This window comes from Triticum urartu, chromosome 5A (assembly GCF_056163025.1).
Source record: "Triticum urartu cultivar PI428250 chromosome 5A, HENAU_Tu73, whole genome shotgun sequence".
Lineage (NCBI taxonomy): Eukaryota > Viridiplantae > Streptophyta > Magnoliopsida > Poales > Poaceae > Triticum > Triticum urartu.
Genome location: NC_141877.1, coordinates 483,252,625 through 483,324,713, shown reverse-complemented (window position 1 = coordinate 483,324,713; position 72,089 = coordinate 483,252,625). Strand labels below are relative to the sequence as shown.

General features: G+C 45.5%; 3 protein-coding genes and 3 pseudogenes across 3 annotated transcripts; 4 read left to right on the top strand and 2 right to left on the bottom strand.

Annotated features, from left to right (window-relative positions):
• Positions 1–8,335: 8,335 nt before the first annotated feature.
• On the bottom strand, positions 8,336–10,185 carry LOC125507181 (uncharacterized; annotated as a pseudogene).
• A 31,653-nt stretch (positions 10,186–41,838) lies between these two features.
• LOC125507178 (uncharacterized) lies at positions 41,839–43,739 on the top strand. The gene is made up of 4 exons (XM_048671844.1): positions 41,839–42,067; positions 42,177–42,256; positions 42,829–42,906; positions 43,668–43,739. The coding sequence occupies exons 1-4, from the start codon at positions 41,839–41,841 to the stop codon at positions 43,737–43,739; spliced, it is 459 nt and encodes a 152-aa protein (XP_048527801.1).
• A 208-nt stretch (positions 43,740–43,947) lies between these two features.
• On the top strand, positions 43,948–44,022 carry LOC125511779 (small nucleolar RNA R12; annotated as a pseudogene).
• Positions 44,023–44,385: 363 nt separating this feature from the next.
• Positions 44,386–44,461, top strand: LOC125511788 (small nucleolar RNA R12; annotated as a pseudogene).
• A 17,267-nt stretch (positions 44,462–61,728) lies between these two features.
• LOC125509940 (nuclear transport factor 2-like) lies at positions 61,729–63,627 on the top strand. The gene is made up of 2 exons (XM_048675009.2): positions 61,729–62,115; positions 63,308–63,627. Exons 1-2 carry the CDS (start codon positions 61,822–61,824, stop codon positions 63,380–63,382), a joined length of 369 nt encoding a protein of 122 aa, XP_048530966.1. The 5' UTR covers positions 61,729–61,821; the 3' UTR covers positions 63,383–63,627.
• Positions 63,628–64,410: 783 nt separating this feature from the next.
• Positions 64,411–66,514, bottom strand: LOC125509941 (uncharacterized). Its single transcript, XM_048675010.2, has 2 exons — positions 65,983–66,514; positions 64,411–64,687 (listed from the first exon to the last, which is right to left on the bottom strand). The coding sequence occupies exons 1-2, from the start codon at positions 66,326–66,328 to the stop codon at positions 64,656–64,658; spliced, it is 378 nt and encodes a 125-aa protein (XP_048530967.1). The 5' UTR covers positions 66,329–66,514; the 3' UTR covers positions 64,411–64,655.
• Positions 66,515–72,089: the final 5,575 nt, after the last annotated feature.

The following is a 72,089-nucleotide window of genomic DNA, read 5'->3' as shown; positions in this document are numbered from 1 at the left end:
TCAACATATAAATAGAGGAAAAGGGCTAGCCCCTAGAGGAGACCACGATTCACCAAGCCGTGTGTCGGCGCCCCCTCTCCCTCTAGTTCATCCTCTACTCTAAAACCGTTGTGCTTGGCGAAGCCCTACAGAATAGTTTCGCCACCACCATCACCACGCCGTCGTGCTGCCAGAACTCATCTACTACTTCGCCCCTCTTGCTGGATCGAGAAGGCGAGGACATCATCGAGCTGAACGTGTGCTGAACACGGAGGTGCCGTACGTTCGATGCTTGATCAGAATGGATCATGAAGGTGTACGACTACATCAACCGCGTTGATAAACGCTTCCGCTTAGCGATCTACAATGGTATGTAGCTATGCATCTCCATGGATAGATCTTGTGTGTGCGTAGAAAAAATTTTGTTTTCCATGCAACGTTCCCCAACATTAGCTGCCGTCAGGCACGCGAGTTGCAGTTTCCTTTTTTGCGGGGGAGTTGCAGTTTCAGGAGACGCCGCCGGATGGTCATGGTGTCTTTTAGTCCACCGCATCCACAAATTAGTGCAAGCGACTGCCGAGGTGGGGCATATAGGAGTCATGGCTCGTTGATAAAGCCGGGAGAGGGAGGCCAAAGGACGCGAGTAGGGAAGGGAGGGAGAGAGGGGATGGGGAGCCGGTGGTGGAGCACCAACCTCACCTAAATTGGAAGGGAAATGTGGAAGGACGCATACCCAGGAGCCACGAGTACACGCGAGTTGGCCGAGGCCGAGACCAACAACCAAGACACTTACAGGGAGGGCCCACCCTGTAGACTACACCCCCAATCAACCAGGAGGCTCCCTGTCTAGGAGCTTAGAGTTTTAGAGGATGCTCCACGTAGGGCAAAAAACTAGTATTAAAAAGACAACCATCCCATCTACTATCAAAGTTAAATTTAGCAGTTCCATGAGCCACCTTATTGTTGGGAACGTCGCATGGGAAACAAAAAAATTCCTACGCTCACCAAGATCAATCTAGGAGATGCACATCTACGAGAGGAGAGATCGGATCTACATACCCTTGTACATCGCTAAGAGGAAGCGTTAAGAAACGCGGTTGATGTAGTCGAACGTCTTCGCGATCCAATCACGATCCTTCCACGAACTCCCGATCAAGTGCCGAACGGACGGCACCTCCGAGTTTAGCACACGTGCAGCTCGGTGGCGTCCTCTCGTTCTTGATCCAGCAAGCGAGAGACAGGGGTAAGATGAGATCGGTACCAACACGACAGTATGGTGGTGGTGGTGGCAGCGGAATCCAGACAGGGCTTCGCTAAGCGCGTGTATCGATGAAACATGGGAGGAGTTGGGAGAGGTAACGGGCAAGGGTCCAAGGGTGGCTGCCCCCAATGCCTCCCCACCTTTATATAGCCGTGGAGGGGGCTGGTGGCTTGCCCTCCAAGGCCCTAGGGTCGTTGGCCAAAGGGGAGGAAGGAAATCCCACCTTTCCTTCCCCACCGATCGCTATCCCCTTTTTAGGGATCCTGATTTTATCCCCTTGGGATATGATACTATTCCTTTTAAGGGAGGATCTTGGTGCACCTAGACCAGGGGTGTGGGGAATTTACCCACTACCCATGTTCATGTGGGTCCCCCATGCAGGTGGGCCCCACTCTGGAACCTTCTAGAACCTTCCTGGTACAATACTAAAAAAAACTCAAACTTTTTCCGGAACCCTGATAACAACTTTCCATATATGGAACTTTACCTCTGGACTATTCTGGAGCTCCTCGTGATGTCCCGGATCCCATCCGGGACTCCAAACAACCTTTGGACTTTCCACTATTAATATCTCAATACTACCCTAGCGCTACCGAACGTTAAGCGTGCAACCCTACGGGTTCGAGAATCATGTAGACATGGCCAAGACTCCTCTCCGGTCAATAACCAATAGCGGGACCTGGATGCCCATATTGATTCCTACATATTCCACAAAGATCTTTATCGGTTGAACCATGATGAAAGGATTTGGTTAATCCCGTATACAATTCCCTTTGTCCGGCAATATGTTACTTGCCCGAGATTCGATCGTCGGTATCTCCATACCTAGTTCAATCTCGTTACCGGCAAGTATATTTACTCGTTCCATAATAGAAGACCCCGCGACCAAACTCATTAGTCACATGCTTGCAAGCTTCTTGTGATGTTGTATTACCGAGAGGGCCTCGAGATACCTCTCCGTCATACAGAGTGACAAATCTCAGTCTTGATCCATGCCAACTCACAGACACCCTCGGAGATACCTATAGAGCATCTTTATAGTCACCCAGTTACATTGCGACGTTTGATACACACAAGGTACTCCTCCGGTGTTAGTGAGTTGCATGATCTCATGGTCATAGGAACAGATACTTGACATGCAGAAAACGATAGCAATAAACTTGATACAATCATATGCTACGTTCATAGTTTGGGTCTCGTCCATCACATCATTCTCCTAATGATGTGATCCCTTTATCAAATGAAAACTCATGTCTATGACTAGAAACCATAGCCATCTTTGATCAATGAGCTAGCCCGGTAGAGGCTCACTAGGGAGGGACATGTTGTTGTCTATGCATCCACACATGTATTTGAGTTTCCAATCAATACAATTATAGCATGGATAATAAATGATTATCATGAACAAGGAAATACAATAATAACCACTTTTTATTGCCTCTAGGGCATATATCCAACACTTATCAACTTGACGCTTAATCTTCGAAAGCTTAAAGCTATGGATAAATTTAGTAATGCTCAGCGCTTCCTTCTTAAGATAAATAAGAGGGGACATGTCAAGATTTTTATTTGCAAGGAAGAAAACCACAAATGCATACTTAGTCTCTAAAATAATAGACGAGTGAAGAGTGATACCAATATAAAGAACGGCAAGGCACGCCCTAAACTCCGCTTCATACAAACTGGAACATAGTCCAATAAAATCCCACGGTGAGATGATGATGTCACCTGAAAAATTCCTAGCAATGACTCCAACGCTTGCAGAGCCCAAACTCTCCACAAGACTGGCGTTGACATTAACCTTAAAACAATCAGATGGGGGAGGTTCCCCCCCCCCCACACAATATTCTTTGAGGATGACGCAGTAGGTATCCCCCTAACCGCCAAACCCTTACCTTAATGATTTGACTTGGACTCCGCAACAGTGAAGAGAAGAAAAGGACAACCAATTACTATCCACAAAAGCAGTAGAAGTAGAAATAGATTATATTTTTTGTGAAATGACTATATCTATATGAAAGTTCACCGAAAGTATAAAGAATCCCAAACATAATAAAATTTACATCAAGATTCCAAGACCCCTGAACGATCACTACTCTCGTCATAACGAGCCGCCGACGCACCGCTGATACATCTCAAATGTATCAATAATTTACGAAATATTCATGCTACATTTATATTATTTATTTATGTTTTTGGCACAATATTTATTTGGACTAACATATTAATCCAGTGCCATAGGCGAGTTCTTGTTTTCTGTTGTTTTTGGAAATATAGGTCGAACGGACAGGGTCGGTCCTGAGTTTTTGGGGGCCCGGGGCGAAATTAAATCCGGGGCCCTTAATATAAACAACTATGTAATAATAATAATAAGTGCATACATATGAAATGTCCAGTATATTCTTGGGATTTCTGTCACTACAATCTCGTGAGTAACCTAAGCTATATATAATGGTATATTTAGGAAGTAGAGAAAGGTATGTGTCAATCACAAGATATTAGGAAATACAAGGTCCTGTAGTACAACTATAGAAAAGCATTACTGGGAACAAAAGGTGGAGAGACATTCGACTCCGTAATCTATACCTACTATTAAAGCAAGGTGATATTCTTGGTTTCGTCCCGCTTAGTATAAAAATATATTGCATCCAATCTATTGACATAAATTTGTTGTGGCCATATTCTGTGAGGCCGGGAAGGTAGATAAACAACGGCACAGATTGGATGTCTTGTTAAAATAGAGGATGTCGACACGTGTAGGGTTTGTGGGAGGGTCATCTCGAGCCATGCTTATAAGGGCCAGGGGCGTGTGATTTTTTTATTCCATTGCAATGCAGGGGCATATGCGGACTCAACTCCTTGTTGTACATTTACAAACAGAAAGAGGATGTGAGTGAGGATATGCAACAACACGGGTGGGATGCCATGTTGAAATAGAGGATATGAACCAGGGTTTTGATCTCCCGTTGCAATGCACGGGCCTATGTCCTAGTAAATAATCAAAAATATTGAGCAGTCCTTGGACCGACCAATAGTAAGATTGTTATTATAAACAACAATATTCGAGAAATAAGATAGGTGAACCGTGAACATATCCATATAAATGATATGAAAAATATTTTTTATATCTTAAAATATCAAGTCAACAATATTGCGATAGTGCAAAGTTAATTTTACCTAGTTGTGCAAATGAGTAAATCAAGAGTTAGTTACCCGATTTCTACCATCATTGCAAATTTCACCTGAAAACTACTAGGGGGATGAGGGGGGGCGAGACCCCCCCCCCCAACCCAAAGATCGTGTCGTCCCTAGATGGCCTTCAGTTACTCGCTTTTTTTTGAAAGATCCAGGGTCACTGGCTTCATTGATTTAGAAGAAAGCAGCGAGAAATACATGAGTGATCAAGTGATCATGGTTTTGGGAAAGCTAGGAGTGGCCAGAACTAGGCCAGTTACATGAACAGGGTGTTTTATCTCACTACATCCTCCCCGAACGGGGCCTCAATGCATCGCGCTCCTGCAAGCCGCCAGAGCTCCATCATGTTCTTGATGGCTCGCAAAACGTCCTCCGTCCGAGGCATTTTTCCTCTGAACACAGACGCATTCCTCTCTTTCCAGAGCTCCCACGTGATCAGCAGCATCATCGTCCTTAGCCCCTTTCTGCAACTTTGAGGCGTTGAAGCAATCAGCCTTTCCCAATGCCTGAGAGAGTTGTGGCCTGCTTCCCGCGCTTCATTGAGCACTGCGCAACCGTATCTACACGACGCTGCCTGCCAGACCGTTTGGGCGAAAGGGTAGTCCCAGAAAAGGTGGATTGAGCTTTCCAGATTTCTGTTGCAGCAAGCGCAGAAATACCCATTGGGCCACCCTCGCCGTTGTAGGCGATCGTTGCACCAAAGCTTGTCTTGGTGGAGCAGCCAAGCGAAGATCTTCATCGTACCTAGCACCCAGGCTCTCCAAATCACAGTTGTTTCACCTGAGGGAGGGATGTCACTGATTTATAGATCGTAAGCGGCCTTTGCCGAGTAGTTTCCTCCTCCTGTGGTTGCCGCCCAGCTGATCATGTCCTCGTCGGAGGAAAGAAAGATGCCTGCGCCCTGAATTTTCCTCCACATTTGCAAAAACTGGTGGGCAATCTCTGCTGTGTTGCCATGCCGGAGGTCACGCACCCATGTGTCATTTGCCAGCGCGTCATGAACCATCCTGTTTTTCCTTCTGGAATGCTGAAACAAGGCAGGGAACTCGTGTTGCAGCGCCACCGGCCCGATCCATTTGCAAGTCCAGAAAAGCGTTGTTATTCTGTTGCCCAAGTGCACGTTGGTGGCCGATGCAAACAGCTCCAGGTCCTCCTTGACACATGGGGCCGGGAAGTTCATCCAAGGCCGGCGTGGCTGTTTCCAGGAGAGCCACAACCAGCGCAGCCGGAGAGCTGTGATGAAGCGATGTAGGTCCAGCAAACCAAGCCCCCCCTTGTCCACCGGAAGACAGACTTTGCCCCAGGCCACCTTGCATTTGGCGCCGGTGACATTCTCATCATGAGCCCATAAAAACTTCCTCCTTGCTTTGTCCACGTCTTTTAGGATCTTTTTCGGCACTTTGAGGACAGTCATTGCAAACACCGGCAGCGCCGTCAGAACGGCACGCACCAGTACCCTTCTTCCTGCCATGTTCATCAGCTTGCCCTTCCACCCAGCCAACCTTGAGCGTATCCGGTCAATGATAAATTGGAAGTGCACCAGCCTTAGCTTCCTTGGAGAGATTGGCAGTCCCAAGTATGTGGTTGGGAACGTGGAGTGCAGCCCCCCAAAGTTTTGCAGAACCACATCTAACTGAACATCAGCACAGTTGATTGGGATGACTGCAGATTTAGCCTGGTTCAACCTCAGTCCCGTGGCTTCCCCGAATCTTCTGAGCAAGTGCAGCAGTGCATCCACTTCCTCCTTCACCGGGTTAGTGAAAATGATGGCGTCATCAGCGTATAAGCTAACTCGCATGCTAATCCCCCGGCCTAGCAGCCGAGTGATCATCTCTTCCTCCACAGCAGCTTGAAGGAGGTGGTTGTCGGTGTCAAAACCGGCGGATCTCGGGTAGGGGGTCCCGAACTGTGCCTCTAGGCGGATGGTAATAGGAGACAAGGGACACGATGTTTTACCCAGGTTCGGGCCCTCTCGATGGAGGTAAAACCCTACTCCTGCTTGATTAATATTGATGATATGGGTAGTACAAGAGTAGATCTACCACGAGATCAAGGAGGCTAAAACCTAGAAGCTAGCCTATGGTATGATTGTTGTTGTTGTTCTGTCCTACGGACTAAAACCCTCCGGTTTATATAGACACCGGAGAGGGCTAGGGTTACATAGAGTCGGTTACAATGGTAGGAGATCTGCATATCCGTATCGCCAAGCTTTCCTTCCATGCCAAGGAAAGTCCCATCCGGACACGGGACGAAGTCTTCAATCTTGTATCTTCATAGTCCAGGAGTCCAGCCGAAGGTATAGTCCGGCTATCCGGACACCCCCTAATCCAGGACTCCCTCAGTAGCCCCTGAACCAGGATTCAATCACGACGAGTCCGACGCGCAGATCGTCTTCGGCATTGCAAGGCGGGTTCCTCCTTCGAATACTTCATAGAAGAATTTGAACACAAGGATAGTGTCCAGCTCTGCAAAATAAGTTCCACATACCACCGTAGAGAGAATGATGTTTGCACAAATCTAATCTGCTGACGTATTCCGAAGTGTGACATCACACCATGACCAAGCCTTTATTCGAATCGTTTTACTGTCCCACCTCAGCGTGTTTAGCGAGGCGGTTTCCTTGGCACGTCTTGTCGAGGCAGAGATCGTGTCCCCTTATTCCGGGATTCCCATTAATACGGGCGTGGGTAACCCAACTGCGCCATTGATTACAGCGCTTGGGAGATAAGCAAGTTTTATTAGGCTGGTGGGGACGCATAGTTGCGTCCGCCCATATAAGGGGATAAGGATCCATCCTTTCACCCACGCCTTCTTCCTCCTTTGCCTATCCACCTTTGCGCACTCGAGCTCCAGCGCCCAAGTCCGCATTCCCCACCTCAACCTTTCTCCAGCCATGCCCGGAGCGGGAGGCAGATGGATGGTTTCCTCCGTTACGGAGGGACACATCAAGAAGCTGAGGAAAGCCGGATACCTGTCCAATGACATCGCGCATCGGCTCCCCAAAGAGGGGCAGCTCATCCCCACCACCGGACCCCATGCAAGGGTGGTGTTCCTCCCCCATTTCCTCTGCGGACTGGGCTTGGTAGGGCTTTCTCTCTCATTACTCCAAGTGAAACGTCGGTTTTTGCACTTGACTTCCTTGAGCCCTGCTAAATCAATGGCTAGACGAAACTTCCCGATCATCCTTCTGTTTATGTTGGAGTTGCTCTTGTCTCGCGCTTGATATATCATGTTGAAGTCACCATTGATCATCCACGACTCGTCAGCAGGAGGGGCGGCAGCAGCTATCTCTGATAGGAAGCTTTCTTTTTGCGCATCATCAGTTGGGCCGTAGACCGTGGTCATCCAAAAAACCTTCCCTGAACTCCTTTCGTGCACCCTAGCCATAATGGAGAAACTACCCAGGTAGTGCGAAGCTACGTTGACTACATCCTTGTCCCAAAAAATCGCTGCGCCCCCTCTAGTCCCCGTTGCCGGCAGCAGCACACACCCCTGCAATCTTCTACCTCCTATCTCGCTAGCTACCGCAGTCGTCCAAGTGTCGATCTTAGTTTCCTGTAAACAGAGCACTGCTACTCTATGGGAGGAGGCTACGTCGCTGACGACCGTGCGTTTTGTCAGGCAGTTCAAACCTCTAATGTTCCAGGTCATGAAGGTTAAATTGCCGTCATCCATCGAAGAAACTGAAATTGCACCGCCAAATGAACCATCTACTTGAAACAAACAGAGACACCATACAACGAAACCAGGGGCGACGACGGCCACCAGTAGCCCCAAAACCCCGTCGTCGTTGAGCCGTCCACAATGCCAGAGAACTAAACATAGAAACTAATCCTAACTCGAACTGGTTTAAGACCAGCCACTGGCGGAGACTAGCTAACACTAAAACTACCAACATAATCAGCCTTGCATGATCTCCTTCGCGTCAGCGATTCCTGCCATGCCTGCAGCAATCTTCAGAGCACCCTGGTCGAGCCCCGTGAGCTTGGCAATCGCAGCAATGTCACCGTCGGAGAGTGGTTCCTGGAAGCGCTTCATGATCCGCGCTGTAGCTCTTTCAGTCATCTTGTCCTTCGGGCCGAGCTCTCCCAGCTCCTGAACAAGGCGCAACACCGCCCTTTGCGCCACGGGGGTGGAGGTACCCACGGCCGCCTGCCGAGCGCTGCGGCGAGATGGGGCGGAGGTGGCCCTGGACTTGGGCGGGGCGGAGAGGCGAGGACGAGGAGGCTGGCTAGAGAGGATCGGGGCGGCACCGGGGTGAACAGCTCCTCAACCTGCGCCTTCCCATTGTCGATGCACATGGTGCCCACCTGGTGGGTGACCGCCTCCATCTGGAAACCCACCGTCACCGTAGTAGGGGAGGCGATGCAAGGCAGCAGGCACGGAAGCATCTCCGGGCTCTCCAGCTCGGGGGGGTTTGCAGCTTGAGGGGGAGGGGGAGGGGAGCGGCTACCGTCTTCAAAGGCTAGCGGGGTGACCAAGGCTTCCTGCATGGCGCTCTCAAGCTCCAATTGCATGCAGTCCGTGCGCGGGGGTGGAGGTAGGGTGCGCCCATTATCGGAGAAGGAGAAGAACTAGGCCACCGGGTCCGCCTCTGCCGCGGGGGGAGGAGGAGGCGCAGAGCGCAGGGGGAGCGGTGGTGTTGCGCGCAGGACTTGAGCACCCGCGGCCTTGCCGCCCGCCTGACGGCCACGCCGGTCTGTCCCATGGCGACGCCCGGCAGGGGATCTGCTGCGGCGCCGATGCGCCTCCCTGACGACGTCCTCGTTGCAGCTCCTGGCGTGGCAGCCGCCGCCAAGAAGGCGATCCCTCCAGGAGCGGCTTGCCCCAGCGCCTCCACTTCCGCCGTCCTCCTCGCGGTCACGGGCACCACCTCCGAGCACAGGGCCGCAGGCCACAGCCCCGACGCGCGGCGCCCGGCTGCAGGCCTTGCCCTGCCCATCCTCGACGTGCGCCACCCATGTGCCAGGCTCGTAGCGTGGGAAGGGGCGGTCGTCATCTTCATCCGAGGATGGCAGCCCGCTCTGGCCGAAGTGCGAAGAGCGCGGCGAGAGGGGGGTCCAGTCCTCCAACAGTTCGACGTGGATCAGGAGATCGTAGCGCCGAACGCCTGGCGGCGGGGGGATGCGGCGATCAGCGGGGGCGAGGCCGACGATCTCGTCCGCCCGGCCCGCGCCCCGCTTGAGCACCCAGAGCGCGCGCTTGGTGGGGATGTGAGCAACATCCCACACCCAGAGCCAGAACGCGAATGTCTTGGTGTGCCCTCTCTCCGGGGTGCGCGAGTCGAGCCGGTCGATGCGGCCGACGTCGCCGAGGGCCTCCTCTGCACCCAGCAGCGACCAGAACTGCATGGGCAGGTCTTCAACGATGACGCGAACGTGGTGGTGGAACTTGAGTAGCGCGGCGTGGTCGTCCTCATTCCAAGCCCTGATGAAGTACTTGCATCCCTCCACCTTGATGATGCCCCGGCGCACGGCGTTGTCCCGGTGCGCAGGGAGGTCGAAGTGGACTAGGAAAGCTTCTGGCTGGTGGGCAGTGACGCGAAGCAGGTGCAGAGGGGTGGAGAGCTGCTCGAGGATGACCCTGCCCACCGAGGCGGGGGTGGTGGAGTGCGAGCGGTCCGCAGCGGTGAGGGTGACCGCGTGCTGGCGCAGCACGTGCTCCTCGATCTCCAACGCCAGGGAGGCCACGATGATCTTGCTGCTCTCACGCGGCCTCCTAGCCGGGTCGCAGAGAGCGAGGCCTGCCATGGGGGCAGGGGGCGGGTGGGGGTGGCGCTGGCGGGAAGATGACGCGGTCGCGGACCGGAGCTCTTGGCGCAGCCAGGAAGACCAAGCGAGCACGGGCAGCCCCTCCCGGGCAACCGTTTCTTGGGTTTTGAGGGCACTCCTTGCCGAAATGACCCGCCCGCTTGCAGATGATCCAGCAGAGGGGATCCCGGCAATCTACACAGCGGTGGCTCTTACTGAGGCAACGGAAGCATTTACCTTTGAACTTGCTAAAAAAGGCCTCCCTCCCTGCATCCGCATTGAATGATCTACGGCGGTCCGAGTGCTGGGTCGGAGCGCACCCGCCTCGATTCGCCGAGCGGGAGCCGGCCCTCCCCTTCTTTCGGGACTTGACCTCCGTCCATCCCCCCCCCCGACCGAGCTGGCCTGGCCCAAAGAGGAAAGAGAGGCCGGTGAGGAGGGGCAAACCACAAGGATTTAAGGCGCGTCTGGCCCCCGAAGGGAGAGGCCCCCAGATCCGGCGGTCCGAGCCGCGCCCCGGCCCCGGATGGCTTGCCGCGCCGCAGGATTCGCGGCGTCGAGGCCGGATCTGACGCAGCTGCCGTCGAGCCCGCAGACCGAGGGGAGGAGACTGGGATGGTCCACCGGATCGAAGCGCGGCCCCAGCGGGCGGGGAGGGGCTCCGACGGGCCTACGCGGGGAAGCAGGAGGCGCAGCTGGCAGCCATAACGGCCGGGATTTGGTGGCCGCCGCGGCCGGAGCGGCCAGCGGCACGGGCAGAGGAGAGAAGGAGAGAGACGCAAGAGATCTCACTCGCTATTTTTTTGATTCGGTGGGTGTACGTAACGTGCTTCCCCCCCCTATCGCTTTAGACTTCCCAATTAACGTGAAGCATCAGCGTCTCAGCCCATATGTACAGCCCAATCTCTTTGCTTTTTTTAGGGAAACCCAATCTCTTTGCTAGAAGCACAAAATGAGGATAAGGAAAATAACAGCCCATCGTGGAGGACGAGAGAGGCTTTTTGCAAGGCCGTACTACGCACCCACGAGGCCACGACCTGGATTTGGACCACGCACGCACATATTGCTAGAGGCTAACCTCTTCGTTTCCAAGCCGCTTCTGTGATGGCTGCTGATCGGATCTCTCCATCGCGCCTCCATCGAGAAGAAGGGTCAAAGGGAAGGGGATGCGGGACACGCAGGCGCTGATCGATCCACGGAGACGGTGCCGCCTTCCGGCAGACCGGACGTAGTGATGAGCTGCAAGCCTATGGCAGTTTCGGGAGGAGAAAACTGGTACTGGATCGGCAACGTTGGAACCAAAATCGATCGACCCCGGGGATGTGACGCTGCGCTCCGCGACGATGGAACAACGCCAGGATATTGTGCGGTTAGTCTACTTTGCTGATATATATTATACAATGTTTGTTTGTACGCTTAGATGGAATCCGCTTACCTGCGTAGATTTGTTTTATCATCATTTAACCTGATTATATACCTTTAACTGAATGAATTGTAAATTGTGTATGTATAGTCGTGAATAGGAAAATAATTTATCCATTCTACCGCGGAACTGGTTTTACAACCTGAATTTGGCTGTATGTTTGAAAGTTTCTATCATAATCAACGAGAAGCTAGTGAAAAAACAGTACCGATTCCAGTCCAACAAATGACCACACTTGATCTAGTGACAGTAAACAGTTGGAGATGCAAAGCTAACGCTTAGGATAGCCATATCGTTTGCTCATTTTTTACTTGTTGTCTTTTGCCCCCCTATGTCTAAATCCTGGCTACGTCCCTGGATCAGCATCTAGAACATCATTCCTCATTCTTGAACTCTCTGAGATCAACAATACATCACAAGAATATCATTATCAAAATGCAAAAAAAACATAATAGTTAATGAAACATGAAGGTGGAAGACATCGACCCGGCTGGCAACTCTTACATCCACAAGTGATACTTAGCACTTCTGCCCCGTCAAGCTCCATTCTAATCATGCCCTCCTCCTTCAGCTAGCTTCCTTCACCCGCTGCGATCTAGGTTTGAGCTGAAACGGCGGGCACGGTGTGTACTAGGTGCGTGATGTCTTGGTCGCTTGGTCGACGCCTGTGTTGTACTCGTGTAGCTGCTACTAGTTGGGCCATGCCCCTTTTCTTTAGTGTAGCTAGCAGGACTTATACATAGAAATTTTTGGGCTATTCAATACCGGAGGAAGATCGGAAGAACCAAACAAGACGAGTAGTCTCCGTTAGGGAGCGTTACATGTGTGTTTGCCTCTCTCTGTGTGGCTCTTGTTGCTGACTCCATGCCTCTAGTTAGTCGTTACTCTATTACCAGCTGCGTACTTGGGAGGGGGGCCCTGGACCTTGGGAGCCCCCCCCTCTCTCAGGACCAGTCCTGCGAACGGAGCCGAAACGAGCTAACATTTTTTGTGAATTGTTTACGAAATATATCAGAATTTTGGGCCAAGGATTCAACATAGGGAGGTGTTATACCGCTGCATAAAGGGGGAGAGAGTTGGTGATGATGGGGCAAAGTTGTTGGTGTAGATCACCGTCACGATGGTTCCCCCGGCGGCGCTCCGGCACCACCAAAAGAGAGGGGAGAGAGCCCCCTCCTTCTTCTTCTTCCTTGGTCTCCCCACTGAATGGGAGGAGGGTTTCCCCTCTGGTCCATGGCCGTCATGACTCTCGGAGGGCAGGAGCCCCTTCGAGATTAGATCTCTCTCTATGTTTCGCATTCCTGTTGTTTGGCCGAAAACCGCTCCTTATATTCCCGGGATCCGTAACTCCGATTGAGCTGAAATTTTGAGGGGATTTTTATCCAGATACTAGATTCCTTGCGGCAGAAGGACACCCGCAACCGACCATTGAGGTGGCCACAAGTACAGGGGCGCACCCTAGGGTAGGAGGCACGCCCTTTGAGCTCGTGGGGCCTGTGGGCCACCCCTTACATTGATTCTTTTTCCCAAAAATCACATATATTCCAAAAAAATCTTCGTAAAATTTTATCGCGTTTGGACTTCTTTTGATATGGATTTTCTGTGAAACAAAAAACATGCAACAAACAGGAACTGGCACTGTATCAATATCTTAGTCCAAGAAAATCATATAAAGTCTTACCAAAAGTATGTGAAAGTTGTAGAATATTGGCATGGAACAATCAAAATTATAGATACGACGGAGACATATCTGGGGTAGGGTGCGCCACCTGCATTTGTTGGCTCACCGAGGGTCTTCTCTCATACTTCTTTGTTCCATATTTTTCATATATTTCAAAAATAATTATCCAAAAAATTTCAGATCATTTGGAGCTTCGGAGAATAGCTATCTCTGTTATAGCTTTTTCATGCTCAGAATTCCAGCTGTCGGCAATCTCCCTCTAAGTGTATCTTGCATTTTAAGAAGGAAAAGACATTAGAATTGCATCATAAGGTGAAATCTAGATCTAGAACATTATAAATAACAGTAAGAAATCATAATGCAAAATGGATGTATCAACTCCCCTGATAACCCACAAGTATAGGGGATCGCAACAGTTTTCGAGGGTAGAGTATTCAACCCAAATTTATTGATTCGACACAAGGGGAGCCAAAGAATATTCTCAAGTATTAGCAGTTGAGTTGTCAATTCAACCACACCTGGATAACTTAATATCTATAGCAAAGTATTTAGTAGCAAAGTAGTATGGAAGTAACGGTAACGGTAGCAAAAGTAACAGTAGTAGTTTTGTAGTAATTGTGACAGTGGCAACGGAAAAGTAACTAAGCGGAGAACAATATGTGAAAAGCTCATAGGCATTGGATCGGTGATGGAGAATTATGCCAGATGTGATTATTCATGCAACAGTTATAACATAGGGTGACACAAAACTAGCTCCAATTCATCAATTTAATGTAGGCATGTATTCCGAATATAGTTATACGTGCTTATGGAAAAGAACTTGCACGACATCTTTTGTCCTACCCTCCCGTGGCAGCGGGGTCCTAGCAAAAACTAAGGGATATTAAGGCCTCCTTTTAATAAAGTACCGGACCAAAGCATTAACACATAGTGAATACATGAACTCCTCAAACTATGGTCATCACCGGGAGTGGTCCCGATTATTGTCACTTCGGGGTTGCCGGATCATAACACATAGTAGGTGACTATAACTTGCAAGATAGGATCAAGAACTCACATATATTCATGAAAACATAATAGGTTTAGATCTGAAATCATGGCACTCAGGCCCTAGTGACAAGCATTAAGCATAGCAAAGTCATAGCAACATCAATCTCAGAACATAGTGGATACTAGGGATCAAACCCTAACAAAACTAACTCGATTACTTGATAAATCTCATCCAACCCATCACCGTCCAGCAAGCCTACGATGGAATTACTCACGCACAGTGGTGAGCATCATGAAATTGGTGATGGAGGAGGTTGATGATGACGATGGCGACAGATTCCCCTCTCCGGAGCCTCGAACGGACTCCAGATCAGCCCTCCCGAGAGAGTTTAGGGCTTGGCGGTGGCTCCGTATCCTAAAACGTGATGAATCCTTCTCTCTGTTTTTTCTCCTCGAACATGAATATATAGAGTTGGAGTTGAGGTCGGTGAAGCTCCAGGGGGCCCACGAGGCAGGGGGCACGCCCAGGGGGTAGGCGCGCCTCCCACCCTCGTGGACAGGGTGTGGGCCCCCTGGCCTGATTCTTTTGCCAATATTTTTTTATTATTTCCAAAAATAATCTCCGTGAAGTTTCAGGTCATTCGGAGAACTTTTGTTTTTGCACAAAAATAACACCATGGCAATTCTGCTGAAAACAACGTCAGTCCGGGTTAGTTCCATTCAAATCATGCAAGTTAGAGTCCAAAACAAGGGCAAGAGTGTTTGGAAAAGTAGATACGTTGGAGACGTATCATCCCCCAAGCTTAGGCCTCGCTTGCCCTCAAGCGAAAGCCGAACTCAATAAACATGACTACAAGTTGAGAGAGAGAGAGGTGTCAATAAAAGAAAATACGGACATGGCAGCATCATGCTTATGTTCATTATTATAACAACAATTATTCAGCATAAAACTTCTCATGATAAACTAATAATATATCCACAAGACAAAGTATAAACAGTAAACTCTTTTGGAGACTAACAAACTATGCTCACAGTCATCCAAGCAATTACAATTCATCATATTTTTCATAAAGGTAAATAATATAAGAGCTTTTGATAAGCAAATTTCAGGTATTCAACCATCATATAGTCTTCCATGATTGCTGACACTCAAAGCATATTTTTAGAACAAACCATTTCCAGTAGACACAAAGGAAGATAGGGGTTTATTTGTCACCACCCAACTTGCTTATCACAGGGATAAAAGTCAACAATAATAGTTCTCGTTCACATATATTTAACTGCATATATTTGCCTGGATCTTTCCCCGCCACATCATGCTTGCCAACCAGAGAATATTTAAGATTGAAACAAGGGAAAATATTTTGACTCTTACATAAAAGTAAAACAAAAAGCATAAAAGATAGGCCCTTCGTAGAGGGAAGCAAACGTTGTCATGTGATAACTCACAAGTACGGGGGATCACGACAGTCTTCGATGGTAGTATTTCACCCAAATTTATTGATTCGACACAAGGGGAGCCAAAAATATTTGTAAGTATTAGCAGTTGAGTTGTCAATTCGACCACACCTGGAGAACTAAATATCTGTAGCAAAGTGTTTAGTAGCACAGTAGTATGATAGTTTGATAGCAGTAGTAACAATAGCAATAGTAATGGTAATAGTAGCAGTTTTGTAGTGATTGTAACAGCAGCAACAACAAAAGTAACTTAGCAAAGATCAATATGCGATAAGCATAGGCATTGGATCAGTGATGGATTGTGTTGAATGACATTCATCATATAATAGTCACAGCCTAGAGCGATACGCAATAGCTCCAATTCATCAATGTAATGTAGGCATGCATTCCATATATAGTAATACGTGCTTATAATAAAAACTTGCATGACATCTTTTGTCCTACCCTCCCATGGCAGCGGGATTCATCAGGAAACTAAGGGATATTAATGCCTCCTTTTAATAGAGAACCGGAACAAAGAATTAGCACATAGTGAATACATGAACTCCTCAAACTACGGTAATCACTAGAAAGAAGCCCAATTATTGTCACCTTGGGGTATGCTGATCATAACACATAATTGGTGCATATAACTTGCAAGATAGGATCAATAACTCAAATATATTCATGAAATCATAAAGGGTTCAGATCTAAAATCATGGAACTCGGGCCCTAGTGACAAGCATTAAGCATAGCAAAGTCATAACAACATCAATCTCAGAACATAGTGGATACTAGGTATCAAGCCCTAATAAGTTGACTCGATTACATGACAAATCTCATCCAAACCCAGCATCGCCCAGCAAGCCTGCGAAGGAATTACTCACTCCCGACGGTGAGCATCATGAAATTGTTGATAAAAGATGGTTGATGATGACGACGGCGTCAAATCCCCCTCTCCGGAGCCACAAACGGATTCCAAATTAGCCCTCCTGATGAAGAACGGGAGGTAGTGATGACCCACAAGTATAGGGGATCAATCGTAGTCCTTTCGATAAGTAAGAGTGTCGAACCCAACGAGGAGCAGAAGGAAATGACAAGTGGTTTTCAGCAAGGTATTCTCTGCAAGCACTGAAATTATAAATAGCGAGTAGTTTGATAGCAAGATAATTTGTAATGAGAAAGTAACGGTAATAGTAACAAAAGTGCAGCAAGGTAGCCCAATCCTTTTGAGGCAAAGAACATGCCAAAACGGTCTCTTATAATAAGAAAAGCATTCTTGACGGTACACGGGAATTTCATCTAGTCACTTTCATCATGTTGGTTTGATTTGTGTTCGCTACTTTGATAATTTGATATGTGGGTGGATCGGTGCTTAGGTGTTTTTCTTACTTGAACAAACCTCCTACTTATGATTAACCCCCTCGCAAGCATCCGCAACTACGAGAAAAGTATTAAGAATAAATTCTAACCATAGCATTAAACTTTTGGATCCAAATCAGTCCCTTATGAAGTAGCGCATAAACTAGGGTTTAAGCTTCTATCACTCTATCAACCCATCATCTAATAACTACTCCACAATGCATTTCCTTAGGCCCAAGTATGGTGAAGTATCATGTAGTCGACGTTCACATGACACCACTAAGGGAATCACAACATACATACCATCAAAATATCGAACACATATAAAATTCACATGATTACTTGCAACAAGATTTCTCTCGAGACCTCAAGAACAAAAGTAACTACTCACAAGTGATAAACATGTTCATGATCAGAGGGTTATTAAATAGCATATTGGATCTGAACATATAATCGTCCACCAAATAAACCATATAGTAATCAACTACAAGATGTAATCAACACTACTAGTCACCTACAAGTACCAATATATAGTTCCGATACAAATATTGAACACAGGAGATGGTGCTGGTGAAGATGTCGATGGAAATTGCCCTCCCCAAGATGGGAGAGTTGTTGGTGATGATGATGACGATGATTTTTCCCTCCGGGAGGGAAGTTCCCCCGGTGAAATCGCTCCGCCGGAGGGCAAAAGTGCTTCTGCCCAAGTTCCGCCTCGAGACGGCGGCGCTCCATCCCGAAAGTCCTCTCCTTATTTTTTTTATAGATCAAAATGACTTATATACCAGAAGAGGGGCACCGGAGATGGGCTCACTAGGTGCCCCCCCCTCTGATAGTTATTTGCTCCAGTATTTCTTATTTTTTCCAAAAAAATTCCTCGTGAAGTTTCAGCTCATTTGGAGTTGTGCAGAATAGGTAGCCTGACGTAGCTTTTTTAGGTCCAGATTTCCAGCTGTCGGAATTCTCCCTCTTTGTGTGAACCTTGCATATTATGAGAGAAAAGGCATTACAATTACTCAAAAAAGCATTATTATGCATAAAAACATTATAAATAACAGTAGGTAAACATGATGCAAAATGATCGTATCAACTCACCCAAGCTTAGACCTCACTTGTCCTCAAGCGAAAACCGAAATCAAAAAACATGTCCACAGGCTTAGAGAGAGGTGTCGATAAAAACAAAATACAGACATAGAAGCATCATGTAAATTATTATAACAACAACAAACTTTAATATGAAACTTTTATCATAGACATCTCATGAGTAAGTAACAATTCATCACAACATCGAAGTATAAAGCATAAACTCTATTGGAAACCAACAAACTATGTTCTCAGTCAACTTTGCAACTACAATTCATCATATTTTCAAGAAGGGTCACGTATCGGAGCCTTTAGGCAAGTCCACATACTCAACCATCATATAGTCTTCTATGATTGCTAACACTCACCGCATACGCATGAGCAAAACTTTTCAACCGGACACATAGAAAGATAGGGGCTTATAGTTTCGCCTCCCGGCATACTCACCTCAAGGGTGATGTCAAAAATAATAACTCATGCTATCCATATCCAACTGGATATATGTGCCTAGATCTTTCCTCACCACATGATGCTTGCCAAAAGAGAAAATAAAAAGGAATAGAAAGAAAAACTTTGACTCTTGCATGAAAGTAAATACATAAAAGTAAAAGATAGGCCCTTCGCAGAGGGAAGCAGAGGTTGTCATGCGCTTTTTGTTTGTATGCTCAATCCCTTAGTGCAAAAGAACGTCACTTATATTGCCCCCTGTGATAGCAACCTTTATTATGCAGTCTGTCGCTTTTATTCTTTGCCATCACAAGTTCGTACAATGCTCAATTTTCCCTTACACTGAATGATCTAACACTTTTAGAAGCAATTTTTATTGCTTTATTGCACCGATGTTAACTTACTTGAAAGATCTTACTCAATCCTTAGGTAGGTATGGTGGAATCTTAAAAATAAGATCTGGGTTTAAGGGTTTTTGGATGCACAAGTAGTATCTCTACTTGGTGCGGAATTGTTGGCTAGCAAAGATGGGGTGCAAGAACCACATGTTGGAGTATCTATGACAATATAACTTCTATGTGAATATGAACAAACATAAATCATTACGTTGTCTTCCTTGTCCAATGGCAACAATTTTGGCATATAATATTTTGATGGGGGCTCACAATCACAAAAGATTTCTAAGATAGTGTACTTGCATGTGAATCTTCTCTTTACTTATTAATTCTTTCATGAATTGCATCATTGACCAATTCTATGTTTGTCAATCTCCAATAAAATTTTCTACTTATACTTTTCATTATTTGATGTCATTACTTACCACAAGATTAGCATATGATCTTTTTCATTTATTTCCTTTCTTTTTATTGAACAAGAAAGTAAAGAAAACAAAACTCAAACTAAACTTTATTATATATCTCGCACACGATTACAAAGAAAGATCACTAAGCAAACTCTCGAAAAGAAAGGATCGAACTAAACTTTTATTCATCTAAAGCAAAAGATAACTATGGATCGAACTAAGGTAAATAAAGGCAAAAGATAGTGGAGGTGATATGATACCGGGCACCTCCCCCAAGCTTGGCACAAGCCAAGGGGAGTGCCCATACCCGATACTCGATTTTCTTTTGGTGATGAAGAAGGAGGTGGTAGTGATGAAGTGATAGCGATCTTGTCCTCGGGTTTCCATGGCAGAGGCTCACTGAGGGAGTCCTGGATTAGGGGGTGTCCGGATAGCCGTACTATACCTTCGGCCGGACTCCTGGACTATGAAGATACAAGATTGAAGACTTCGTCCCGTGTCCGGATGGGACTTTCCTTGGCGTGGAAGGCAAGCTTGGCGATACGGATATGTAGATCTCCTACCATTGTAACCGACTCTGTCTAACCCTAGCCCTCTCCGGTGTCTATATAAACTGGAGGGTTTTAGTACGTAGGACGAACAACAACCATACCATAGGCTAGCTTCTAGGGTTTAGCCTCTCTGATCTCGTGGTAGATCTACTCTTGTACTACCCATATCATCAATATTAATCAAGCAGGAGTAGGATTTTACCTCCATCGGGAGGGCCCGAACCTGGGTAAAAACATCGTGTCCCTTGTCTCATGTAACCATCCGCCTAGACGCACAGTTTGGGACCCCCTACCCAAGATCCACCGGTTTTGACACCGACATTGGTGCTTTCATTGAGAGTTCCTCTGTGTCGTCACCATCAGGAAGGATGCCTCATCCTGTCTTGAAAGACAGCACCGTTGCTAAGGGAGCTCTGGCTGTAGGCCAAACTCTCCGGCTAGGTGGTTTTCTTATGACCGCCTGTTCGGCTGCTGCACCGATGATGACCTCTCGGGTCATCAAAAGCAATCTTCACGTCAACTCGGAACTCGCCGAGCAGTTAGATCCAATGGAGCTGTCTTCCCTAAACGAGCTCTTGGATCGCATCGCCGCCATGGGAGTCGCTACAGACTACGACCAGATTGGGCCTAAACCCGATCTGAGGGAGATTAACTCTCCCCAGGTCACCCATCACGTTGCAGTGGTAGAGGGACAATGCGGCGACCCTTCATCTATCTTAAGGACTAGCTATGTCCGGATTCCTGATCCCTCCAAGCCAGATACCCGCGGAGGGGAGGACGTCACTCAAGACCTGAACTTAGAGTCAGGCAACGGGCTAGATTCATCGGACAACATCCAAGAATCCAAACTTCCGAGTTCGGAAACTCCTTGGCCCCGGAGTCTCAGATTGGGTGAGGTTTTGGATTTAATTCCACCCACCCACCCGAACATAAGCGATCTATCCCAAGTTAGGCAAGAGCCCGAAGAAACAGTACATCATTACTGGGCCAGATTCCTCCTGGTTATGAACAGGATAAAGGACTGTCGCGAGGAAGACGTAATTTCATTCTTCTACAACAATTGCACGGACAAGGGAATCCTCAACGCCATAAGTCACCGTGATATTACACGCTTCGCTGACTTGGCCTCCATAGTACGAAAGTACTGTGTGATGGAAAGCGCCTGGAAAACTGAAATAAAATTTTGGGACAATCCGGCCCTAAATACAAACCCAGTCCGAAATAAACGGGTGCATCATCGCCAGACACCCGGGTTAAACACCAAAAAGCAAAAACCCTCCATAGGGCATGGAACCGTACAGGAAGGATGGCTTAATGGACCCTGTAAAATTCACAGTACAGAGGGCGCCACACCAACCCATAGCCTTAGAGCATGTTGGATACTCCGGCAGGTGGCCAAAATTGGCGAAGATCTTCTAATTCTAGAAGCCACAGAAAGCTACCCCAGGGACACCAGTACGGTATTAACAGTCTTCGAGTCTTTTGCATCAAATAATATGCAAAAAAGAACACTCCGCGGCCTTGCCGAAGTCAATCAAGTAGCAACAATAAACCCATGGAGTGACACGGCTATTACTTTTAATGTTAGTGATGAACCTAAATTCCGAACAGCCCGAGCACCATCCGCATTGGTCCTCAGTCCAATAGTGGACTGCTTTCGCCTTACCAAGGTACTCATGGATGGCGGCAACGGATTGAACCTCATTTATGAGGAAACCCTTTAAAAAATGGAAATAGACTGGAACCGCATTGAGCGAAGCAGCACAGCCTTTAGGGGAATAATCCCCAGTCAGGAAGCGCGCTGTACAGGAAAAATCACACTAGATGTGGTGTTCGGCACGCCGGATAATTACAGGTCCGAAGAGGTCACGTTCCAAGTGGCCCCGTTCAGTAGCGGATACCACGCTCTGCTAGGGCGGGAGGCGTTTACAATCTTCCAAGCCATACCCCATTACGGGTACATGAAGCTCAAGATGCCCAGGCCCAACGGAATCATCACTCTCGCTAGTGATCCGGACACAGCACTCCGTGCCAAAAAAAAGACAGCCGCACTGGCCCTCGAGGCACTATCCGAAGCCCTAGCGGCTGAGGAACTGGCTGCGCTGCGCTCCACGGTGAATAGGGACGATGTGATACTCGACAAAAGATCTAAGTCCACCTCCTTTAAACCGGCAGACGAAATAGTCAAATTCCAGGTCCATCCAACGGACCCCAATAAAACAGCTTCCATCGGGGCATAGTTAAACCCGGATGTAGATGCCGCACTGCGAGAGTTCCTACGTGAGAACTGGGACATTTTCGCCTGACACCCTTCAGACATGCCAGGAATCCCACGCAGGCTGGCCGAACACAGCTTAAATATCCTAAAAGGATTCAAGCCAGTCAAACAGGCTCTTCGGCGTTTCTCCGAACCTAAGAGACAGGCCATGGGAGAGGAACTAGCCAAGCTATTGGAGGCCGGATTCATCAGAGATATAAAACATCCGGACTGGCTAGCAAACCTGGTGATGGTACCAAAGAAGGACAAATCCTGGCGCCTGTGCGTTGATTTTAAGGACCTCAACAAGGCCTGCCCAAAGGATCCCTTCCCCCTCCCCCGCATCGATCAAATTATCGACGCTACCGTAGGAAACGATACGTTGTGTTTCCTCGACGCATACTCCGGCTACCATCAAATCAAGATGGCAGAGTCAGACCAAGCCGCAACGGCATTCATCACACCATACGGCCCATTCTGCTTCAACACAATGCCTTTTGGGCTCAAAAATGCCGGCGCAACATATCAGCGCATGATCCAGACATGTCTGGCAAACCAGATCGGCAAAACAGTGGAAGCATACATAGATAACGTGGTCGTCAAAACAAGACATGTCGAATCTCTAGTAGACGACTTGAGTCTCACATTCGATAACCTCCGAACATACGACATCAAGCTCAACCCAGAAAAATGCGTTTTCGGCGTACCAGCCGGAAAGCTCTTGGGCTTCATTGTATCCGGTAGAGCAATTGAAGCAAATCCAGCCAAGATCCGAGCTCTGTCACAATTGGATATCCCAAAGGACCTCAAACAAATACAAAAATTAACCGGATGTGTGGCGGCTCTAAGCCGCTTTATCTCCTGCTTGGGAGAAAAGGCATTACCCCTTTATCGCCTCCTTCGGCGCACCGAACACTTCGAGTGGACGGATGCAGCCACGGCCGGACTCGACGAAATAAAGGCCATATTAGCAACAAACCCAGTCCTAGCCACGCCAAACATTGGTGAACCAATGCTATTATACATTGCAGCAACCCATCAGGTTGTAAGCACAGTGCTCGTCGTCGAACGAGAGACGGACGGACACAAGTTCCCCCTTCGAAAGCCGGTTTATTACGTGTCCACTGTCCTTACTCCGTGCAAGTCACGGTACCCGCATTATCAAAAGATAGCGTACGCGGTATTTATGGCATCCCGGAAGCTGCGACACTACTTTCAGGAGTGTTCAATAACAGTAGCCTCGGAAGTGCCACTTAACGATATTATAAACAACCGCGATGCGACGGGCCAGATCGCAAAATGGGCCATTGAGCTCCTCTCGTTCGATATAACTTACAAGCCACGGCGAGCCATTAAGTCGCAGGTTTTGGCCGACTTCGTCGCCGAATGGACGGAAGCCGAACTCCCTAAAGAGTACGTCACATATTCAAACTGGATCATGCACTTCGTCGGCTCCAAAATGTTGGCCGGTCTAGGGGCTGGTGTCGTTTTGACGTCCCCCACAGGAGACACAGTTCAATACGTACTCCAGATAATGTATACGGACTCCAACAACACAGCCGAATATGAGGCCCTTCTACATGGCCTCCGGATGGCAGTATCCATGGGCATTCAACGCCTAGAGGTGCGCGGGGATTCGAACCTCGCGATATCCCAAATAAATGGAGACTTTGATGCCAAGGATCCAAAAATGGCAGCTTACCATAACGTCGTCCTAAAAATGTCAGCTCGGTTCGAGGGGCTCGAATTTCATCATATAGCCCGGGAAAATAATCAGGCGGCAGATGTCCTGGCATGCATCGGTGCAAAACGTGATGCAGTCCCCCCCCCAACATCTTCTTGGAAAGGCTTTTCAAACCATCCGTGGTATGGGAAGGGGAACCCGGCCATAACAGCCCGGACCCAACCGCACTACCCGACACCGAACACTCTGACATAATTGACGGCTCTGCCAACGAAATAACATCTTCAGCCCACGTAATAATGGCCGTCATCGCCCCGTGGATAGAACCATTCCTAGCCTACCTTACTAGGCAGGAACTCCTCGAGGACCAAAATGAGGCACGCTGCATAGTGCGGCGATCTAAGGCCTATAAAGTCCATGAGGGAGAGCTTTATAAAAAAAGCACTACCGGAGTCCTTCAAAGCTGCATCTCCGAAGAGGAAGGGCGGAACCTTCTAGCAGAAATTCATGCCGGACTCGGCGGTCATCACGCTGCAGCTCGGTCCCTTGTAAGCAAGGCCTTCCGTACAGGCTTTTATTGGCCGACGGCCCGGGCAGACGCTCAGGACTTAGTCCAACGATGCGTCGGTTGCCAGCTCTTTGCAAACCAAAGCCATATGCCACCCACCGCCCTCCAAACTATCCCCATCACTTGGCCCTTCGCGGTCTGGGGGCTTGACATGGTTGGACCCCTTAAAGGTGGAACCCACAAGAAAAAATACTTACTGGTCATGGTGGATAAGTTCACCAAATGGATAGAAGCCAAGCCTGTTAAGACGGCCGAATCCGGACCGGTGATAGACTTTATATCCGGGGTTGTACACCGTTACGGCATCCCCCACAGCATCATCACTGATAACGGCACGAACTTTATGGCCGATGAGGTAAAACTCTGGTGCAAAAACATGGGCATCAAGCTCGATTATGCTTCCGTCTATCACCCACAAACTAACGGCCAGGTCGAGCAAGCAAATGGTCTTATCATGAGCGGCATCAAACCCAGATTAGTGCGGTCCCTCAAGGAATCTAATACGCATTGGGTAGAGGAGCTCGACTCCGCACTCTGGGGGCTGCGGACCACGCCGAATCGCACCACCGGATACACACCATTCTTTATGGTATACGGCGCAGAGGCAGTTTTGCCCTGCGACATAATTCATGACTCACCTCGTGTGCACGTGTACGAAGAAAGAGAAGCCGAGCTCGATCGGCAGGACAGTCTGGACGCCTTGCAGGAGGAGCGTGACGTGGCAAAAGCCCGTTCCGCATTCTATCAACAGCAGGCTCGAAGATACCAAAGCAGAGAAGTACGGGCCAAAAATTACAATGTTGGCGAATTAGTTCTACGCCTGCCGGACAAGAAAAAGGACAAACTCAAGCCCAAATGGGAAGGTCCCTTCATTATTGACCAAGTCCTGACTAGTGAAGCGTACCGCCTGCGAGATGCATCGGATAACCGACTCGAGCCGAACCCATGGAACGCAGCCCGTCTCCGAAGATTCTATGCCTAGCGCCGGACTCTGTGTTCGTCTCCTTCCTCTGTCCATTTTTTATAAACTATCCGTCTTATATTTCTCTCCTTCTCCCCTCCCTTTCTCTTATAGCCTTTACAGGCTCATCCGTGCCTTATTCGCACACAACTGACGTGCTATCCGCGCTCATTAGACCTGGGGGCTTCTTTAACAGAAGTTTATTTATACGGGCTTCATGCCCAACACATGCTTCACACTTCCGCATGTACCTTTTATTCACCATTATATGCATCGATATGACTTAAGTTTTGGCCAAGATGGGTTACCTGGCTCCTGTGCTTACCCCTACGTTCTCGATTGTTCGGCTAGGTGGTAAAGGGAGCACCTCTGTGATTGTTACTGCCGGGTCAGCCGGATGTGTACCTCAGACTGGGTGAAGCCGAAAGCTAGCATTCTTAAGGGAATATTCGGTCGGTGAACTAAACATGATTCCTCACTTATTTATTTATGCGCCCCCAGATGTTTCTCCTGCGTCTCTTTTCGCAGTCCGGACATGCACTTTAGGGCATGCCTCCCAGGGAAAGGAACCCCTAACGGAACTATTCTCCCTGGAAGATGTTTCTTACTAACCATGTAATATAACATAACTAGTTGGGCACTTGTCTGTTCAAGCACTAATGACCCCTACGCCTGGTCTCCATGCATACCCCGGTTCTTATATAACTGCGAGGGTATTCGGACACACTCTGGATCGTCAGGTCCCGAGGTTGAAGCGAAAAGGTCGGCCATGACAAACGATCTACAATCCGGCTAAAAGGCATTATACATGTCACTTAAAATTACATAGTAAATCTGACTGATTGTATTCCTCTTCAATACCATCTAATAGGTTGTCTAGTTTACAGTCCTATTGGGAATACTTTGCGGCCAACTCTACTTGGCCGTACACTAAGCTCAGGGGGATCTCCTTCCCATCGGGCCCCACAGGTCTGACCTCGGCCATGTGGTTTGGGTCAGCCTTCGTGTACCGCGTCTTCACCATGGCCCAGGCCTCCCTGGCGCCTTGACGGCAGGCCGATATCTTCCACATTCGGAAGCGCCGTCGTGCTCCCTTCAGCTTCTTTGCAAGCTCTCCAAGGCCTTCGGGCATGGAGACGGATGGCCACAAGGCCTGGGCAACGCCTTGCATCACCTGCCGAACTCGTTCGTGCAGTTGTGAGAGCTCGGGAAGAAGGTCACCCGTAGGACCGGGCATTTCCCCCGCAGGCCGACCTATTAGCAGACCTGCAGACATAACTCTGTTAATCGACTTCCTCGCCGAACTCTTTTTTCGAAGTTCATTCAAGCACTTACTAAAAATGTCGCGTCAAAGCCGCCAATTCTCCTTCACGGAGTCCGACAGCTGGGCACGAACATCCTTTAGTTCCTCGCCCAGCTGGGTGTTGGCATCTTGGAGATTATTCTTCTCCTGCCTCACCTTCGTAAGCATGCTCTCGCCGGCCTTTAACCGGCGCAAGAGTTGTTGCCTATCTGGATCTACTCCGGCGCCATCTGCAATATTATTGTCAGATTTGCACCCACGCCGCACTTCACAAAATACTTATTTTTTGAAGCATATATTACCAGAGGGGGTCTTCTTGGGCTCCCCTGCCACGGCTAGTGCGGCCTCAAGTTGGGCTTTGCACTCTTCTAGCTCCTGGGACAGTTGGGTATTATTTTCTGTAAGAACTTGTATAGTATATGATCCTTAAATCAGTTAATCTATCTGTTTCAAGTCTCGGGGGCTACTGATATATATATATATTCATCAAATTTTCTTACCCGTATGTCTTTTACATACTGCTCCGTGGCTCTAGCTAGACCATTCTGAGCAGCACAGAGGTGCGCATCTCTCGAATTGAAGGCATCCAATGCCTCTTGGGAGAAACAAGCGTCGCGAAGAACTGTCCGGCGACGCCTGTGGTTCATGGCACTCTCCACCTCGGAATTGGTGGCAGACAGCCTGTCCGCATCCTCTGTCGGAGGAGCGTCCGGTGCGCGCCTCGTGTTCGCCTCCGCTTCCGGACCAGGCTTTGGAGCCTGGCTGGTGGAGGCGCGATTGGCAACCTCTCCGGATATAGTCCGACGAGGTCTCTTTGTCCTGAAGAGAGCACGAGCGTTAATATGCCTTGAAGGACTAACACCTGGGAATAAGATGGCGCGCTATACCTTTGCGTCGGCATCTCAGTCCGGACCGCACTTCTTTTCAGCCTGCGGGGCCTTGCAGCCCCTCATTGGCTAGTCGCCGCAGGCTCGGCCTCCCGCCTCAAGGACCTCCCCTGCAAAACACGGTTGTTATACGGTGATCGAAAACACGCGAGGACGGATCCCTTTTCAAAGTGCTGGGACTTCGGTCTCAGTTACCTGTGAGGCTGGGAGTAGCCCTGGGTAATCGGCTGTAATGGCCACCAAGGCGTTGTCCTTGCTCAATTGATGAAACACCCCATCAATTAGCTCCATAGATAAGTCTGGATCCTCTTGGGAGGCCGGGTTGAGGGATCGTCCCAGATCCTCGGGTTGTGGGACTATCCCAGATCCTCGGGTTGTGGAGGAGGGCTGTTTATTTCCTTAACAGCCTGGCGCAGCTCCTGCGTTGAAATCGCTAGACTGAATACTTAACGATGGGAATTTAAAACAGATGGGCGAGTAAAAGTGTCCACTTACCCAACTTGAGGGATTGTACATAGAAAATCCACCCTGTGGGTTGACATAGAGAAATTCCTCCTCTTCTCCCTTGTACAAAGCGGACAAGATCTTTATTAGAGCAGCAGCCGATTCCGGCCCCTTATGGCCATGGCGGGTGGCGTCGTCCTCCCCGTTGAAGTCCCACATGGGGTGGCCTCTATACTGAAGCGGCTGCACCCCCCGCATAATGCATGCGGCCATGACCCCGATCATGGTCAGACCGGAATGAGCTAACAACCTTATCCTGCCCATCAAGTAAAGAACGTCCTTGTCACTTTCCTTCTGAGGGCTCCGTGGACGCCAGCTTAGGCGTTTCTTCAGGGGAGCACTGTCGAACTCAGGAAGGCCGATCCGAATAGGATCCGGCAGCGGGACGTCCTCTATATAAAACCATTCCGAAGGCCAGTCTTCGGACGCCTTCTTTGGGGTCCCGGATAGATATCCGGTCCCGGCGATGCGCCACACTTCGGCTCCGCCCACTTGATATACTGACCCCTTCTCAGAACGGGGCACAAGGCAGAACAGCTTCTTCCACAACGCGAAATGAGCCTCGCAGCCCAAAAACAGCTCGCAAAGAGCTACGAAGCCCGCGATATGCAATATGGAGGCAGGTGTAAGGTTGTGCAACTGGAGGCCGTAGAACTCCAGGAGCCCCCGGAGAAACGGATGAATTAGAAATCCGAGCCCTCTTATCAAATAAGGGACCAGGCATACCCGCTCTCCTTTGGAGGGATTTGGGACGCTCTTCGCTTGCTCTCCGCCATTATAGGTGGCAAGCCCGGCTCGAACCGGGACCATGTAGGCTGGGGGAAGAAATCCCTTGGTTTGGAGTGTCACTAGCTCGCTGTGCGGGACGGAACATCTCTCCCAATCTCCAGGCTGAGGGCTGGGAGGGCGAGAGGAGGAGTTGCATCGACTGGCCATGATGGAATGGATCTCTGTCGGATGCGCTCTGGTGAATGCTCGCGAAGGGGAGATGGTGTGATTCGGATCTGAATCCTCATCTTTTTATAGGCAGCTCATTTGTGCGGCTAGGGGGGTAAATGTAAAAAACACCCTGGCTTTTCGCATTCATTTGACACGTGGAATATGGCCATTATTAGGCGTGGAAGCCAAGGAGCGCAATATTCACAAGAAGCCGGACATTATTCAGCAGGTACACGGAATCTGGAGAAGAACCCGCCTTGCAATGCCGAAGACAAATTTGCGTGCCGGACTCATCGTCATTGAAGCCTGGTTCGGGGGCTACTGAGGGAGTCTTGGATTAGGGGGTGTCCGGATAGCCGGACTATACCTTCGGCCGGACTCCTGGACTATGAAGATACAAGATTGAAGACTTCGTCCCGTGTCTGGATGGGACTTTCCTTGGCGTGGAAGGCAAGCTTGGCGATACGGATATGTAGATCTCCTACCATTGTAACTGACTCTGTGTAACCCTAGCCCTCTCCGGTGTCTATATAAACCGGAGGGTTTTAGTCCGTAGGACGAACAACAATCATACCATAGGCTAGCTTCTAGGGTTTAGCCTCTCTGATCTCGTGGTAGATCTACTCTTGTACTACCCATATCATCAATATTAATCAAGCAGGAGTAGGGTTTTACCTCCATCGAGAGGGCCCGAACCTGGGTAAAAACATCGTGTCCCTTGTCTCCTGTAACCATCCGCCTAGACGCACAGTTCGGGACCCCCTACCCGAGATCCGCCGGTTTTGACACCGACACTCACCATCATAAGAGGAGGAGTGAGTCTCTCGGGTCCTGCAACTGGCACCCAAACTCATACCTTTAAACCTTGCCTCATATTCAAAGACTTGGTTTTGAAGGTCGTAGATCTGGCTCTGGAGGAAGCTAATTTTCTCATTGAAGGAAAAGACGATGTCCTTCATGGACTTTCCATCCACCTTGAGATCATGGGTGTAGTACGCGATCATGAGGTGATTGGCATAGAGTCCACGTTCCACCATTCCCTTGCACAGGAAGACTTCCTGCTCCTTAGCTTCAAGCCTAGCCTCCACGGATCCAGTCCCCTTGGGGCCTTGCACATCACAGATGTGGAGCACCCCCTCACGCATCTGGATAGCTTGAGAGTGTTGCATCACCTCCCGCAAATATGGGTTGATGACGTTCTTGAAGAACTTGTCCTTGGAGGAGCTTGAAGCGGCCATGGTGGATTAGATCTGTCAGAAAACAGCAAGGAAAAGAACACAGGAGATTTCTCCGCGATACGGATGTCAATAGGTTCGGGGGGTATATAAAGATTTTTTTTATCTTGGGAAACAAGCAAACGGAAGAAAACGGAGTCCGGAAGGTACCCGAGGTGTCTTGTGCCCACCAGGGGTGCCTTCCTAGTTTTTTCTTATTTTCCTAAAAAAAATTATATTCCAAAACAGACAGAAAATATTTTTGCAGATTTTTCGGAGTCCGTTTACTTACCATATCACATACCTCCTTTTTTCACGATTCTGGAGTGCTCCGGAGGGTTTCTTTTATGTGTTATTCCGGTGTCATAGTTTGGATAATATTTCTTTCAACATTAATGGGCGTACCTGAAATATAATGTTTTATTCGTTGCCCATTAACAACCTTCGGGTTAGTACCTTCGTCATTATTTATTTTGATGGCTCCAGATCGATAAACCTCCTCGATAACATAGGGTCCTTCCCATTTGGAGAGGAGTTTTCCTACAAAGAATCTGAGACGAGAGTTGTACAAAAGAACATATTCTCCAACTTTGAACTCATGCTTTTGGATTCTTTTATCATGCCATCTTTTAACTTTTTCTTTAAATAACTCGGCATTTTCATAACCTTGGGTTCTCCATTCATCTAGTGAGCTAATATAAAATAAGCTCTTCTCACCAGCAAGTTTGAAATCATAGTTGAGTTCTTTAATTGCCCAGTAAGCTTTATGTTCTAACTCAAGAGGCAAATGACAAGCTTTTCCATAAACCATTTTATAAGGAGACATACCCATAGGATTTTTATATGTTGTTCTATAAGCCCAAAGTGCAGGACCTATTCACAGTCTTTTGTAAAATTAATTTTATTTCTCTATTGCTAAGTTCAACTTGACCACTAGACTAAGGATGATAGGGTGATGCAATTCTATGGTTAACATCATACTTGGCAAGCATTTTACGGAAAGCACCATGAATAAAGTGTGAACCACCATCAGTCATTAAATATCTAGGGACTCCAAACCTTGGGAAAATAACTTATTTAAGCATTTTAATAGAGGTGTTGTGATCAGCACTACTAGTTGGAATAGCTTCTACCCACTTAGTAACATAATCAACAGCAACCAAAATATGTGTATACCCATTAGAAGAAGGAAAAGGTCCCATATAATCAAATCCCCAAACATCAAATGGTTCAACAGCAAGCGAATAATTCATAGGCATTTCTTGACGCTTACCGATATTACCTATTCTTTGACATTCATCACAAGATAAGACGAACTTACGAGCATCCCTGAAGAGAGTAGGCCAATAAAACCCATATTGCAATACCTTGTGAGCAGTTTTGTCTCCCGCATGATGTCCTCCATAAGCTTCGGAGTGACATTTCTGTAGGATTTGTCCCTGTTCATGCTCAGGTACACAACGTCTAATAATACCATCTACTCCTTCTTTATAAAGATGTGGGTCATCCCAAAAGTAATGTCTTAAATCATAGAAGAATTATTTCTTTTGTTGGTATGTAAAGATAGGTGGTAAATATTTAGTAACAATGTAATTAGCATAGTCAGCATACCAAGGAGTGTTATGAGAAACATTTATTGTAGCTAACTGCTCATCAGGAAAGCTATCATTAATAGGTTGTGGGTCATCAAGAATATTTTCAAGCCTAGACAAGTTATCAGCCACGGGGTTCTCCGCTCCTTTTCTATCAGTGATATGCAAATCAAATTCTTGTAGCAAGAGAACCCATCGAATAAGCCTAGGTTTGGCGTCTTTCTTTTCCATAAGATACTTTATTGCAGCACGATCAGTTTGAACAATTACTTTCGAATCTACAATATAGGATCTAAATTTATCACAAGCAAACACAACTGCTAGAAATTCTTTTTCAGTAGTAGCATAATTTCTTTGTGCATTGTCTAGAGTTTTACTTGCGTAGCGAATAACGCTCAGTTTCTTATCAACTCTTTGTCCTAGAACAGCACCAACAATATAATCACTAGCATCACACATAATTTCAAAAGTCAAGTTCCAATCAGGTGATTGAACAATAGGTGCAGAAATTAAGGTCTTCTTTAGTGTTTCGAAGGCTTCTAAACAATCATCATAAAAAACAAAATGAATATCCTTTTGCAAAAGATTTGTAAGAGGCCTAGAAATTTTAGAAAAGTCTTTGATAAATTTCCTATAGAAACCAGTATGGCAAAGGAAACTACGCATACCTTTGATATCTTTAGGACATGGCGTTTTCTCAATTGCATCAACCTTAGCTTTTTCCACCTCAATACCTCTTTTAGAAATTTTATGACCCAAAAAATACCTTCATTAACCATAAAGTGGCACTTCTCCCAATTCAAGACAAGATTTGTTTGCTCACATCTCTGCAAAACTCGATCAAGATTTCTTAAATAATCATCAAAAGACTTCCCATAAACAGAAAAGTCATCAATGAAAACCTCAACAATCTTTTCACAAAAATCAAAGAATATAGCAGTCATACATCTTTGAAAGGTAGCAGGTGCATTGCATAAACCAAAAGGCATACGTCTATAAGCATAAGTTCCAAAAGGACAAGTAAAAGTGGTCTTTTCTTGATCAGGTTGAGAAACAGGTATTTGTGAAAAATCAGAATATCCATCAAGGAAGCAAAAATGTGTGTGGTTAGATAATCTTTCTGGCATTTGATCAATAAAAGGCAGAGGGTAATGATCTTTTCTATTGCTTTGTTTAATTTTCTAAAATCAATTACCATTCTATAGCCTGTAACAATTCTTTGTGGAATAAGTTCATTCTTATCATTAGGAACAACAGTAATACCTCCTTTCTTAGGGACACAATGAACAGGGCTTACCCATCTACTATCAGCTATAGGATAGATTATACCTGCTTCCAGAAGTTGTAATATTTCCATTCTTACCACTTCTTTCATCTTCGAATTTAACCAACGTTGGTGATCAACAATGGGTTTAGCATCAGGTTCCATATTAATCTTGTGCTGACATAGAGTGGGACTGATGCCCTTAAGATCATCAAGAGTGTATGCAATAGCAGCTCGGTGCTTCCTTAGAACTTTCAATAATCTTTCTTCTTCATGTTCTGAAAGGTTAGCACTAATAATAACATGATATATCTTCTTCTCATCAAGATAAGCATATTTCAGAGTGTCAGGTAACTGTTTTAATTCAAACACAGGATCACCTTTAGGTGGAGGAGGACCTCCTAGAGTTTCAATAGGCAAATTGTGCTTAAGAAGAGGTTGTTGTTCGAACAAGATTCTATCTATTTCATTTCTTTCGTGCATATGCAAATCATTTTCATGGTCTAGCAGATATTGTTCTAGTGGATTAGCAGGAGGTACAACAATAGAAGCAAGACCAATAATTTCATCCTTACTAGGCAATTCTTTTTTATGATGCTTTCTACTAAACTTGAAAAAAATAAACTCATGAGACTCATCACCAAAACTAAAATCGATAGTTTGTTTCTCACAATCTATTTTAGCATTAATGGTGTTCAAGAAAGGTCTACCAAAGATAATGGGACAAAAGTCATCTTGTGGGAAACCAAGAACAAGGAAATCAGTAGGGTATTTTATTTTCCCACACAAGACTTCAACATCTCTAATGATCCCAAGAGGTGTGATGGTGTCTCTATTAGCAAGTTTAATAGTAACATCTATGTCTTCTATCTTAGTGGGTGCTATGTCATTCATAATTTCTTGATATAAAGTAAAAGGAATAGCACTCACGCTAGCACCTATGTCGCATAAACCATGATAACAGTGATCTCATATTTTAACTGAGACAATAGGCATGCCAACAACGGGTCTATGTTTATCTTTTCCATCAGGTTTGGCAATGCTAGCAGCTTCACCAACGAAGTAAATAACATGCCCATCAATATTATCGACCAAGAGATCCTTAACCATAGCAACACTAGGTTCTACCTTGATTTGTTCAGCAGGTTTGGAAGTTCTAATATAACTTTTGTTGACCACAGTTGAGACTTTAGCATGTTCCTTCATCCTAACAGGGAAAGGTGGTTTTTCAATATAAGCAGTAGGAACAACTGGATCAACATTATAAATAATAGTTTCATCCTTAGATATTACCGGTTCTTTAATTTCTTCTTTAATAGGGGGATGATATTTAAACCACTTCTCTTTAGGGAGATCAACATGAGTAGCAAAAGATTCACAAAAGGAAGCTACTATCTCAGAGTCAAGTCCATATTTAGTGCTAAACTTTTGAAAAGCATCGGTATTCATAAAAGATTTAACACAATCAAACTTAAGCTTAATACCTGACTCTTTACCTTCGTCGAGTTCCCAATCTTCAGAGTTGCGTTTAATTCTTTCAAAAGATCCCACCGGAATTCAATAGTATTCTTCATAAAGGAACCAGTACAAGAAGTATCGAGCATGGATCGATCATTATGAGAAAGCCGGGCATAAAAATTCTGAATAATAATTTCTCTTGAGAGCTCATGGTTGGGGCATGAATATCACATTGACTTAAGCCTCCCCCCAAGCTAGAGCGATACTTTCTCCTTCACGAGGACAAAAATAATATATATAATTTTGTTCACGATGAACTAGATGTATAGGATTTTTTTTGGTGAAACTCCAATTTCAATCGATTCCAATTCCAAGATCCAATATCATCGCATAGCCTATACCATGCCAATGCTTTTCCCTACAAAGATAAAGGGAAAACCTTCTTCTTAGCTTCGTCTCTGGGTAAACCTGCAAGCTTAAATAATCCACAAAGGTAGCCCAATCCTTTTGAGGAAAAGGACAGGCCACAACGGTCTCTTATAATAAGCAAAGCGTTCCTGAGGGTACATGGGAATTTCATCTAGTCACTTTCATCATGTTGGTTTGATTTGTGTTCGTTACTTTGATAATTTGATATGTGGGTGGATCGATGCTTAGGTGTTGTTCTTACTTGAACAAACCTCCTACTTATGATTAACCCCCTTGCAAGCATCCGCAACTACGATAAAAGTATTAAGAATAAATTCTAACCATAGCATTAAACTTTTGGATCCAAATCGGTCCCTTACGAAGTAGCACATAAAATAGGGTTTAAGCTTCTGTCACTCTAGCAACCCATCATCTAATAACTACTCCACAATGCATTCCCTTAGGCACAAATATGGTGAGGTGTCATGTAGTCGACGTTCACATGACACCACTAAGGGAATCACAACATACATACCATCAAAATATCGAACACATATAAAATTCACATGATTACTTGCAACAAGATTTCTCCCGTGACCTCAAGAACAAAAGTAACTACTCACAAGTGATAAATGTGTTCATGATCAGAGGGGTATTAAATAGCATATTGGATTTGAACATATAATCTTCCACCAAATAAACCATATAGTAATCAACTACAAGATGTAATCAACACTACTAGTCACCTACAAGTACCAATCTATAGTTCTAGTACAAAGATCGAACACAAGAGATGAACTAGGATTTGAGAGGAGATGGTGCCGGTGAAGATGTTGATGGAGATTGCCCTCCCCAAGATGGGAGAGTTGGTGGTGGTGATGACGATGATGATTTCCCCCTCCGGGAGGGAAGTTCCCCCGGCGAAATCGCTCCGCCGAAGGGCAAAAGTGCTCCTGCCCAAGTTCCGCCTCGAGACGGCGGCGCTCCATCCCAAAAGTCCTCTCCTTATTTTTTCTAGGTCAAAATGACTTATATACCAGAAGAGGGGCACCGGAGGTGGGCTGAGTTGAGCACAACCCACCAGGGCGCGCCTGGGGGGCCTGGCGCGCTCTGGTGTCTTGTGCTCACCAGGTGGCCCCCCTCTGGTAGTTATTTGCTCCAGTATTTCTTATTTATTCCATAAAAATTCCTCGTGAAGTTTCAGCTCATTTGGAGTTGTGCAGAATAGGTAGCCTGACGTAGCTTTTTTAGGTCCAGATTTCCAGCTGCCGGAATTCTCCCTCTTTGTGTGAACCTTGCATATATGAGACAAAAGGCATTAGAATTACTCCAAAAGCATTATTATGCATAAAAATATTATAAATAATAGTAGGTAAACTATTGGGGAACGCAGTAATTTCAAAAAAAAAAATCCTACGCACACGCAAGATCATGGTGATGCATAGCAACGAGAGGGGAGAGTGTTGTCTACGTACCCTCATAGACCGGAGCGGAAGCGTTGACGCAACGTAGAGGAAGTAGTCGTACGTCTTCCCGGTCCAACCGATCCAAGCACCGTTACTCCGGCACCTCCGAGTTCTTGACACACGTACAGCTCGATGACGCACCCCGGGCTCCGATCCAGCAAAGCTTCGGGGAGGAGTTTCGTCAGCACGACGGCGTGGTGACGATCTTGATGTTTAACCGTCGCAGGGCTTCGCCTAAGCACCGCTACAATATGATCGAGGTGTAATATCATGGAGGGGGCACCGCACACGGCTAAGGAACGATCACGAAGATCAACTTGTGTGTTCTAGGGTGCCCCCCTACCCCCGTATATAAAGGAGCAAGGGGGAGGCCGGCCGGCCCTTGGGTGCGCCAAGGAGAGGGGGGAGTCCTTCTCCTAGTGGGAGTAGGACTCCCCTTTCCTAGTCCAACTAGGAATAGGGAGGGGAAAGGAAAGAGAGGGAGAGGGAGAGGGAAAGGGGGGCCGTGCCCCCCCCCCCTCCTAGTCCTATTCGGACTCCCCATGAGGGGGGCGCGCCACCTCCTGGGCTGCTGCCCTCTCTCCCCTCAGGCCCAATAAGGCCCATTACTTCCCCGGGGGGTTCCGGTACTACAAGAAATATGTCAACTTATGACCTTCTGTCAGTGACCCTCGAAGAATTGTTATGACCATTTTAGACCAATTGGTCAAAAGCTGTTCAGGGGGCTCCAAACCCTAAACCATTGCGACCATTTTGGTCAGAAAGGTCGTAATTTCCTTACACGAAATGGTCACAAAGCAAATAGTGCTAGTCCGCTGCCTTATTTCTAGTTGTTAATGACCAATATAGATGGTCATAGCCTTGTAGATTGTGGTGGGTTGTGATGACTAGGCGCCATCTCATCAGTTTTGCCTATGTGTCATGTCCATGTGGCAGTTTTTGCCCTAGGTTGTGAAGCAACCTATATTTCTATCATTCCCAAAATTCCCACAAAAATCTCATAAATTCTTTGGGGCATATCTTCATCAAATATGTAAAAATCCTTCCTTGCCTAGTTCAAAACTAATTCAACAATATTCATTTTCCTATTCTGTTCACAACAACACTTTATGAAGGAAGTGCTATTTTTATATTCTTGATTGCCCTCGGAATTTTTGGGCACTCTTTCCTATCCAAATCATTACTGCATGACAAAATTCAGCTCCATTTGCCTAGCAAATCTTCCTCGGCAAATTTCCAAAGTTTTTGTCCACCTAGAAGCATTGTGAAGGAAGTACCTTTTTTATATCTCTAAATGACATGAAATTTATACAGTTCCTTCATATGCCCAAATTATCACCCTCCTCCAAATTGTAGCTCAGTCAAATCATCTATGTGAGCCCAGGTTCAATTTATATTTTATGGCCAAATTGGCACATTGCAAAGCAAGTGTTATATAGACCCCTCCTATTACCCTCAAACTTTTTGGACACTCTTCCATACCCAAATCATTGCCACATGATAATATTCAGCTCAATTTTCCTAGTAAATCTTTCTCAGGAAATTTCCAAAGTTTCTACCTCGAGAGAAGCTTTGTGAAGTAAGTACTAGCTAGGCTTACCCAAATGATCTGAAAATTTACCAGCGCATGACCATACCTATGTAACTTACCTACACCAATTTTTAGCTTATTTCATTCATCCAATCTCTCTCACTAGTTTTCCCAAGTTTTTGTCCATAGAAGAGCATTGTGAAGGAAGTACTACTTTGGCATGTCAAAATGATATCAATTTTCTACAATGCTTTCCTATGCCCAAATAACCATCCTCCACCAAATTTCAGCTCAATCCATTCATTATTTTGAGCCCAGCTTCAACATTCATATTTTTGTCCAGTGTGGTACTTTGCAAAGCAAGTACCACCTAGGCTCCTCCTTTGAGGTGAAAATTTGTGAATACATTCTCCTTAGTAGATGATCATCCTCGGCCAAAACTCACGCCCATTGGCCATGTGCATTTCCCGTACCGCAAATCAAACACTTGGCTGCTTATTCATGTTTGAGCATCGATCGGTCTCCTCGTGAGAATCTTATGTTGTGATTTTCTTCCTAGCACCTACCTGGGGAGTGCCCAACCCACTAGACATGCCTAGGCCGCACATAACACATGGCAACGCCACGGTCACGCGGTGACCACGCGGCGGGCATGTGAGCTTACGCGCTCTAGAGTTGGGGCCCTCGGCCACTGTCCAAACCTCGATGTCTCGCCATCAAACCATGTATTTATGATTAAATAGATACTTATTTACCTAGAAATGATTTTTGGAAAAAATAAAGAGCAAACTATGAGGCAGCTGCAGTTCAAATTTGACCCGCTTCCAGCTGAATCAACGGGAATTTGTCTTTTTCACCAGAGGTGGATCAAAAATTTTGACACCCAACCATTTTGTCAATTGTGCATTAAATATGGCCTAGTATTTTATAAAATTGATTAGGTCCAATTTTGCAACAAATATATGGTAGGTCCTTCACAAAAAAAACTCATTTTAGGCACTCAGAAAATGGAAAATGGTTTTTCCGTGCAAAGAAAATGAAAACTTCCTTAGGCAACATTGTTTGGAATTCCAAGATGCACCCTCGTGCACAATATGAGATCATTTGAACAAACTATGCCATGAATGTGGCCATAAGATTGATCATTTGGCTTGAAAGCCATGAATCTTCACGCATGATAGCTCATTTCTGAGAACATTTTTTTAAAATAATTACCGTATTACAAGTTTATTATTTTCCCTGCAAACTTGGTCACATATAATGACACAATGCGAAGGTTTTCCAATTTTTTGATTTTTTTTGAATTTCTTATGCCCGTTTCAAAATGCGGTCAAAACGGCGGGCTTGACCGTTCCTAGCTAGTGGTTGAATCTTGGAATTTTTTTGGTGTTTCTATTATTAAATAGATACTTATGTACCTAGAAATGATTTTTGGAAAAAATAAAGAGCAAACTATGAGGCAGCTACAGTTCAAATTTGACCCGTTTCCATCTAAATCGATAGCAATTTGTCTTTTTCACTAGAGGTAGATCAAAACTTTTTTCACCCAACCATTTTATCAATTGTGCATTATATATGGCCTAGTATTTTATAAAAATGATTTGGTCCAATTTTGCAACAATTATTTGGTAGGTCCTTCACAAAAAACCCTCCTTTTGGGCACTCGGAAAATGAAAAATGAATTTTCCGTGCAAAGAAAATGAAAACTTCCTTAGGAAACATTGTTTGGAATTCCAAGATGCACCCTCGTGCACAATATGAGATCATTTGAACAAACTATGCCATGCATGTGGCCATAAGATTGATCATTTGGCTTGAAAGCCATGAATCTTCACGCATGATAGCTCATTTCTGAGAACACTTTTTTAAAATAATTACCGTATTACAAGTTTATTATTTTTCCTGAAAACTTGGTCACATATAATGACACAATGCGAAGGTTTTCCAATTTTTTGATTTTTTTTGAATTTCTTATGCCCGTTTCAAAATGCGGTCAAAACGGCGGGCTTGACCGTTCCTAGCTAGTGGTTGAATCTTGGAACTTTTTTGGTGTTTCTATGATTAAATATATACTTATGTACCAAGAAATGATTTTTGGGAAAAATAAAGAGCAAACTATGAGGCAGCTACCGTTCAAATTTGACCCGTTTCCATCTAAATCGACGGCAATTTGTCTTTTTCACCAGAGGTAGATAAAAACTTTTTTCACCCAACCATTTTGTCAATTGTGCATTATATATGGCCTAGTATTTTATAAAAATGATTTGGTCCAATTTTGCAACAATTATTTGGTTGGTCCTTCACAAAAAACCCTCCTTTTGGGCACTCGGAAAATGAAAAATGAATTTTCCGTGCAAAGAAAATGAAAACTTCCTTAGGCAACATTGTTTGGAATTCCAAGATGCACCCTCGTGCACAATATGAGATCATTTGAACAAACTATGCCATGAATGTGGCCATAAGATTGATCATTTGGCTTGAAAGCCATGAATCTTCACGCATGATAGCTCATTTCTGAGAACACTTTTTTAAAATAATTACCATATTACAAGTTTATTATTTTTCCTGAAAACTTGGTCACATATAATGACACAATGCGAAGGTTTTCCAATTTTTTGATTTTTTTTTGAATTTTTTATGCCCGTTTCAAAATGCGGTCAAAACGGCGGACTTCACCGTTCCTAGCTAGTGGTTGAATCTTGGAATTTTTTTGGTGTTTCTATGATTAAATAGATACTTATTTACCTAGAAATGATTTTTGGAAAAAATAAAGAGCAAACTATGAGGCAGCTACAGTTCAAATTTGACCCGTTTCCACCTGAATCGACGACAATTTGTCTTTTTCACCAGAGGTGGATCAAAACTTTTTTCACCCAACCATTTTGTCAATTGTGCATTATATATGTCCTAGTATTTTATAAAATTGATTTGGTCCAATTTTGCAACAATTATTTGGTAGGTCCTTCACAAAAAAACCTCATTTGGGGCACTCGAAAAATGGAAAATGATTTTTTGTGCAAAGAATATAAAAAATCCCTTTGTCGATACTGTTTAATATTCCAAGATTTAAACTTTTGCAGAGTATAAAGAACTCATTTTGAACAAATATAAAGAATATAAAGAATATCATGTGAACAAATATTTGGTACGTCTTTTGCAAAAAAAACTCATTTTGAGCACTAAAAAATGGAAAATGATTTTTTCATGACCTATTTAAAAGGTCATAAAGTCTTCAAATTGTTTGTTGCATTCTGATTGGTCTATAGGCATATCACGCGGATCATGCATCCGGGATCCAACGGCGGACCTCATCCCCTCACCCTCTCACCCACGTAGCCCTCTCACCCCCCTCACCCACGCAGCCCCAACTCCCCATCGTTCCAACCCTAGCCCCCACGCCCCCACTCTCCCGCACCCGCACCCGCTCGCCAAACCCTAGCTGCCGCCGCCCCCGCACCATGGTCGTCGACGGCGAGGAGCCCGAATCCCCATGTCTCCCAAGCGCCCGAAACTCTAGCCCGCGGCGCAGCCATGGCGACCGAGCTCTGGATCCCATCGACTCCCCCCATCGCACCCCTCCTCTCCTCGCAGCTGTCGCCACCTCCTCCCTCGATCCAGTCCTCTCCCCAGCCTCCTTTCCCTGATCTAGTTCTCTCCCCGCCGCTCCCACCCACCGCCGACCTCGCAGCCCTCCTCACCACCACCGCCAACCTCGTCCCTCCCTCCCCTCACCATCTTTCCCTACCCTATGCCCTAGATCGAGTCGAGAAGGTCGGCCGACGCGCTAGGGTTCCGTTTGGTCAGCTCCGCGCCGGCTCTCCGGTTGGCCTCCCGCCCGACGATGGATCTCCCGCCGCTCTCCCACCAGGCGCTCTTCGCGGCCCTCCGATCCGCGGACGCCGAGGCCGTGCGCCGCCTCCTGGCCGGCGCCGAGGAGTCCGCGCTCTACGTCCCGGCGGACGCCGAGGCCGTGCGCCTCCTCCTCCCGCTCTACGACCTCGAGGCCGCCAAGCTCCGCTCCCGCCTCGACCTCGATGCCTTCCACGTCGCCGCCAAGCAAGGGCACACCGGTGAGCCCCTCTTCTCGCTCGATTAGTAGCTTCCGCTGGGTTTTTTAGAATGATCCAAGTCCAGTGTGTTGCAGCAAGTTTAACCGATTCTCATTGGGCTCAATTGCAGGGTTTGATGCTCCGAGGAACAACATGGAGTTCGCCATGGAGGCGCCCCACAGCTACGGCGTCTTCCAAGAGGACGTCCCGGTGAGTAGTACAATCCCCTTCCCTGTTCTTTCTCTCTATCTGTCAGACTAATTCACTGCATCATTTTCTTCCCTGGCCCGTGTATGCATGCGTTTGGTAAATTATTTTGTTTCCAGAAAAAGGACCTGGAATTCCTTCTTTCTCCTTTCATTCCAGTCACATACTACTGTCCAATTTTCAGTTAGGTGGGTAGATCTTTCTTGACAGATGATATGCATTGTCCATCCGTCCTTGGCAGCTCTGTTGCTAGGTGTACTTGTATCTGACTGTTGTTGCCTGAGAAGACAGCACGAAACACCTATTAATAATGCTGTCAAACAAACAGTAGACCACCATCTACTGCTGCTGGGCACAATCACGTTGCCCCTTAATTACCTGGCCATTCTCTGCATCATTGCTTACCATCCTTTGCCTACCAAAAAGTAGGAGGCCATGTTGAGTTGCTGGCATTGTTCTTCGAACTAGATTAGCACTGCTGCTTTCCTCCGCCCCTCTTCACCCTCGACGGTGTTCTCATCCGCCACAGCAGCTTACTGACACGGTCATTGGTTCTGTCTTTGTTTTGTTGGCAGCAGGGGAAGAAGGAGGAGGAGGAGTTCAGCACGGGGCCCCTCTCCATTCTCATGCTCAGCGTCAAGAACAACGCCCTGGTTGGTTTGGTTTGGTCGACTTCTTGCCTCTGTTGATTGAGATCTCAGCTTAGCGAGGGCATATTTTCTGTAGTAGTAGTCGACCTGCTTAGCGAGCTCAGCTCACCCCGCTCGTCGTCGACCTGCCTGACGGTGGCTATGGCGGGACCCTCGAGATCGTCGTCTTCCTGACCGGGACCCTTGGTTAGTGAAATCATTTTTTTTCCACGACATTCAGACTTTGCTATAGTTTACTGAAACTATTGTGGTCTGAAGAACAGTTTACTGAAATTGTTCCAAGTCTGAAAAACAGTTGTCTGAATCTGTTGAAATCTGAAACTGTTAGTGTGAGGTGTCTGAAACTGTTCTAATCTTGTAGATAACCTGTGAACAAATTTACTTGTGTTGAATAACCTGTGAACAAATTTAGGACTTTGGAGTTGTCTAAAACTGTTGTAGTCTTGTAGAAAAGTAAAAGTAGTTGGATGGAAATAGATTTCTCAGTCTGTGTAATAGATGGTCTGAAGCTAGTTGCAAATTTCTTTCCTTGATTCAGATAATTCAGTAAGTCCATTTCATAACATCTGCTGCTAGTAGAAATTATGGAAGCTAAAAAGCCAAATCAAGTTCAGTCATCTCATTTCACCTTTGCAAAGAAGATACTAATTTTCTAAACTGTGAATTTGATGTTAACGTCTTATATGTGTGTCTTATATGTCCATTTCATAACATGGTGCGTCTTATATGTGTGTTTGATGTTAACGTCGCTTGTGGTTTTGCAGGGTTCTGAGGCTGCAGCCTGGGCACCATCAGGGTATGTTGTTTCCCTGTCCTGTTTCTTCAGTGCTCAATAGTTGCTTGTGCGACTGCTACTAGTCTTTTATGTAATGCTAAACTAAAATGGGTCTAGTTATACTAATCATTCCATGAAAGTTTAGTCTAATTTGCTGGTACTCTAATAGAATCATTGTTTCCTCATGCTCAGAATCATTGTTTCCTCATGCTCAGAATCATTGTTTTACATATGTTACTTGTGATGTTCTGCTGGCTGAGATGTGCATGATCTGGGTGATGAAGAAAATTGTTCGGATTCCCACTGATTTTCATGATTATTACAACCAGATACTTCTGACGGATCATGCCATCTCTTGGACTACATATGTACTCCCTCCGTAAACTAATATAAGAGTGTTTAGAATACTAAACTAGTGATCTAAACACTCTTATATTAGTTTACAGAGGGAGTACTCCTTTATTATTGAGCAAATACTTTCCTTTGATTTTTTGCAAACCTCTTAGCAGTAATTTTCGTATCCTCTTTTTTGTGTTCTGCTGGCTGATGAGATGTGCATTACCTGGGTGATGAAGAAAATCGACGGGTCACGCCATCTCCTGAAGTACATTTGCACATTTTTACTGCTTTAGACTGACTGTACATGCATTCCTTCATTGGTTATGAACCTTATTGATCATTGTGTTCTGTTGGGTTGAACCGCATGATTCCGGGTGATGAAGAAAATTTTTCGGATTCCCACTGATATTTCATGATTAGTGTAACCAACTACTTCTGATCCATAGCTTGTACTGCAACTAATGTGTCATGCGTTTTGTGGCAGCAACAGCAGCTAGCAGGAGCAATTCTATTGCTGGTTTGCATTGAAGATATTGTATTCTGTTGCTATATCATTGTTTAATAAAACCACAGCATGATGCTCACATGAGATATCCACATGTTTCTGTGCTGTTTTGCTACAAGCTGTGTGTTGATTTGATAACAGGAGTTTCCTTGTCCTGGTCCTATACTACATTCTGACTCCTATGTTTCTGTGCGCGTGTGTTTAATTGATGTTGTTTCAACTTTGAACTGCTTCTGCATATACTGCAATTGAGATTTAAATTTGTGGTTGTTCCTCTTTTACGATGCTCAAGTGTGAAGCCGTGAAGTATGAAGCAAGTGTGAAGCCGTGAAGTGTGAAGCCGTCAAGTTCTACTTAGTGAAGAGTGGCATATTGTAGCATATATGTGTTGTAAAGATTGTAATAGATTTATTTAGTGGTATATTTGATAATTCTTTTTGATTATTTATATGATCTGAAAACTTGTGAAATGGAAACTTGACCAATGGGTCCACTTATGAAAATAATCTGTCAATTTTGTACATTTTTGACATGTGGGACCAATTTAAGAGATGATCATGACAAGTGGGACCCATCTGACTAGTGGGACCAACTTGAATATATAATGGCTGAGAATAGAAAAGCAATAAATAATAAAAGGCCACGGGCCAACAATAAAAAAGGCTACAACGTTGGGCTTGGCCCATGAACCCGACCAGAATTAACAAGGAAAAAAATCCTAAAAGGCTGAATTAATGGGCTTGACCCATGTAGAAAACCGAATTGGACCGGGCTGAATCTTGTGCCACATCAGCTTGCCACGCTAGATGCCTACGTGGCCTGGGGAGGTTGCTAGTGACCAAAACAGAAGGTCATAGGATCAACGACCTTTTGTTAAAGGTCGCTATAGTCAGTTTACGATGCCCAGCTTTTGACCTTATGTTTTTGGTCACAAAAAGGTCATAAATGGAAATTTGTGACCATTCAGTGACCAATAGTGGTGGTCATAAGTTGACATATTTCTTGTAGTTCCGGCATTCTGGTTTTATCCGAAATCACCCGGAACAATTCCGGTGTCCGAATATAGTCGTCCAATATATCAATCTTTATGTCTCGACCATTTCGAGACTCCTCGTCATGTCCATGATCACATCCGGGACTCCGAACAACCTTCGGTACATCAAAATACATAAACTCATAATAACTGTCATCGTAACGTTAAGCGTGCGGACCCTACGGTTCGAGAACAATGTAGACATGACCGAGATACGTCTCCGGTCAATAACCAATAGCGGGACCTGGATGCCCATATTGGCTCCTACATATTCTACGAAGATCTTTATCGGTCAGACCGCATAACAACATACGTTGTTCCCTTTGTCATCGGTATGTTACTTGCCCGAGATTCGATCGTTGGTATCCAATACCTAGTTCAATCTCGTTATCGGCAAGTCTCTTTACTCGTTCCGTAATACATCATCTCACAACTAACACATTAGTTGTAATGCTTGCAAGGCTTATGTGATGTGCATTACCGAGAGGGCCCAGAGATACCTCCCCGACATTCGGAGTGACAAATCCTAATCTCGAAATACGCCAACCCAACAAGTACCTTTGGAGACACCTATAGAGCACCTTTATGATCACCCAGTTACGTTGTGACATTTGGTAGCACACAAAGTGTTCCTACGGTAAACGGGAGTTGCATAATCTCATAGTCATAGGAACATGTATAAGTCATGAAGAAAGCAATAGCAACATACTAAACGATCGGGTGCTAAGCTAATGGAATGGGTCATGTCAATCAGATCATTCAACTAATGATGTGACCTCGTCAATCAAATAACAACTCTTTGTTCATGGTTAGGAAACATAACCATCTTTGATTAACGAGCTAGTCAAGTAGAGGCATACTAGTGACACTCTGTTTGTTTATATATTCACACATGTATTATGTTTCCGGTTAATACAATTCTAGCATGAATAATAAACATTTATCATGATAGATGAGGAAATAAATAATAACTTTATTATTGCCTCGAGGGCATATTTCCTTTAGTCTCCCACTTGCACTAGAGTCAATAATCTAGATTACACAGTAATGATTCTAACACCCATGGAGCCTTGGTGCTGATCATGTTTTGCTCGTGGAAGAGGCTTAGTCAACGGGTCTGCTACATTCAGATCCGTATGTATCTTGCAAATCTCTATGTCTCCCACCTGGACTAGATCCCGGATGGAATTGAAGCGTCTCTTGATGTGCTTGGTTCTTTTGTGAAATCTGGATTCCTTTGCCATGGCAATTGCACCAGTATTGTCACAAAAGATTTTCATTGGAAACGATGCACTAGGTATGACACCTAGATCGGATATGAACTCCTTCATCCAGACTCCTTCGTTTGCTGCTTCCGAAGCAGCTATGTACTCCGCTTCACATGTAGATCCCGCCATGACGCTTTGTTTAGAACTGCACCAACTGACAGCTCCACCGTTTAATGTAAACACGTATCCGGTTTGCGATTTAGAATCGTCCGGATCAGTGTCAAAGCTTGCATCAACGTAACCGTTTACAATGAGCTCTTTGTCACCTCCATATACAAGAAACATATCCTTAGTCCTTTTCAGGTACTTCAGGATGTTCTTGACCGCTGTCCAGTGATCCACTCCTGGATTAGTTTGGTACCTCCCTGCTAAACTTATAGCAAGGCACACATCAGGTCTGGTACGCAGCATTGCATACATGATAGAGCCTATGGCTGAAGCATAGGGAACATCTTTCATTTTCTCTCTATCTTCTGCAGTGGTCGGGCATTGAGTCTGACTCAACTTCACACCTTGTAACACAGGCAAGAACCCTTTCTTTGCTTGATCCATTTTGAACTTCTTCAAAATCTTGTCAAGGTATGTGCTTTGTGAAAGTCCAATTAAGCGTCTTGATCTATCTCTATAGATCTTTATGCCTAATATGTAAGCAGCTTCACCGAGGTCTTTCATTGAAAAACTCTTATTCAAGTATCCCTTTATGCTATCCAGAAATTCTATATCATTTCCAATCAGTAATATGTCATCCACATATAATATCAGAAATGCTACAGAGCTCCCACTCACTTTCTTGTAAATACAGGCTTCTCCGAAAGTCTGTATAAAACCAAATGCTTTGATCACACTATCAAAGCGTTTATTCCAACTCCGAGAGGCTTGCACCAGTCCATAAATGGATCGCTGGAGCTTGCACACTTTGTTAGCTCCCTTTGGATCGACAAAACCTTCTGGTTGCATCATATACAACTCTTCTTCCAGAAATCCATTCAGGAATGCAGTTTTGACATCCATCTGCCAAATTTCATAATCATAAAATGCGGCAATTGCTAACATGATTCGGATAGACTTAAGCATCGCTACGGGTGAGAAGGTCTCATCGTAGTCAACCCCTTGAACTTGTCGAAAACCTTTTGCGACAAGTCGAGCTTTGTAGACAGTAATATTACCGTCAGCGTCAGTCTTCTTCTTGAAGATCCATTTATTCTCAATTGCTTGCCGATCATTGGGTAAGTCAACCAAAGTCCATACTTTGTTCTCATACATGGATCCCATCTCATATTTCATGGCTTCAAGCCATTTTGCGGAATCTGGGCTCACCATCGCTTCTTCATAGTTCGTAGGTTCATCATGATCTAGCAGCATGATTTCCAGAACAGGATTACCATACCACTCTGGCGCGGTTCTCACTCTGGTTGATCTACGAGGTTCAGTAGTATCTTGTCCTGAAGTTTCATGATCATTATCATTAGCTTCATCACTAATTGGTGTAGGTGTCGCGGAAATAGTTTTCTGTGATGTACTACTTTCCAATAAGGGAGCAAGTACAGTTACCTCATCAAGTTCTACTTTCCTTCCACTCACATCTTTCGAGAGAAACTCCTTCTCCAGAAAGTTTCCAAATTTAGCAACAAAAGTCTTGCCTTCGGATCTGTGATAGAAGGTGTATCCAATAGTTTCCTTTGGATATCCTATGAAGACACATTTCTCCGATTTGGGTTCGAGCTTATCAGGTTGAAGCTTTTTCACAAAAGCATCGCAGCCCCAAACTTTCAGAAACAACAACTTTGGTTTCTTGCCAAACCATAGTTCATAAGGCGTCGTCTCAACGGATTTCGATGGTGCCCTATTCAACGTGAATGCAGCCGTCTCTAAAGCATAACCCCAAAACGATAGCGGTAAATCAGTAAGAGACATCATAGATTGCATCATATCTAGTAAAGTACGATTACGACGTTCGGAAACACCATTACGCTGTGGTGTTCCAGGTGGCGTGAGTTGCGAAACTATTCCGCATTGCTTCAAATGTACACCAAACTCGTAACTCAAATATTCTCCTCCACGATCAGATCGTAGAAACTTTATTTTCTTGTTACGATGATTTTCAACTTCACTCTGAAATTCTTTGAACTTTTCAAATGTTTCAGACTTATGTTTCATTAAGTAGATATACCCATATCTGCTTAAGTCATCTGTGAAGGTGAGAAAATAATGATATCCGCCACGAGCCTCAATATTCATCGGACCACATACATCTGTATGTATGATTTCCAACAAATCTGTTGCTCTCTCCATAGTACCGGAGAACGGTGTTTTAGTCATCTTGCCCATGAGGCACGGTTCGCAAGTACCAAGTGATTCATAATCAAGTGGTTCCAAAAGTCCATTAGTATGGAGTTTCTTCATGCGCTTTACACCGATATGACCTAAACGGTAGTGCCACAAATAAGTTGCACCTATCATTATCAACTCTGCATCTTTTGGCTTCAACATTATGAATATGTGTATCACTACTATCGAGATTCAATAAGAATAGACCACTCTTCAAGGGTGCATGACCATAAAAGATATTACTCATATAAATAGAACAACCATTATTCTCTGATTTAAATGAATAACCGTCTCGCATTAAACAAGATCCAGATATAATGTTCATGCTCAACGCTGGCACCAATAACAATTATTTAGGTCTAATACTAATCCCGAAGGTAGATGTAGAGGTAGCGTGCCGACTGCGATCACATCGACTTTGGAACCGTTTCCCACGCGCATCGTCACCTCGTCCTTAGCCAATCTTCGCTTAATCCGTAGTCCCTGTTTCGAGTTGCAAATATTAGCAACAGAACCAGTATCAAATACCCAGGTGCTACTGCGAGCATTAGTAAAGTACACATCAATAACATGTATATCATATATACCTTTGTTCACCTTGCCATCCTTCTTATCCGCCAAATACTTGGGGCAGTTCCGTTTCCAGTGACCAGTCTGCTTGCAGTAGAAGCACTCAGTTTCAGGCTTAGGTCCAGACTTGGGTTTCTTCTCTTGAGCAGCAACTTGCTTGCCGTTCTTCTTGAAGTTCCCCTTCTTCTTCCCTTTGCCCTTTTTCTTGAAACTAGTGGTCTTGTTGACCATCAACACTTGATGCTCCTTTTTGATTTCTACCTCCGCAGCTTTCAGCATTGCGAAGAGCTCGGGAATAGTCTTATTCATCCCTTGCATATTATAGTTCATCACGAAGCTCTTGTAGCTTGGTGGCAGTGATTGGAGAATTCTGTCAATGACGCAATCATCTGGAAGATTAACTCCCATCTGAATCAAGTGATTATTATACCCAGACATTTTGAGTATATGCTCACTGACAGAACTGTTCTCCTCCATCTTGCAGCTATAGAACTTATTGGAGACTTCATATCTCTCAATCCGGGCATTTGCTTGAAATATTAACTTCAACTCCTGGAACATCTCATATGCTCCATGACGTTCAAAACGTTGTTGAAGTCCCGATTCTAAGCCGTAAAGCATGGCACACTGAACTATCGAGTAGTCATCAGCTTTGCTCTGCCAGACGTTCATAACATCTGGTGTTGCTCCAGTAGCAGGCCTGGCACCCAGCGGTGCTTCCAGGACGTAATTCTTCTGTGCAGCAATGAGGATAATCCTCAAGTTACGGACCCAGTCCGTGTAATTGCTACCATCATCTTTCAACTTTGCTTTCTCAAGGAACGCATTAAAATTCAACGGAACAACAACACGGGCCATCTATCTACAATCAAACATACATAAGCAAGATACTATCAGGTACTAAGTTCATGATAAATTTAAGTTCAATTAATCAAATTACTTAAAGAACTCCCACTTAGATAGATATCCCTCTAATCCTCTAAGTGTTCACGTGATCCAAATCAACTAAACCATGTCCGATCATCACGTGAGATGGAGTAGTTTCATTGGTGAACATCGCTATGTTGATCATATCTACTATATGATTCACGCTCGACCTTTCGGTCTCCGTGTTCCGAGGCCATATCTGCATATTCTTGGCTCGTCAAGTATAACCTGAGTATTCCACATGTGCAACTATTTTGCACCCGTTGCATTTGAACGTAGAGCCTATCACACCCGATCATCATGTGGTGTCTCAGCACGAAGAACTTTCGCAACGGTGCATACTCAGGGAGAACACTTCTTGATAATTTTAGTGAGAGATCATCTTATAGTGCTACCGTCAATCAAAGCAAGATAAGATGCATAAAAGATAAACATCACATGCAATCAATATAAGTGATATGATATGGCCATCATCATCTTGTGCCTGTGATCTCCATCTCCGAAGCACCGTCATGATCACCATCGTCACCGGCGCGACACCTTGATCTCCATCGTAGCATCGTTGTCATCTTGCCAATCTTATGCTTCCACGACTATCGCTACCGCTTAGTGATAAAGTAAAGCATTACAGCGCGATTGCATTGCATACAATAAAGCGACAACCATATGGCTCCTGCCAGTTGCCGATAACTCGGTTACAAAACATGATCATCTCATACAATAAAATTTAGCATCATGTCTTGACCATATCACATCACAACATGCCCTGCAAAAACAAGTTAGACGTCCTCTACTTTGTTTGTTGCAAGTTTTACGTGGCTGCTACGGGCTTAAGCAAGAACCAATCTTACCTACGCATCAAAACCACAACGATAGTTTGTCAAGTTGATGCCGTTTTAACCTTCGCAAGGACCGGGCGTAGCCACACTCGGTTCAACTAAAGTTGGAGAAACAGTCACCCGCAAGCCACCTATGTGCAAAGCACGTCGGGAGAACCGGTCTCGCGTAAGCGTACGCGTAATGTCGGTCCGAGCCGCTTCATCCAACAATACCGCCGAACCAAAGCATGACATGCTGGTAGGCAGTATGACTTATATCGCCCACAACTCACTTGTGTTCTACTCGTGCATATAACATCAAACCATAAAACCTGGCTCTGATACCACTGTTGGGGAATGCAGTAATTTCAAAAAAAATTCCTACGCACACGCAAGATCATGGTGATGCATAGCAACGAGAGGGGAGATTGTTGTCTACGTACCCTCGTAGACTGAAGCGGAAGCGTTGACGCAACATAGAGGAAGTAGTCGTACGTCTTCCCGGTCCAACCGATCCAAGCACCGTTACTCCGGCACCTCCGAGTTCTTGACACACGTACAGCTCGATGACGCACCCCGGGCTCCGATCCAGCAAAGCTTCGGGGAGGAGTTTTGTCAGCACGACGGCGTGGTGACGATCTTGATGTTTAACCGTCGCAGGGCTTTGCTTAAGCACTGCTACAATATGATCGAGGTGTAATATCGTGGAGGGGGGCACCGCACACGGCTAAGGAACGATCACGAAGATCAACTTGTGTGTTCTAGGGTGCCCCCCTGCCCCCGTATATAAAGGAGCAAGGGGGAGGCCGGCCGGCCCTTGGGTGCGCCAAGGAGAGGGGGGGAGTCCTTCTCCTAGTGGGAGTAGGACTCCCCTTTCCTAGTCCAACTAGGAATAGGGAGGGGAAAGGAAAGAGAGGGAGAGGGAGAGGGAAAGGGGGGCCGCCCCCCCCCCTCCTAGTCCTATTCGGACTCCCCATGATGGGGGGTGCACCACCTCCTGGGCTGCTGCCCTCTCTCTCCCCTCAGGCCCAATAAGGCCCATTACTTCCCCGGGGGGTTCCGGTAACCCCTCCGGCACTCCGGTTTTATCCGAAATCACCCGGAACAATTCCGGTGTCCGAATATAGTCGTCCAATATATCGATCTTTATGTCTCGACCATTTAGAGACTCCTTGTCATGTCCATGATCACATCCGGGACTCCGAACAACCTTCGGTACATCAAAATACATAAACTCATAATAACTGTCATTGTAACGTTAAGCGTGCGGACCCTACGGTTCGAGAACAATGTAGACATGACCGAGATACGTCTCCGGTCAATAACCAATAGCGGGACCTGGATGCCCATATTGGCTCCTACATATTCTACGAAGATCTTTGTCGGTCAGACCGCATAACAACATACGTTGTTCCCTTTGTCATCGGTATGTTACTTGCCCGAGATTCGATCGTTGGTATCCAATACCTAGTTCAATCTCGTTATCGGCAAGTCTCTTTACTCGTTTCGTAATACATCATCTCACAACTAACACATTAGTTGTAATGCTTGCAAGGCTTATGTGATGTGCATTACCGAGAGGGCCCAGAGATACCTCTCCGACATTCGGAGTGACAAATCCTAATCTCGAAATACGTCAACCCAACAAGTACCTTTGGAGACACCTGTAGAGCACCTTTATGATCACCCAGTTACGTTGTGACGTTTGGTAGCACACAAAGTGTTCCTGCGGTAAACGGGAGTTGCATAATCTCATAGTCATAGGAACATGTATAAGTCATGAAGAAAGCAATAGCAACATACTAAACGATCGGGTGCTAAGCTAATGGAATGGGTCATGTCAATCAGATCATTCAACTAATGATGTGACCTCGTTAATCAAATAACAACTCTTTGTTCATGGTTAGGAAACATAACCATCTTTGATTAACGAGCTAGTCAAGTAGAGGCATACTAGTGACACTCTGTTTGTTTATATATTCACACATGTATTATGTTTCCGGTTAATACAATTCTAGCATGAATAATAAACATTTATCATGATAGATGAGGAAATAAATAATAACTTTATTATTGCCTCTAGGGCATATTTCCTTCATAAACATGATGCAAAATGGACGTATCGGGTAGCGGTGGCTTTGTATCGTAAAATGTGATGATTCTTTCTCTCTGTTTTTTCCTCCACAAATAGGTATATATGATGTTGGAATTAGGGTTGCCGGAGGCTCCAGGGGCCCACAAGCCTGGGGGCGCGCCCTTGGGGGTGGCCGCGCCCCCTAAGCTTGTGGGTCCTGGGCGGGCGCCCCAGTAGTTCTCTTCGCCAATATTTTTTATATATTCTAAAAATATTCTTCGTAAATTTACAACTCAATCGAGAATTTTTATTTCTACACAAAACCAACACCATGGCAATTATGCTTAAAACAGCGGCAGTCCACGTTAGTTTCTTTCAAATCATGCAAATTAGAGTCCAAAACAAGAGCAAAAGTGTTTGGGAAAGTAGATACGTTTGGGACGTATCAACTCCCCCGAGCTTAACACATTGCTTGTCCTCAAGTAATTTAGTAGACAAACTGAAAGTGATAGAGAAAAACTTTTACAAACTCTTATTGTTCTTGTTTTTGTATATATGCTTAACTAGTGCTTAAGTTTTTAGCAAAGATTATGAACAAACCATATGAATGATAACACTTAGGAACTCATATTTACTCATGTCAATAACATAACCAACTAGCAAGCAATAATAAGATATCTCAGATGCCAACACTTTTTCAAAACAATCATGATATAATATGGTAATATGGTATATTGCTAGCCCTTTATGAGACCGCAAAACATAACTGCAGAGCACCTCTGAAGTTCAAGTAGCGACTAAATATTGTAATTCATGGTAGAAGAGATCCAGTCATGTCACATCCAACAGTCAAAAAATATATATACATTGGAGACGTATCACCTCATTACCAGTTTTGTTCTCTTTTCTCGTTCCCGCATTCCGGCATCCTTGTGCTCAAATCACAGTGTCCGGCCATATGATGATGGATATTGTAACACCGAGAGGGCCCTAAGAATATTTCTCCATCGTCGGAGGAGAAAATCCCAGTTTTGAGCTATCTAATTCCTTGTCATACTTTTTCGTGAACTCGCAAGCCGCCATAATAGCCCCATGTTATAGATGATATTTAACAAACCCAAAGTTCATGAAGCAAGCATGAAGGAACTCGATACTCTCATGGTCTAAGGAATTATGCAACCGTATAACTTTCTCTGTGTTATAAAACCATTAACTCATGGCGAATGTATCTCATAGCATAACATCAATTGGGTCAATTCAACACATGTGTTCTTCTAACATTGTGTCCTTAAATTTGTCGGCATAGTCATGCCCATGATTAGGAAAACGTGACCATCATGCAACACTTGATCTAGTCTTAGAGAAAAGACTAGGAATATATTTTATCATTTATTATTCCACACATGCACATGGGTTTTCCTATGATCCTTTATGGGTATACGGGCTCAAGGACCATTGCAATTTTAGCACGGAACATAAACATTGATTACAAACTTGGAGATAAATAATAACTATTATTATTGCCTCTAGGGCATATCTCCTACACAATGGACCCCCACTTCCAAGTTATTGGAACCAGGTCGTCTTTGGCTTTCGAGACTCTATTGTCATTATCGGTGAAATGAATGGAACATGATTTCTGATGGGCTAAAGAGGAGAAAAATGTTTTATCTTGCTAGCATGATCTAGAGGACAACTTTATAAAGATGATTTGCGAGATGAAGCTCTGGTTAAAATTTATCTTGCTGGATTTGGTTTATTTCCTGGTCAGATAGTCTTTGCTGATAAGGCTAGAGATGTGGCATTGATTCTGGTTAATTCAAATTGTGATGGTCTTCAGATGATCAAACTAGCTGATTCAAAATTATTTGAACGTGTTGTCAAGAGGGACATGGAATTACTAACGATGGGTTACGTCTTTGTGGCTAATGGTGCCATTAAAGAACCGGGAACCTCTCACGATTATTCAAAGTAATGTTTATTTTCACAAAGAACTTGTGTTAAAAGTTCCTACTATTCGGTGACTTAATATTTAAATACGTATTATAATTCTTCATTGGGGCATGATATCTTGCCAGTGTCTTATACATCAACTTCTTAGACTCCATGGTCGCATTTTTTTTGCCTAGAAAGGAAGGAAGACATGGCTAATAGGAATGCATGCTGCAATGATGGAGGGCACTTGATATTGCATTTCAGTGCTACTGATAAAAGATGGCTCGGCGCCAGATGTATGAGTGATAGAAATAGCTAGATACTACGCCGATTCAAAGAATTTTTGGATCCTCGGCGTAGTAAAACATATATTCTTATAATAAACTTTTATGCTTATTTAAACTAGTCGTATAATACTATATTTTAAATTAGTAGGATTTTCTATTATTTAGATATCATAGTTAACAACATTTAATTGTTGCTAGATAATACTTATATTGTTCTCTGTTTGTTATGCAGTTTTAATGTATATCACTTAGATTTTGCTTCTCCTAAATGTAAATTGTATGATGTAACAAAATTTCTCTTTGAATAGTATAAGTAATTGCATTAACTATATGCTGTATAAATATATTTTGCATGTGCGTGTTCATATGTATTAATATCATCAAATATCATGATACGGATTTGTAAAACATACAGTCTAACAAAAATACTAATACTTGTTTCTAGTGTATTATTACGTAAGCTTATATATACTTCTAGTGTGTGGCAAATGTGTCTTGCAAAATGTATTTATTAATTATTTGACAACAATGTGCATGATTTGTATTTCAAATAGCACAATTATGGTAATCATAGAAGAACATAAAAAAATTGGAGAGTCTACTTTTGCGTACATATGATTTGATATGTTCATCTAGAATGTGATTAGTTTAATTTGGTGTACACAAGAGCTTCCACTAGTTACCAAATAAAAACTTGTGCATTAATAAACATAGAAATGTACTTAACATTTATTTCATTATGACATGCATATGACATCTATGAGAGGCTAGCATCCAAATTAAATTCAGCTTCACCTATCAGATTAGTTTTTCCTCACATACTATTAGTACGTAGTGTGAATTTGCTTCCATAAAACTTAGTCTTGTCTTACGTTTCAATAATCGTTCGGATGTAATGTATAATAATATGGTGATTACTAGCATAATTTAGTATTTTGGGGTCCTATTGCTCCCGAGGCCCGAGGAATTTGCCCTTATTGCCCGGCCTATGGACTGGCCCTCGCTAGATAGTGTTGTGTTCGTATTTGATATTAATAATTGTTTATGTTTTCAGAAGGACCTCTCACTTCCTCAAATGATTGAGAAGATCCTTACAGTAGCATGGTGAGTAGAAGTGTTCTTGTTGCGCAGAATTTATCTTAAGTTTTCCTTACGATTATGTGAATATATCACCCGCAAAAAATGTGAATATACAATCAAGTAAGTTTGAATTAGTAATAAGTATGAACCAACAAACTACTACCTCTTTCTCAGTTTACAGGGCGTGCGCGTGCCCCTAGGTCGTCAATTTGACCAACCTAATACAAATCATATATTACAAAAAATATACCAACATAAACTTTGAAGTTTCTAATTTCAAAAGATATAATTTTGTGTTATATAGTTTATATTAGGGTCATAAAATTGGCAACCTAGGTATACGCGCAGGACTTGTAAACTGAAACGGAGGTAGTTTCACATAACACCTAGCTTTTAATACTTCTATGAATTACCATAAAGCGAGGATGCATGTTTCAACATGGTAGCACTGCCAAGGACTCCACCAATCTCAATCTTTGTTCTTGGCTAAGCTAAAACTATAGAATATCACATACACACGCACGCACGCCACACACACACACACACACACACACACACACAATCTTTGGACCACTTGCATTCTCCTACGTGATGAGGGCTGAAACATATGATGGTCGTCGTCTCACCTCACTGCCGTTGCGCTCGTCAGGTGTCGCACCATCACTGTCGCTAGCGTCAGTGTTACAGCTGCGCTGTTCGCACCCTCGTCATGCTATAGAGGTTTTGTCCGGTGTCGCATTGTTGCGCATGCTGGGAGCGGTGGATGCGAGCCATGAGGGAGGGGGAGACGCCCTGCATTGCTATGGGTCTAACAGGCACAAGCACCAGATCGGACAACTCATCTCTGATCTTTCCCCAAAGAACGGCCAGGTGACGCCTAGCATCCGCCAAAAGATAAGGGTCGAGACTTGGTATTTCCTATTCGCCGCTCGTTGCGTCGAAATGTCGACGCAACGCACATGCCAACGACTCAACCGGTGGATCTGGGCCGGCCCACTTAGATCGTGACCACAGTGGGAGCAACCGGTTTTGGGAACCTTCTAGATGGTTCCCAGAACTGGGTTTTTCTGTTTATTTTCTTCTACTGGTTTTTTGGGGTTTTTTCTGTGTCTTTTTTCCTCCTTTTTCTTCTTTTTCTTTTCTATTATTTTTATTTTTTTATTTCTTTTTCTTTTCATATCTTTTTTTAAATCGAAAATTTTAAATTTTGTTCATGTTCCCAAAAAAATGTTCTCAAAATAAAAAAAAATTCTCATTACACAAAAAGGTTCAAAACTTTCGAAATTCAGAAAATGTACCGGATTTCAATTTTTTGTTCACATATTCAAAAATGTTCGCGCTTCCAAATTTGTTTGGGATTTTTTGAAATTGTTCTCCATTTCAAAATTTGTTCTCAAGATTCAAAAAATGTTCGTGTTTCCAAATTTTTTCTCAGGATTCAAAAATCGTTCGCGCTTCCAAATTTGTTCGGGATTTTTCAAAATTATTCTCCATTTCAAAATTTGTTCTCAGGATTCAAAAAATGTTCATGCTTTAAAAAATAGTTCACGCTTCCAAATTTGTTCTCAAGATTCAAAAATCGTTCGTGCTTTAATTTTTTTTTCATAAATTCCAAAAATGTTCATGTTTTCGAAAAATGTTTGGGAAATTCAAAATTTGTTCGTTTCATAGAATTTGTTTGCATTTTTGAAAAAAAATGTACGTTCAGAAAATTACTCAAATTTTGGAAAAAATAGGGATTTTGTCGAATTGTGTTCGCAATTTAATATAATGTTAATAATTTACGCTGCTTCAATTTAATAAATTCTTTGTGTTTTTTAAAACATTGAGTAATGGTCATTTACGTTGCTGCAGTTTTGTTCTTTAGACTTGGTGCTACTAATTTTCGGATCTGTGTATACAATTCGGCTGGCTAGCGCCGTACCGACCACAACATAAGGGCTAATTTTTTTTTTAAATAATACATTTTTTCATTAATTTTCAGAAATAATACACGGCTTTGATTTTTTTCAAAAATAATACAGTCTCGTCTTCCTGGAGGACGACTGGACCTAATCGTCCTCCACGAAGATGATTAGGCTCCAGTCGTCCTCCAGGAAGATGATAAGCTCTAGTTGTCCTCCAGGAAGATGATTAGCTCCAGTCGTCCTCCAGAAAGATGATTAGCTCCAGTCGTCCTTCAGAAAGATGATTAGTGGAAAGAACTCCTCAGGTTGCACGTTAGGTGGAAGAAGCAACATTTATGGACTGAGGAAAGCGAAAACAAAGACGATATCTTCATGCCGAGCAGTAAGGCCAAGACACCTGCATCGTCGAAGGGCAAGAGTGAATCATCGTCGAAGGGCAACAGTGCCTCATCATCGAAGGGCAAGAGTGACTCATCGTCGAAGAGCAAGAGTGCTGCATCGACGAAGGATGATGATGATATCTTCATGTAGTTTGTATGTTGTATTATCTAAGCTAAGTCGTACGGTTTAATTTTGATGTACTTGTATCTTAATTATCTGTAAAAGTGTTGTATTATCTAAGTTAACTCGTACCGTTTAATTTCGATGTACGTGGAGGTGGTGGAGGCGGCGTAGGCCACATATACCTGTGGGGTGCCCGAACGTTACGGGGAGGAAGCTCAGACCATTCCTGGTCATACTGTGTTTCCTGTGTGGGAGGTGGTGCCGGAGTCGAATACATGTCCACCCACTCGTTGTGCCGCGACAACTAATCATCTTTCTGAAGGACGACTGAAACTAATCATCTTCCTGGTGGACGACTGGAACTAATCATCTTCCTGGAGGACGACTGGAGCTTATCATCTTCCTGGAGGACGACTGGAGTTTAATCATCTTCCTGGAGGACGATTAGGTCCAGTCGTCCTCCAGGAAGACGAGGCCGTATTATTTTTGAAAAATATCAAAACCGTGTATTATTTCTGAAAATTAATTAAAAAATTTATTATTAAAAAAAATTAGCCTGGAGATCGAATTCCAGGTTGCGCATTCTTTCTATTTCGGATATTTTGCGCCCAACCAATCACTATCAGTTTTACTCCAATGGGCCGGCCCAGTTGCGTTCGCTCTGTGCGAAGAGGCATCTGTTTGCCGCATAATGCGGTAATTTTTTTGAGTGGATAATGCGGTAAATAGGGGGAGCACCTATAGGCCGCTCGCTGCGGCGAAATGCCGGCGCTTCGCACAGGAGCGGCTAGCGTGGGCCGGCCCATTTACAGTGGCACGCGGCGGAACGTTCCCAAGATGAAAAATCGCTAAAAAGGAATTAGCGCTCGCGCTCTAACTCGAACACGCGACTTCACACTAACTGGCCTGCCGTGCAAACCACTGCGATGTAGACATTCTCACGTTCAACTAGCAGCGCGACAGTTAAAGACTACAGATAATTTATTGGGTCGAACCGACAACCTCCTACAACTGAATTTTTCAAAATTATGAATATTTTCTTCAAAATAAAAACTCATGACAGTAGTCCACCAGATCCCTAGTTGCTGTTTTTGTCCTTTTGGATACCACCTATTTTCATATTGAAAAGGGTGAATCTGGAATAGAGGCCGGGTGGGAAAGCAAAAGATGCAAGAGAGCCTTTTTCCGGGAAGGAAGGGACGGCCGAGAACGCCTCTCATTCATCTCTATACCAGAACAATTAATTAGGCCCAGCCCTTCTATCATCGGCCTTGTTGAACTAATTACTTTCGTCTTTGTGCCACCTCAAAGAAGACATTTGATCATGGGCTTTTCATTTTCCGAATTTTCCTACAAATTTTGTAAAACAGGAACATTTTGATGATGTGAACAAATTTGAGAAAGGGGAACATTTCTTGAATTTGTGAACAAAAAACAAAAATGTTTATATTTTTAAAACTTCCAGAACATTTTTTGAATTTGTGATTTTTTTTGAAAAACATGAACTATTATTGAATTTGTGAACAAATTTGGAAAGCTGGAATATTTTTTTCAATCCCCAAACATTTTTTTAATCTTGAGAACAAATTTTGAAATGGTGAACAATTTTAAAAAATCCTGAACAAATTTCGAAGCGTGAACAATTTTTAAAGCATGAAAATTTTTGTATCTTGAGAACATATTTCGAAACGGAGAGAAATTTTGAAAAATTCTGAACAAATTTGGAAGTCCGAACAATTTTTTAAAGCACAAAAATTTTCTGAATCTTGAAAATATATTTTGAAACGGAAAGAATTTTGAAAAATCCTGAAAAAATTTGGAAGAGCTAACATTTTTTGAATATGTGAACAAAAAATTGAAATTCAGTACATTTTCTGAATTTCAGAACTTTTGTACTTTTTTGTGTAACAAGAACAAATTTTGAATTTTGAGAACATTTTTTGGAAACACGAACAATATTTAGTTTTTTGTTTTTTAAAGGACAAGAAGAAAAGAAAAGGAAATAAAAAATAAAATCATAAACATTTGTAAAACTACGAACATATTCTGAAAAAGAAAAATAAACTTGAGAAAGAAAGTGAAACAAGAAACAAAAAACGAAAAAATGAAAAAGAAACAGAAACGAAAAAAAGAGAAATAAAAAAAATAATAGAAAGCCGAAAAAGAACCAGAAAAAACGATACAGGAAAAAAACCGGTTCAGGGACCGGTTTGGACGCATTATGTGTGGGCCGGCCCATTTCTGTCGCTCGCTGCGCTGCCCCTGTGCGATCGCTCCACAGTTTGCCGCAGCGAGCGGCGAATAGGATTTTCCGTAAATAGGAGGTCCCGCGAGACTTCTCTAAGAAAAAGGTCCGGGCTTGACTCTATGGGCTGCAGAGGCAAATAAGGCCTGGTAGAGTTAGGCCCCGTTACACACGTTCGGGCCATGACCTCGTCGCGTCGTCCGTACGCAATCAAAACGTTCCTAACGCGACCGGACGCCTCGCAAACCCATTTCCTATCCATCCAAAAGAATAAAAGGCCTCCGCAAACCCTAACCTCACCGGCGGCGGCGGCGGCGGCGGAGATGGACCCCGACTCAGTGGCGAAGGCGTTCGTCGAGCACTACTACCGCACGTTCGATACCAACCGGGCGGCGCTGGTGGGGTTGTACCAGGAGGGCTCCATGCTCTCCTTCGAGGGCGAGAAGTTCCAGGGAGCCGCCGCCATCGCCACCAAGCTCACCTCCCTCCCCTTCACCAAGTGCGCCCACACCGTCGTCACCGTCGACTGCCAGCCCGCCGGCCCCACGGGCGGCATGCTCGTCTTCGTCTCCGGATCCCTCCAAGTCGACGGCGAGCACCACATCAAGTTCTCCCAGGTACAGCCCCGTTTCTTTGGCCCGATCTAACGATTCCCGCTCCCTCCAAATGTTCGGATTGAAGCGTGGCAGCTTTACTGGATCGGATGCCTCGCTGCATACTTTTGCGCCTAGATCTCCGTTCTGAAATGGTCCACGATGCTTGCTTGCGGGTGCTGTGAATGAATTGTTAGATTTCCGTCAGGCATGTTATGTGAATATGTGGGTTAGAACTGGCTCGTGAGTGCTGTAGATTTGTTTGATTTGGTCCCTGGTTGATGTCTATTGCCCTGTAGATTGAAATGCTATGAGCTTGCTCTCAGGATCTAGTGTCACCCTGCGATTGTAATGTCTTTGGGCTCTTATATTTGTCACGAGCTTAGTTTGATTTTACGTTCTTCAGAAAGTCTGTACGATTCTTGATGTGGTCTGCACCATTGCTAGTAGTACTTCTTCCTGCGGCAACAGGTTTCTTAAGTGTTACCGCTTACCATTCATTTACGCCTTTGTTGTATGCTCGCCCCTGATGTCTTTGTGGAGGGATCAGGATATGTGTAATTTATCTTTAGTATTTAGTGACAGTGTTGATTTACTTTCAGCCGAACCAGTCAAATTAGGTGTTTTCTTTGTTTAGGAGTACACACATTTCTAATGTCTATTGTGCATGTTTATTCTTCTGACTGCTCTAGAATCTTATCATGAAAGTTCATAAAGTTCTATATTAATGTTTATGTATCTTGCTAGTTAAATTATTAGCTGATCCCTGCACTGTAGCTTGTTGGTGTTTTTGCACAGAACGGCAGCTATTATTTACCCCTTACGGTTAAAACAGTACTTATGTCATATCTTATCACTGGTGTATACAGAATAACTTGGCATCTCTAGTACACGCATTCTTATAAAGTGGATCAAACCAAACTCCTGTAATTTGCTTTCACATGTGCATGGCAAGAAACACAATACCATTAGTTGTATGTATTTGCCATAATGGTTGTGGTTTGAGCTAAATATTCCTAGACCACATTCATTGTCTCATCTTCTGTATGTTATCTTTGTGAGAATATTATATATGCTACTCCATGTATTCTTTCATATCTTTGTTATGGTATGACAGTCAGACACTGTGCTTGCTTGTTGGTTTTGTGTCTCTGGCAGTTGTTTTGTATTTTACCATGACCGTGGAATTCATTTTACACATTCGTTGCTGATGCAGATGTTCCACTTGATGCCACTCGGACCAGGGAACTTCTACGTGCACAACGACATGTTCCGCCTGAACTACGGCTAAGAACCGTCACAGAGGTTGTGCTTCGTCATTGAAGACAGAATGCTATGCAAAAGGAAATAATCTAGTTGTGTTTTTTGTGTTCAATGGTGAAAGCTTTGTGGTGCTTCCTGCTCAGCAGCATATGAGATTCAGTGGGGATAAAACATGACACCCTTTATGGACCTGGGTCTGAAAATTGTACTGTGGTCATTCTCACATCAATGTTATGTGGAGGTCAATGGGAAAACTTTGGCCCATTTTCATCATATCTGTCAAAACTTGAGAAAGTTGCCTATATCGATATTCTGCAAACCACCTCTTTATCGCCCCTAATCTGTAGTGTGTGATGCTTAGAAGCGAAGGTGTTCGAAGCTGTGTTTGGTTGCTCTCGAGTTCTTGTGCTCCTCCCTGATGCTGACGGTCATACACCAGAGCGGAGGCCGTTGCTGCAAGAGCTGGCTGAACTTTGCTTCTGAGGTTGCTCTCCTTTTGCTTTCACGGCCCCCACGTTCGACCTGACCTCACAACCTTTCAATTCGTTGCGTCTCAGGGTGCCCATTTTAGAGCTCAAGTCAGGGTCCAGTATCTGCAGTTACCTGTAGCAATCTCATAGCTCTTTTGGGTCCAGCCGTCCAGGAGAAGAGGCACTTTCGTGAAGGCCCCTTGTTAAGCCTTGCTAGCTCAGGCTAGGACAAGGACAGGTCAAGTTCAAGCAGAGGAGACAGATAGTAGTGCAAATCAAAAGCCAGACGCCACTACCACCGGATTGGACAAAACCCTATTTTCTTCTCAATATCCAGAAAGAAAAGCCTAAAATTCATACAAGTAAAATGTAAGTACAGGAAGCACTGCTAACCTTTTGAACTTGGACAAAAAACAGTCGCCCTTTTTTTCTTCTCATTCTTGAAAATGAAAAGTTCATTTATGGTCAACATCATACAAATTTGAAGCTTACATGGACAAGCATTCCACCGAACGAGACTATCCAACTTGCGGCCATTCCTCACAAACAGATACAAACTTATCCGGAAACACGGAATTTCCTGTCATTCTGGGAAGAAACAGAGGCTCTTCATTTCTCAAACAATAATAAGCCTCACTTCACAATTACACCAGAGCATTCTTCCCATATGTACAAAGTTTGCTGTCAAGATGTATCCTCCTAGTTATAAGTATACAACCATTTAGACCTGTTGCATTTGTTACATGGTAAATGTTGCCCAGGAAGGAAAATACTGCTGCCCAAACTCATGTGCTTCTTCTGTACATCGCTGCTCCGTATTTGACTTCACGTCTACATGAATGGAGGCTTTGGAAATATATGCCCTGTGACAAGAGGATAATGAAAAGGTCAAGTTATATACTCTTGTATTGGATAGTTGAGCAAGCAATAGATTGGCAGAAAGTCTTGGCAGCAAGATAGTGACATATGCACACCACTATTTTAGCACGTAGCAATGAAGGATATGGAAAGGAATTACATTGATATCATCATATTGTAACATTGGATCTTGAGGGTACACTTAAATCTATGAGCATTATTTATTACAGGGATATTACGGTAGAGATTCTAACGTGTAAATCAAAATGATCAAGAGCAAATCGTGGTTGGTGGGGCAACAAGGGCTCACCTTGAGCACAATTGCTCACTAGGTAGACAGTCTCTAATCAAAATATTAAAAACTGTCTATTTCAAAAGTCTGCTCTTATTGGAAATGTAAGGGTGACAGCGACATGTTAATATAATAAAGGTTAAGTTCCAAATTTTCTTCTCTTGTTTTTATCGTTCAAGAGACCAGGAAATATTTTTTTCCGGCAAGATTTTCGATCCTTACTTATTCTTGTTATTATGAAGTTTATATCCTAAGAACCCTACCCATGTCCTGTCAACATTAGCCGAGATATAAAGTTTCTTTTTCTTGTCTCCTGCTTAACAAGCACTAGAGCACATAGGCAATCAAATCCACCTTCACTTTTACATATACATTTTGACTTTATATGTTTACCTACTGCTCCTTTCCCATCTTTGATTTCATACGGTCATTAAGGCAGCTATACTATTTCCCCTCGTTTAGCTCATCAAGCAGCAACTACAGGGAGTTTTTCTTGATCTAGATTACAGAAGAACATTATCCAGGCAATAAACACGCACTGGCATGCACCAGCAGTCACTGGCTGCTTGCTTTCCTTTCCCCTTCTCTAGGAGATGGGGTAGGGATGGCGGGTGCTTCAATCCTAAGTTAATCTCAATTGCCCAGGGAGAGAGGAAAAGCTTTTGTGAAATCATAATTTCTGCATCATCAGCATGCATATACGATGCCCTCATGGAGAGAATTGGTGGGCCAATCCTACAGTTTCAAGTTTGATCCGCACGAGGAGCTTCATCAATATTATCATTTAGAATAGAACAATTTAAACAGCCAGAGGCCACAGACGCTTCAAATTTGGGCAGAACTTAAGCGGAGGCGGCCAATTCGGCGCGTTTTAACCCCGATCGAGCCCAGAAACAGCACCAATCCTCGTGTCTGTTCCCAATCACGCTAACATTTACACCAAATCGAATCGCGATACCGAACAATCCGCCCCCTCGGGGATGACGCGGAAGAAAGGGGATCACGTACATGTGGAGGCGTCCTTATGGGGCGAGGAGGAGGAGCATGCGGCGGGCCAGCAGAGGATGGCCCTCCAGATCCCGGAGAGGTTGGTGAGGAAGCCGACGAAGAGGAAGACGCAGGCGAGGCCGACGACCCAGGGCATGAGGAAGAAGCCGAGCATGAAGGTGACGGAGCCGCAGAGCATGAGCGCCATGGAGGCGCCCAGCATCATGGACGCCACCCCGGCCGCCGTCACCTGCCGCGGCTCCTCCCCCGGCCCGAGCGGCGACCGGATGATCGTCAGCAGCAGCGCGCCCAGTTCGTACAGGAGCCGCGACTGGTGCGCCTCCGCCGCCGTCGCCGCCGTCCTCATGCCGCCTCCGCCTCCGCCGCGCGGGAGCCCCGGGCCTCGAATCGTCGGAGGAGGGGGGCGAGACGGGGACGGGGGGCGGGGCGGAACAGCGGGGTTTGCGCTGGTGTTCGGGGGATGCGTTGTGTCGTGGGGTGGGGTGGGGTGGGTTTGCGCTCGCTTTCGTTGCTGCGGATGCGGAAAGGGGAAAGGAGCGTGGGCGACGGTGAAATAGAGGGGGGCGGGACGGGATGGGTCTGCCACCGTCTCTCCCGCGAGAGGATAATGGTGGAGGCCGAATGAATAAATGAACGAGTGCTCGTGCAGTCGTGCTGACCAACAGAATTCAGAATACGCTAGTGGTACTAGTGTATTCTTTACGTTATCGGGTTGGTTAATTGTTCCCGTTATACGGCGTGGATAACTGTGCGGGCAGACTCGGTAGGCTGCTAGGCTGGCCGTTGGTCATCGTCACGAGCCAAGGGCGCCCGCCATGGATACGTACGCCAATAGTACTACGTGCCAAACTCTTTTTTTTTCTTTAATATCAAGTACACAGACACAAACGCTTGTACATACATGTACATACCCTATAAACGCACACACGCACATCCTAAAAAAATCAAAACAAGGTTATAGAGATGGTTCGTTTTGATGTGGACAAAGCAAGGTTATGGAAAAGAAAAGCATCAACTCGATGAGAGCATCTACAGCCAGGCGCCTCAAAACCGCCTTAAGCGCCTAGATGGGCCGACCGATCACTGACTGGTCACCAAAATTTAACCCAGCCGGACGCCTCAGATATGCCTTAAACGTCCGAGCTGACCAGCACCCCTCGTATCCCGCCCAAATATGGGATGGATATGAGGCGTCCGGCCGCGTCTGCCACATCGGCCTGGTCCGCTATGGACCACAACGACCCTGCTCCAGCCCCCACAAATATATGACGACCGACGAGCAAACCCTAGTCAAACTCAATCCGTACTCGCTCGACCTCTCCACCTCTTTCCTAGATCCACTTCATCTTCCCCCGCCTGCCATGTCCAACAGTGAATCCGACCTATCGTAGGAGGAGCGCATTGCCCTCTGCCTGTCACTGCTGGACCGGGGCGGCAACTCCTTTTCTGGGGTGTCAATGGCTGGCCAGTAGGCAGCAACAACTCCTCTTCTGGGGCATTGGCGACTGGCCGGGTAGGCAGCAGCAGCTCCACGGTGCCCCGCGCTCGTCTGGCGCGATCCCTGCCACCCCCCCCCCCCCCGCCAGGCGGCACCCGGCACCGCTCGCACCTGCCCCTCCGGGGGCACCGCTGGGTGCTATTGCCGGCGGAACCGCACCTGGAGTCTGTGGGCCGCGTGTATCGCCTTGCGAATAAGTGGGCGGCGGAGGCGGCTAACGGTCGCGGATCCAATGGAGTATCGAGTAGATTTGCGCCACAACCACTTCCCCCGGTCAGCGACGACGACGAGGACCTCCGAACCGCCGCCACCCGCCGCTCGTACACATTCGCGGAGACGGACACCCGCTGTCGTCGCCGCAAAGATGCGAAGGCGCTCCACATGGCGCTGGAGGAGTCGGAGCGGTTGGCGAGGCAGCGGACGACAACAGTGGAGAGAGCCACACGACTCCGAGAGAAGAACCGTGAAGCTCGTCGCATGGCGGGCATCATCATCTCGTCATCGTCCTCCTCCGCTTCAGACAACGATGACGACAATGACGCGCTCGGAGCCGCTGACGCCTACGCCGAGTCCAGCCACCGAGACCCTAAGGGGAAGCATCCGACATGGAGGAGGTGGTGAAATCCCCTCCCCCTCCCGGTTTTAGTTGTTTTTTTTAGTACTTTTAGTGATGAACTCGGGCGACATCTTTTGTATGGGAGTATCGGACTATGTTATCTATGCCGGATTGCTATGTTCTGTGTTGAAGTACGTGGAAACTCCATTTGCATGGTTTTGTATGGAATTGGGGTAGGACATATGAAGGATGCGGTTGTAGAACAGGAGAAATAAGGTCCGCCCAATCATCTTCAACGGACGCGTCCGTGGGCATATAGTGGGTCAAATTAGATGATCGTGAATGTAGATGCTCTAACTTGTGATGTTGGATTCGGCACGAGATGGCCCCGACCGGTGACGAGAGATGCCGGGTTGCTGTAGACCAAATGTCAAACACTCCCTCCGTCGTATAATATAAAATCGTTTTGCAATTCGATCATGAGCTTGGTTCTTGAATGGTTTTGACATCATATCAGTGACAGGCGAAATGACGACCGAAGACGATGCGAAAGGTCCTCTCCGCGAGCCCTCGATCGGGAGTCCCCACGGACAATCTTGTACTCATTTCTTGAGCTGAATCTTAGGCTTACTCTTGTGCACACCCGCAAGCATGTCGCATACTCGCATTTGGTCAACCGAGTGATCGAGAGAATCGACTTTATCATTACTTTGCACGACGACGGAGATCTCCTCCAGCCTCCAGCGATCAGAAATGATATTCTTCGCCTAACAGTTAGCGAGCAGGTGTGAGCAAAACTTGGATTAGATTATGGAGGCACGGGGACACGCGGAATCTTTCTTTCTCAAGAAAGAAACACCGACACGAGGAGCGGAGAGTAGCACCGAAGCAAGCTCCGTGTGTGTGTGTACGCGATCCGCTTTTCCCAGCTTAGACGCCAATTAACGGAGACACGTCCGTACATTGTAATTCTACTAGGGAAGAAGAAGAAGTCACCACATTGCCCCGCGTCCCCGTCCCCCCCCCCCTCCCCCCCGCGCGGGCGACTCGGGTGCCCTAACCCCGCCGCCGACACCAGCCTCCCTCCCTCCCCCCCCCCCCCCCCCCCCGCGCCGCCGCCGGGCAAAGCCCGCGAGGTGCCGGCGGCGGCGGGATTCATATGGCCCTCACTTGGAGCGGTGGTCGGGGGGACCACCTCTTTGGCCTGGCGGCGGATCTCGGTGGCCGGCGCGGCAGATGGATGCGCGCTGGCGGGAGGTGGTGCAGGGCGTCGCGGCGGTCTGGTGGCGGCGCGTCGCGAGCGCAGGCTGGCGGGACTGCTTCTTCAGCTTGGCGTCCAATCTCGGTGGCCGGCGCGGCGGATGGATGCGCGCCGGCGGGAGGTGGTGCGGGGCGGCGCGACGGTCTGGCGGCGGCCCGTCGCTGTGGAGGGCGCAGGTCGGTTGCGGGTTGGTGCTCCTCGCCACGAGGGAGTTCGTGGATGGCCAGATCCGAGCAGGCTGATCCGTTTTCGGCCCGGATCTGGTGTGTCTTCAGCACTGGCCGGCGTCCTTGGGGTGCTCACGGCAGGGAGTGCGGCGGTTGTCTCTGGATCCTTGCGTGAAGCGTAGCAGGATGGAGGATACAGGTGGTGCACCGGCACTGGCGGTGGAGGCTGTGCGAGCGCAGCCATGGCGGCGGCGGCGCTGCGAGGCCTTGCCAGGAAGGGTCTTGGCGGGCAGCGGGCATTCGGTTGCTGTCGTGTGAGGCGTGCGGCGATGCCTCGGCGGTGTGGATGCTTGAGGGTGGTCGGAGGTGCGGGTCGGATTCATTCTGGTGGCAGTCCCCTGGCGTGGGTGAAGGCGACCGTGGCGGAACTGGCCTTGCACCGTTCGATGGTTGCTGCGGCTCCTAGTCGATGTTGAAGGTGATGGCTTTAGGCGTGTTCCCTCGACAGTGAGGGGGGCTTCGATGGCAAGTTGTTGCGGTGGCGGCGGTGCGAGGCATCTGATCGGGATTGGCCGGGATCTTGGAGACTTGGAGATATGCAGAGCTACGGATGAAAATCCTGTTCGGTTGTGGCCAGACTGGTGTTGATGGCACCTGCGGGTATCATTTACCTTCCTGGAGGCTTTGCCGAGTGCAGCACCATCTTCCTCGCGGCCTCGTATCGGCAGCTGTCTCCGGAGCGAAAGCCTTGATTCGTACGATCGGCATGATGGCAACGTCTTTGAGGTTGTTACTCTGTTGGGAGCATTGTGCTGGGAGACTCGAGGTCCCATGATGCGCTCCTTCGGTGTTCACCGCTACCCGGATCTTTCTCCTTCGGCGCCATGTACGGTCGTCGCTAGCTACTCCAAGGAAGCTGGAGTTGCTGTTCTTCGGAGGTCTTCAGTGTTGGCCGAGACGCGGCAAGGGGCTCGGTGTTGGGTAGGCTTCTTGTGTCGTAGCCGTGTTGTTGTGTTTAGTTGTCCTTGTACGAACCGGGTGTGGAGTTGGTCACCCTCATTCTTTGTAGCGAATGGTTGACGTTGTTGTATATCTTATTTCTCTCTTTCTATAAAGTCAAGATACACAATTTGCGTACCCTAAAAAAACGAAGACACGTCCGTCGTCGAGCCACTGCCTTTGACAGCTTGACTCATTTGGATGATGAAACGGAGGGAAAGTTGCCTTCACGTTGTAAATTCTAAACCGGTCAGTGGTTAACTATACAACTCAAAAGAAAAGTACAAGGATCTTCACGGGTTAATCGTTCTTGTTTGCCAATAAAAATAGGTAATCGTTGTCGACTGCTCCGAGGAGAGAGGCGAGGATAAATACGAGGGCGGAAGGAATTACCCGTCGTGCTCACCCCGGGTAAAAATATCCAAGGAAAAAGGTGGAGGTGAGCTGATTTGGCGCGTGACATGGCAGCGACAGGAATATCATATCGATGGATTCCCCTTCGACAGGAACCGTGACGGTGGACTCTTTGGCGTAAATCCATGATTGAATCCGGCCGAGCTGTCGCCTCACGGCTTCTGTAATTCTGCTAGACCCCAGCTACAAGGAAAATCTTGACCAGAGGAAGAGCGATGGAGCTAGTTAGCACGATGCCGGAGCCATGTGTCACTACGGCAATACCACTCTCTGAGCGGTACCGTAGTACCGAAATCACCTGCTTAGCTTTTTTTTTTTTTTTTTGCTTGTTTGAGGGTCACCCGTCACCTTGTTGCTTTGCTTGGATGCTCCGTTTCATCTGGGACGTGGGGTTCCTCGCCTACCGTGTGTACGTGCTTGATCGCGGATCGCCCGAGGCAAACGTATGGGCGCGCGACCGAACGTCGACGTCACACGTTAATTACTTCCAACTTCCACGGACGCACGCCTGAATGAATGAACGCGACCGCGTGGATCGTTGTGCGTGCGTGCGGGGAGAACGCAACAAGCCCGGGAAGCGAGGGGGGAGGGAGGCCGAGTTCACGCCATGCCTCCGCGTCGGTGATTATTATTTTCGTTGTCAGACATGGCCGCCAACTCGTCGAGAAGAAACTTGGCTCTTGAACTCATTCATGTACTTACTCCCTCCGTATTTAGTCCGCGCATTAGTTTTGATCAAAGTCTAGCTTTGTAAATTTTGCTAAAATTTATAAACAAAAATATTAACATATATAATAACAAATCAATATCATTAGCTTCATTATTGAATGTACTTTCACAACATTTTAATTTTTTATGATAATTTTTTTTCATGAATTTAGTCAAATTTTATGAAATTTGATTTCAGTCAATCCTAATATGCAGAGTAAATAAAAAAGAGAGAATACTATTATTATCAGTGAACCACAGTCTAATAGAAGGAATAAGATAAGAGCATTCAAATATAGAGTCGCGAGCAGCACGCTTCGCCGTCGTCAGGCTGGTCATAGTGGGGAGTAACTTAGACTAGTGTCAATATGCATGACACTAGTCTAAGTTACTACCTTCATAGTGCAAAGTAACATAATACTAGTGTCATAGGTGGCCTCATTTAATAGTTTGTAGACTCATGTTATCTTGAAAAGCGCTATGTTACAGTAACATATTATGTTA

Bases quoted from the DNA above. Each gene is read 5' to 3' on its own strand.
- LOC125507178 (XM_048671844.1), top strand. From the start codon at position 41,839: ATGGATCTCCCGCCGCTCTCCCACCAGGCGCTCTTCGCGGCCCTCCGA. The intron at 42,068-42,176 runs GTGAGCCCCTCT...GCTCAATTGCAG, and splicing joins CGCCAAGCAAGGGCACACCG to GGTTTGATGCTCCGAGGAAC. The intron at 42,907-43,667 runs GTTGGTTTGGTT...GTGGTTTTGCAG, and splicing joins GCGTCAAGAACAACGCCCTG to GGTTCTGAGGCTGCAGCCTG.
- LOC125509940 (XM_048675009.2), top strand. From the start codon at position 61,822: ATGGACCCCGACTCAGTGGCGAAGGCGTTCGTCGAGCACTACTACCGC. The intron at 62,116-63,307 runs GTACAGCCCCGT...TTGCTGATGCAG, and splicing joins ACCACATCAAGTTCTCCCAG to ATGTTCCACTTGATGCCACT.
- LOC125509941 (XM_048675010.2), bottom strand. From the start codon at position 66,328: ATGAGGACGGCGGCGACGGCGGCGGAGGCGCACCAGTCGCGGCTCCTG. The intron at 64,688-65,982 runs GTACGTGATCCC...CTCTTGTCACAG, and splicing joins CCATAAGGACGCCTCCACAT to GGCATATATTTCCAAAGCCT.